Here is a 72,089-nt window from a genome sequence, read left to right on the forward strand (position 1 = left end):
TTGGTGGGATTAATGGAGAAAGAAAGCCCAAAGGAAAGATGAAGATATTCCAAAAAGGAAGATAAAAGCCAGAGAATTCAGAAAGAGAGGGACAGAGACAGATCCAGTGATGCTCGGTAGGAAAAAGACCAGCAGAATGATTAGTTTCGGACACAGCATGTCAGATTTAGCTAATAAGAAAAGAAAGCTTTAAGCTAGTGGATTTAGGCAAACATATGCTTAGGAAAACAGCCAAGGGAACAAGTAAGACCTTATGATGTTAGGACCACTGATGTTAGTTGTGCCAAGAACACGGTTCCAATTCAGCTAGAAGTGGAGAATGTAACTAACCCTGAAGGCACCCACCCGACTCCTGGTGGCCTCAGCCACCTGACCTCCTCTTCATGCAAATAACATAGAGATTACAAAAGGCACGGGTAAATAAAATAAGCATTCTTCCCAGGAAGACCCGGCACCATGTGGGGAACTTAGTCCAAAACTCGTTCTCTTAGCTTCTCTGCTACACTCCCAACCAAGTTAATCCTGCTAAATAAATGTGTTGGTGCAATCCTTAGTGAGAATCTAACCTACCTGTATCAGAGCGTCTGCAATGAATGATCCTGAAAGACTTGGGGGTGTGATATTAGAACATTCCCCATCAGCGAAACTATTACCTGGAGACAAGTGATCAGAGTGTTGTTTTGGAAAGAAAACAAAGAGGAAAGGGGGAAGCAGAGACAAAGGACTATTTATTTTGGGGGGAGCGTGTCAATCTGTGAGGATGTAAAAGAATCATGTTATGCTCCCTCAGGTCATCTCCTTTCGGAGACCTTCCAGAAGCATATATCTATATTTTATTTTATAAGAAAGAAGAACAGCAGGGCCCTTGATGGAGAGATTAAAAAGAGGGCCCTGCTGAAGGAGCACATGCTGAAGGGCGGCATCCACGAGGCAGGAGCAAAAGGAGATCATTTTAAAGTACATTTTCTTTCAATACAGAGCCCACCGCCAAGATAAACCAGATTCTACTTCCAAAGAATAAATTCAATCGAAGGAAATCAAAGTTGTTTTCTTTCTCCTTTTTTGAAGTCACGCCTGTGTTGACTTCCAGACAGCTTCACGAGATATATGCCAAATGCAAAGTATATGCTGAACTATGATCACATAAGGGTCTGGCTTTCTCTTACAATCATGTGAACCACAGGAATTGCTTATTTTCTTAGCTAAAGAAAATGTAAAGCACAATACTCACGCAGGCTTTGCTGTCATTAAGGAAAAAAAAAAAAAAAAACCAGAGAACAAGGAGCAACAGTATTTTTGAAAGAACTGTGCCGCAGTGTGTTTCCAGCTCCAAGTGGCAATGTGAGCGTACCCATCTACCTGCGCTCCGTACCCAAATTCCCATTCAAATGACCAAAACTATAAAAGAAAGAAAGAAAGTAATCTGTTCCGTAACAGAAGCTGTAAAGGAATCAGCCAACTGTTTGCAAGACAATTTACCGTTATAGAGTTAATGTAATCATACATTATAGAGTCAATATGTGAGTATAGAAGAGAGATACAAACTGTGAGCAGCCGCAGCATATGGAAGCAAAGTCCTCCAAGTGGAAGAGACTAAGAAAAATCCATGTAAAGACACAACTGAGGGAGGCCAAGTGGCGGGAACCAGGGAAAACCAGCCATGTTGTTTGGGGCATGTTCTAACCTTCTTAGTGCAGAAGTCAAGGAATTCAGATCACGTTTGGTATGGGCGGTATGATTCGTACAGGATCAGGAGATTTTTGAATAGAGAAACACAAAAACATTTATGCACAACAAAAGTACAGACAAAGATGCTAAAGTAAGCCCAAATAACTTGTGAATAATGAAAATAAACAGCCTTATTAAAAGACAAAAGATCGTAGGTTATAATTCTTAAAAAGAGGTTTAACCAAATGTTGATTACAGGAAACACAACTCAAATAAATGGTAGAGGAGAGAAAAAGAAAGGAAGATTTGTCTTTTATGGAGCATTTAATACTTGGCAGCCACTGTTCTAAGCACTGTACAGATTTTTATCTTATTTTATGTTAATAGCAACTATACAAGGTAGCGCTATTTTATTACTGTGTTACAAGTGAGGAAATAGAATCACAAAGAAGGTAACTAACTTTCTCAAAGCCACACAGTTAACTCAGTGGTAGATCCAGGAAATTTCTGCCTTAGAGGCAAAAAAAGGGCAAAATATAGTTGGCAGTAAATGTGATGAGTTTTGCATGAGGAATCTTCCTAGAAAGAGCAGGGACCAACCACGCATCATTTGCCCATAAATAAATGAAAGAATACATGAATGAATGAACAACTGTTTGTTTTTGACAGTCCAAGTTGATAAAAAAAAATTATTTCCTAAGTGTAATACATATATTTTGTTAATTTAAGAAAACACACATACACACACACACACAATTAAATCCTAAAGGCAAAAACTAAAAGAAATTTCTTGAGCCTAATGTAACAAATACTTTTAACTAGAAATGAATCACAAAATAAACCACTTACTTAAGCATGTATAGTATGATATCATAGGAGGTAGGGGAAAAAAAGATGTACGTAACTGTATATAAATGCAATGAGAAGAAGAAGTGAGAATTGGTGGGTATTAAGAACATATGAGTGAGTTTTTACTGTCATAGGTGTTTTTATGTGCATGCATTTTTATGTATATGCATTACATAGTTGGTAAAAATCTATTAAATATATCAATTTTTTTATAATCCCTTGAATGTTATTTCTTGTTTTCTCTACTACTACATATACTGTTTCTTTATAAAGTCTTCAAATTATTCTCATAAGAAAAAGACAACCTTGTCATATAATTAAAGATACCCTCCTTCCCGCTTCAAAAAAAATCTCACCACATGTTAATATTTCAAGAAATTTTAAAATTGTGAAATTAATTTTATAAGTAAAGGGTGAGTCTTTTAACCAGGAGTTATTGAAATAAAATCATTGCTCCATGATTGCCTTTAAGAGACTTTTTTTTCTAAAGACAAAGTATGACAGATATATCCATTTTTATATCCTAATATATTCCTTTAAGAAAAAAATGACAATTTTTGCCTAATTTAAAAGTTAATTACTGTGCTGTAATTGTGAAATTGGCTTTTTTTGTTAAAGAAATCTATCTCTTACCATCTTTAACTTTAAAATAACTTGGTAACAGTACATCATTACATTCTTCCAGTGTCAGAGTCCCAGATGGCATGCTAAAAAAATGAATAATCAATAACAATTCAGTTCTTGTTACGTGTATAAAAAATTATAATGATTAGATTCAACTTTTGCACATATTTTCCAAAGATGCATTTATGCATAAAATTATATTTTGTTTAAATTACATGTTACAATCTTTTAAACATAATTATCAAGGTATATTCTTTGGTTCCATAAATTACTACATGAATAAAACAACAATTCAAAGTACTATTAAAAAGGTACAAATGAAAGTACATATGATCCAAAGAAAGAAAGTCTTTTAAAGGCTTCATGAAGATGGTAATTACTATGCCAGATGAATAATGACCAGGGTTTCCAAGAATAAAGTTAGGGATGAAGACAATGATGTGACCTGTAGATCCCTGGGGTTAGCAGGGGAGAAGGATGTATTCTGTCCACAGTAAGTTAGCACTTTTACTGGAATGATTTGAAAAAAAATTAGAAAATAAATAAATACTATGACTAAGACAATATTTTCAACAACTTTGAATAACTGACTCAGATGCTTTTACTTAGCACATTAGGTGATAGGGAGCCATGACAGTTGTTTTAACAGAAAAGGAACAATATATATATAACTTCACTCGAGGGATATTTGATGTTATACTATTAAAAGGTCAAGGAAAGAAAGCCCTTTCTTCCAAGGAAAGAAAGCAATTGAATCATCACCCTATTCCAGATTCTCAACTTTAGGGTGTGCATCAGAATCACCTGGAAGATTTGTCAAAATATAGTTTGCTGGGACCCGTCCCCCGCGTGTCAGATTCAGTAGGTCTTGCCTTTCCGTGTGTTCACACGTGGAGCTGATGCTGCCACCCTGGGGACCACACCTGGGGAACAGTGATGTAGGAGTTTAGTGAGAGCTAAAGATGCCAGAACTAAGGTAGTTCATTGGGCTCATCTTGAACTAGAAATGACAGAAAATCTAACTGTAGCTAAGTTAGAGGGAATTTATTTTTCTCCCTTAAAAACTTTAAAGGAACATCTCCATGGATCACGCAGTTGCTCAAGAATGTCACTAAAAACCCAGGCTCCTTACTACATTTCAGATCAGTATCATGCGTGGCTTTTATCCTCATGGCTTCAGCATGGCTGCTGTACCTCCAGACATTGTGTCCCTGTTCAAGGCATTAACAAGGCAAAGCCTCCTGAAGAGACCTTCTTTGTTTGTTTGTTTGTTTGTTTAGAAGTGCTGTCTTACCCAGGGATGTATACCAACATCTCAATAACCTAGTATGTTATAGGACTTTCTTTCTTCAGCTCTAAAGCTGATTACTGGCTGACACATTAGTCTTTTAACAAAATCAGGATTCTTCTAACAAAGAAGTGGTCATGGGTGTTAGGTAGGGGACCAGCAGTGTTTGCCACACTGAGGAGTAGAATGTGAATACAGACATGGCCAGAGGGAGAAGATGTAGATCTTGAAAATTGATTTCTAGATCTTTCACATCCTTCCAACCTCATTTTAAATACAATTCCTCCAGAAAGCCTTATTTGACCCACAACTCTCAGGTTAAATTAAAGACTTCTATCATTTAACCCTTGGCAATTGCAATAGTTAATCACCAGGTAATTCATTTAAGAACAGCATTCAGAACTTCTGGGGCTGAGAGGGCTCCCACCCATAGATGGAAGGGTTATAGCAGCAGCCTCTGGCCTTAGTAAAACTACTTTTTAAGAAACGTGGTGATCTTCCCAGGGAAAGAATCCTTGTGAGAGTGTTGGAGCCTGGGAGAGAGGTGGTGTAAGGCTCTGTGGCTGGGTGTGGAGGGAAAAAAACTAGAAGGAAGCTCTGCCCATGAGTGAAAGTCATCCATTTATCTCAGGAGAAATACTGCATTCTTAAAAAAAAAAAAAAAAAAAAAAAAAAAGGCTATATTAAAAGGGAGCAATGAGAACATTTTTAAAAGGAGAGTTTGGAAGTAGAAAATATGATGCAGGAATAAAAAATTCTATGGAGAGACTAAGAAATAAAAAGGGTAGAGCTCAGAGACCCATTAACGTGCTTGAAAAAGCTGGATAAAGTTGAGCAAGTTTTCTACTTGGAAGATCGAAGAGGGAAAAAAAATTGAAAATTAAAGAGAAAAGTTTAAGACATGAATAAAAAGATCCAAGAGGCCCAGAATTCAGCTAATAGGAGTTAGAAAAAGTAGAGAACAGAATAATGAGGAAGAGAAAATAATCAAAAAAAAAAAAAAAATGATAGACTAGAATGTCCCTGACCGGAGAAAAGCATAAATCCTTAGACTGAAAGGCATTTTAAAGTACTGAGGAGAAAGAAATACAACAACATTCAGAATGGTAATGATGAAGAAAAAGATTTCAAAATATTTACAGGAAAGGGAAAGCAAACGAAAATAAAATACAAAAAAAAGATTTTCTACCTGAGACTGAGTAACAAAATTCACTCAGAAGTGTAGGTGCTGGAAGACAACAGAATTCAATGACAACACAGTTCAGAACTTTGAAGTTCTGAGAAGAAAGAAAGATTTTGAACTCAGAATTCTGTAATCGTATAAATTGATAATAGAATTTTATAAACATCAGGAGCGAGAGCAAAGGAAAGAGGACATTAGACATGTAAGAACTCAAAAAGTTTACTTTCAATGAACTGTATGTCTTTTTTCCAGTTTTATTCAGTTGTAATCGACATAAAGCATTGCATTAGCCCCAGGTGTGCAAGGTATTGATTGGATTATATGTATGTATTGCAAAATGATCACCACAATAAGTCAACATCTATCACCTCATATAGTTACAATTTATTTTCTTGTGATGAGAATGTTTAAGATGTAATCTCTTAGCAGCTTTAAAATGTACAACACTGTATTGTTAACTCCTTCACCAAGCTGTCCATTGCATCCTCAGAGTGAAGACAGTTTGTATGACACTCTCCACACTGCACCGTGGTTAGATTTCAAATATCTTTTCCATACTTCTTTCTCCATGAAACATTTCTGAGCTCATTGAGACAGGAGCAATATTTAGTTCATTTTGCATATGTGCATCTTGCAGAGCCTGATGAACAACAATTTACTAACATTTGGTAAAGAAAAGAAGGGAAATTTTCCAGGGGATCAGTTCCACCCCAGGCACCTTGGACCAGCCTAATTGAAACTGGCAATACATGTCTGCAAGTTGGATTGATTCCACCATCTCTAGAATTGTCTGTTTCAGCCAAGTCTCTGCTGGGAGCAAACACCATACCGAAATGCCTCACTACAATCTCTATACGGCAATGAAGCCAGAACGCAGAGAGGGCTGGGAAGAGAGTAGAATGGAAGGGGATGGCTCCATAAGAACTGCTAGCAGACTCAGAAGTAGGAGAGGCAGCCCCACGAGGGGATGACTGCTGTCAGAGGGGCCCTTTCAGCCTAGGAATCCCAGTGTGGAGAAGGTTCAATCTGATGCCATGACTGAATGAGTGATCATTCCAGTGAGTGGCCAGAAGGGCATGGAGCCCACAAATCAAGAGGAGGTTGAGGAACAGTGTGACCCATATTGAGGGATGGTCACCAGCATGCGTGCTGAAACTCTGTGGTTGAAAGCCATCTGAGTTTCCCATGTGAGGTGAGGAGGACAGAGCATGCCTGATCATAGCATTCCTTTGTTTAAAACCCCTCAGTGGCTCCCCATGATCTTAAAATAAAATCTAAAGTTGTTAATATGGCTACACAGCTTGGCAGAGGGTCCTGCAAGCCCCATGCCCACTTTTTTGCAGCAACTCAAGTTAAGAAACCAACCTCCGCTGATTCTCAAACACAGTAGCTCCTTTTCACTCCCCGGGACCTGTGCACCTGGTGTGTCTCTGCTTATAACACCCACCACCCTCCCCTCGACACTCTGCTTGCAAACTCCACTCATTCTCCTATCTCAGTTTAAATGTTTCTTTCTCCAAGAGATCTTCCCAGTCGCACTGGCAGATAGATCTCCCTGGTGCACACGCTCCGCAGTTCACTTGTCTTCACTGTGCCTACTGCAGTCATAATTAGAGTTGTCTGCTCATAAGTTGATAGTTTCCTATCTCCTCTGGGTTTTAGTCCTTTGAGGGTAGAGGCAGGCCTGTCTTCGTCCCTAACTCAGGGCAGAACAGTGTCCAGCACATGCATTCAAAATGGGAGCTACGTCACCCCCCAGAGGAGCAAAAGCTGGTTCTTCGGGGACATAAAAACAATCTCAGTCCTTTTATGTGCAAAGCCCAGATCTACATACAGAACAAAAACAGATAAACTGTGTTTTTCTTGGTATCAAAATTTCATGAGGTGAAAGAAGGCAATTAGGAGAAAATGTCTAAAAAGTTTCCTAGGGTAGATGATAATGAAAACAAAACAACACAAAACGCGGATGCCCTGTGCTCTAGCACAGTGCCTGGATACAGCTGACCCCCAACTATATAAATATTGAGTGGGAAAAATAAGTGAAGATGGAAGGAAATCAGGGTCAGAAGGCAGATTAACCTTGCACATCCCCTGGTGAAGCATTCAGACTTCCCTCTTCTCCCCTGACTCTGAGCCTACGGGAGATCGCAGGGCAGGACAGAATCTTTTGGGGAGATTGGTATTGCCTCACTTGTTTTAAATTCATATAATTATAGACATTGCTTTAAAAAACACACACACACTTATAAACAGAGCAAAGAGGAACTGAATTCTGGAAAATGTATGTAAATGGCTACACAGCGCATGTTTGCAAATTTAGCCAACGTACTGGGTTATAGTTAAGGTAGCTTTTTGGTTTGGACGCTGGATGCCCACAATGCTCTATTTTCCTCTCACTCGAGTTTCCACACTTAATACTATTACCACGTACTCTTGCAGTCGTCACAGTGATGGGAAGTGTGCCCCGGTGCACCTGGGAGACCTGATCTACTAAACACGAAACTGTCCGTCTACTGAGCAGGGCCCCTTGCTCACTGAGTCTGGCACTTATTAAACGTGACCATTACTAGCTGTCACTGTCGTTGTAATAGTAGTCGGAGTCATATTTCAGTGCTGCTGCTTCCTCTGTCCTGTCAGCACACGCAGCCCAGCATTAACGTAACGCTTCATTAATACCTGGCAAATCATGAAGCACGATTCTAGCCAGGGACTCTCTTTCCTCTCTATTTTGACCCTTTCACCTTTTTTTGACACCGATAAAAATAAAACACCCATGGCACTTCTATGTGACGTTTTTAAAACCACGTGACGCACCTGGGACAGAGTTTGAGTTTGTCTTCACTTGATCTCAGATTATGCTGGGCATGTTTATGATCCTCAAAATTAGCACGGAACTTATTACCATATTGTCTCATTTTTATCCAATGAGCCCATTGCTTCCCAAATCACAGCCCTTCCTATTTAGACGCCGCAGCTGATCAAGTCCACACCTGACCCAGAATAATCATTGACACTTATTCACTGTGAGGCTGCCACAATACACGCCACCAAATGTTAACGAGCAGAGATGCAGGCTTGTGGCGGCCTCTGAAACGCTCAGGACAGAAAATCAATCTCAGAGCGAGCGGCGTCGGGGCAAGAGGATGCGGCCGGGCTGCGTGCAGGGCCAGCTAAGCCGCGGAAACTCAGTACATTTTACTCACCAGAGATGACAAATGAGCCTCGGATGAAACACGTCTGTGAGACGTGTGCAGCTCGACACTGAGCACCCAGCTCTGAAATGTGATAATTATCCATCAGTGTTGAGCACAATCTGGAGTCCCAGAAACAGACAGTCATTTGCAGATTATGGTCGACATACGAAATTCCTGGGTGTCAGTTGTTTGTACAAATACACGACGTACATATATGTGTCCTTTTCTCGAAAGATTCATGTGCTTCAGATGGAAAGGTCAGACCTTCAGACAGAAGAATCCTGTGCCCCTGGCCCTGCTCCCTCATAAAAATCACTGCTTCTTTCAGTGGTGTCTGTTTACATATACGACAGTGGGAAAATCCAGTAAAATCAACAGAGCCGTTCCTTGAGTATTCACCATGAGCTAAATGCTCTGTCAACCTATTTTATCACATTAAAGCCTTCCAAAAATCCTACGAGGCAGGAATTTCTATCTCCGTTTGGTAGATGGACAAACAGCGGAGGCAGGGAAAGATTACCGACTCTGGACAGGAATGGCGGACTAGGGCCTGGATTTGTCAGCCTTAAAGCTCATGGTTTTAATCATTGCATTATATGGAATCGCTAAGCTATCTTCTAGAACAAAAAGCCACTTTTCCATGGCAATAAGCAACACAAAGCAAAGAACATGTTGAAATGCTTGTCCCATAAACACCTTAAATTTAGTCATATAATCTAAAACAATGTACATCTGTTTCATCTTTGAAATTTTCTTTCTCTTTAGTATATTATCACACGTCATTAAGTGGATGCAAAGCCGGTAAATAGTAGGGTCAGGTCAAGAAATACAGTTTGAAGTGAAAATGTTCCTTAGCACCACTGGACCTCAGATAGGGCTTCATCTGGAAACATGCTGGGATTGAGGCAAAAGATACTGAAATTCTGCATTTAACATAACCATTCTTGGAGTTGGCCAGAGGAGCTGTGAGTCCCTTCTGCCTAACTGCTCTGTCTAGCACTGGCATCTCGGCATTTATTTGCAACAAAAATCTATAGCACCTCTGTTCCCACTTCATTTGAGCCTCCCTGGGGTAACACAGGGGACTGAAAAAATACTAATATCTGGCCCCACTAGTAGATATTCTGATTTGATTGGCTTGAGATGGGATCTAAGCACTAGTATATTTTTAAAGCTCCCCCAAGTGATTCTAATGCACATTCTAGGTTGACCCCTACAGATAGTAAATGAAAGAAAAGGAAGAAGGATAAAATGTAGATAACGGGTGGAAACCATCCTTGCTGCTGTCTCTCTGGGTGTGAGGACAGCATTTTGCAAACGTTCATCGTTTACTTTTCCCTGGTGGTTTTCTTTTCTCCTTTGTCCTTAATCTTTGCGCACAACTACACTTTTCTCTGCTAACTGCCTCTGGGAAGGGAGGTGATGGCAGAAAGCAAGAACAAAAGGGGCCTCCACTGGTTTCTTTTTCTTCTTCTTTTTTTTTTAATGGGGAGCATAACTTGTCTATCTTTGCCTAGCAGAAAAATTTCTCAGTGCAGACAGAAAGGTGAAAACTGCAGGTTGAATCATTTGAGTACAGACTCTCCGTGGGTGCCAGGGCAGAGAGTGATGGACAATATTCCTGCAGATTGAAGACTGGCCAACTCCGGAAAGATGGGAAGTATCCAAGAGCAGAGGTGTCCTGGGCCTCGTTCTTAGGTGAGGTCCCATGGAGGCAGAATGACATGGGAGGAGGATACCAATTGCAGCGACAGTGTATGTATTTAGCCTGGGGGTTTAAACAGCGCCCTGTATGTACTTCATACCAACAGCATGAGGTGGAACCAGTGGAGAGACTCCATCAGCCCAAGGGGTGCTGAGACAGCAGAGGCTCACCGTCCTCGGAAGGAACTGGAGCGTCTCTATGGTTACCGGTGTAGACAGGCGACTGACAACTAACCCAAGCCGGGAGTGTCTCAGCAGACACTAAGGACAAGATGTCCATCCCTCCCTCCACGCCTCCCCTGGCATTTTATAATCCAGGTTTTAGACACAATCCAAGAAAGAAGGTTAAGAGTGTCCAAATTGTCTCAGATTAAATTTCTACTACCTAGGCAACATGAGGAATTTTAATAAAAATTATAGTATTTGGGAAAACATTAGCTCTGCATTTATGGACTGACATTGGTACCCACTCCACTGGGGCACTCTGCTGATATTTCCTCTGCTGTATTCACCACCCCTGTCCAGCTTCGTGCTTTTGCCTACAAACATCTGCCCTCAAATCTTTCTTCTAAAGGCGCTTCGCCCACTGAAGCAGACAGCCAGGAGGTTAAATGTCTTTACAAGGGCAGTCTTTAGCCAATGACTGATGGGTGTGAGGGTTTAAAAGCTTAGCATCCTTTGCTGAGGTTGGGATGACTCGAGATATAACTACACTCCCAAGTCCCCTGCAGAATCAGGCCAAGGATGCTCCCCACGGGCTTTAGATTCCCCTCCAAACCCCTTTGCTGTTCTGCTTCCTTCATTTCCTTACCAGTTTCTCCTGGGAGCACCTCTTCTAAATGATTGTCTCCTGAATCCTCATCTCAAGATCACCTTCTGGGGAACTGGAACCTAAGAGAAAGCCCCTCTCTGTCCCATGCGAATTCTCTTTCTTCAGTGTGCCTATTTCCACACCCCACATTTCCCTCCCACATGCCACCCGCTTTAGCTTGGGATATAAGGCCTTTATTAACTTGATCTGTAGCCATCGCTCTGGTTTCTCCCCTCATCAACCCCTGCCTCACCCTTAGATTCCAGCAACACCAAACTCTGGTCCTTGAAGACATGGACTAGTTTCCACGTCTGTGTTTCCCTTTGTGTTGATTACTCTGTCTGAAGTGTCCTTCCCTCTCTTGTCCACATGGAAAACTCCTATTTCCACTGTAAAACACAAGCTTCTCGAGAAACCTGTCTTGAGTCCTCTAAATCATCACCTCTTTACCCCTAAAAGAAAAAAAATCTCTTATTACAAAGATTTAATCCCTCCATCTCTATGCTTTGTTTCACTTGTACACAGTTCTACTCTGTTTTTAATGCACTTGATTTTAATTTGTTTACCTGCCTTTGCTATTGAATAAGAAATTCTTTGTTAACAAAGATGAACTTGCCCCTCACTGTCCTTGGTGCTTATCAGATAATTAATAACATGGGAAATGTTATATTTTTTCCTCTTTAAGACTTTTTTCATCATCTTCCAACCTGACCAAATCCTAATAATTATCCTTCAGTTCACACCCTCCAATATTAATACATTTTCCTAAACATTTAAATATATGCAGGTTTTTCTCTTCTGTATGAACTTAAAATTCTGGAATTCTTGTCATCTTCAATGCTCATTTTGCCATTTCCCCTCTGCTTTTCCAGTTCACTCCATATCAGTTTCACATAATTTGCATCTATGCTTATCCCTTCCTCGAGAAGGCCAAGGACTATATCATATTCATCTCCTTCGTTCTCTCTGAAACGCCCTTGTTAAGCATGTGTCAAATGAATGAACAAAATCAGTGAACAAAATGCAATTCTTGCTTTCCTGATACTTCAAATTTCTTTACATACAAACTTATGACTTAAACTTTCTTATGTCTCCAGCAGGGAACAGTGCCTTATAGATGTTCAATAAATATCTTTTGAATTATTAAGTGTTTTAACAGTCAATTTTCCCATGAGTTAATTCCACATTACCTTATTTTACAGGAAGCAGAATGTAAATTACAGGGATTTGTCCAGAATTTCAAAAAGCTTCAGTGAGAAACTAAAGATTAGAGATCACGGCTTTTGATTCATGACCACGAATTTACTCCAAAAAGTCAGTTAGTCCCTTTAAATTATATATAGTCAGCTCCCCATTGTATCTTACAATATTAATCTAATGTATTATTCAAGAGAACTTTGACTTACTCTCCATCATCGCCTCCCAGCTGGTTATCATATTGTCAACATCAAGGTTGCTAGTAAAGAGCCCGACTACAGAAAGAGTAGGAATGTGTCTGAGTCATGTCGTCAAAAAGAACAGTATGTTTAACACCTGCTATTTGCTAGGCATTGTGTGGGGTGGTTTATTTACATAAGCTTGTTTCATCTTCAACAAGCCTCTGGAAAAAGATTCCAGTATTATAATTAAGGATATCATTAGATAACTAGACTTAAAAGGAATAAGACAGTGTCCATCTTGTCCAGTGTTCCACCCCCAGTGCCTGGAATACTGCACTGCAGATAGTAAGTGCTGAGTGAATGAACTTGCCTGAGGTTATCAGGTTAGTAATGGAGGAGCTGCATGTAAAGCAAGCTCCTGCTCCACCATGACGTGCTGTGTCTTCTGTGGTTTTCCACCTCAAGCATTCCCTAGGATGCTTATTAAAAATAATCTCAGCCCATTTGCCCCAGAACTACTGAATCAGAGTCTCCATTTAATAAGAATCCCAGGTGATTCTTGTGCATATTGAAGTCTGAGATGCACTGTCCTAGGATGTGTTTTACAGCATATATCCAAGTTCTGCAAAAATAATTCTCTTGATTTATTGGCATTTTTCTTTCTTCCAACAGAAGTAGAAATCAAGAATCAATTGCTTAAAATCAAAAAGTTACATGATTGAAATAACAGCCCATTATGGGACACCTTCAACTATGCCAGGCGCTGTATCAGGGACCAGAGACACAAATATCAACAAGAATAGTTCCTGCCTTTAAGGATCCCAGAGGTCAGTGCAGGGCCTGCCTGGGACTGAAGTGAAGCGGCTGGGACCCAAGGACTGGCTCCCCCACTACCATCAACCTGCCTTGTTGTCACACACAGTGCAAAATGTATGTGTGTGTGTGAACAAATGCACATTTTTCATGTGCAGTTCAAATTAAAGGTCCCTAACTCTCATCATATTTATAGGAGTAACTAAAACTCACTTCTTTGGTGTCAGAAATAAAAATTAAAATTAAACCACTAATGCTAGCATGGAGAAAAATCACTTTAAGAATTTTACTTGAGTTTAATGTAATTATATATTACATATATACACAAGCATACACATGTATATAATATATACTAGACATATATACATAATATATATGCATATATGAACATTTAACTGTGTGTTATATTTCTATTTGGCCATGAGTCCTTACAAATAACAACACAACAGCAGTAACAGCTAATACTCATCGAGATGCTACTGTGTGCCAAGCATGATTTTGAGCCCTAATTTAATTTATTTAAGTTAATGACAATTAGGAATGACATGACAACTAGGAATTATTCTTATGTTACAAATTAGTGATCTGAGGCTGCAGAGGTAAGTGAATTGCCCAGGGCACCCAGCTGGAAAATACAAGTGTCAGGACTCAGTCATGAACAGTCTGGCTCCAGAGTCTAGACCCTTAGCCATTACTCACCTTGTGAATAAATGGGAGTGTGCTGATCGTCCTCAGTGGGGTTAAGCCAAGTGATGCTGCTGAAGAAGAGGAACAGTTTAGAAGTGGTGCCCACTCAGCCCCCTAGCGCTGTTATAAGCCTGGCTTAGGTTCTTTAAATTTGTCACTTCAATGCGACAGACACAAGTGCAGGAATCAAATATGTATTTGCATGCATGTGTAAGACAATTCTAACTACATATACATATAGATAAGTGTACACGTGCATATATGCACGCACACACACAAATTAGTGGTCTCAATCCAGAAATAGAATCATTTCAATTTCTACTTCTGTTTCTTTTGCTACACTTGTCTTCACATTCCACAGTAACCATCTCCCTTGTTCTACAGTGGTTCTCAACCACGTGCATCTAAATTACTGGAGGGGTTTTGTTACTAATTCAAACACCTGAAACCCTCCCTGATCTACTGAATAACTATCTTCAGGGTTAGGGGTCACGTAACTATAAATTTTAACAAGCTTTGGGAATATGTATTTTTAAAACGAGCCCCTCAGGTGATTAAGTGTGGGAACAAATGCTCTTTATTGACCCTTAAAGGGTTTGCAAATTACCTGGTCATCTTATTAAAACACAGCTTCGTGTTCGGCCAACCTGGGCTCAAGCCTGAGAGTTTGCACTTCTGCCCAGCCGATGCAGATGCTGCCGGTCCGTGCGCCACACTTTGAGTAGCGAGGTGATGTATTACTGGTTTAACATTTATGTTCAGCATAGCTTTTGGCCTCAGTTTTAGTGCTCTGTATACTAGAAACAACACACCCCACCGGTTTGAGGACTAAACCCTCTTTGTAGGAAAGGAGCATCTTGGACTTCTGAGGAGCAGGTGGAGAGTTTTTGCTTTGGTGGGTGTTTGATATGAACCAAGTGAGAACGTGTTATTCATTCCAGGCAGGAGGACTGCTCCGTGTCTTCAATACCAGCGATCCTTTTGTAGCCAGCCAGCATGGCTACTTGTTAGAACACAAAGTGATAATCTAAATGTTAACATGTTGTCATTAAAGAATGATGACCACTTTCAAAGTACAAGTAATCCCCGACATCCGATAAAGAGGTGATGGAAGACGTAATATTTTATTCATCCCAAGGCTTCATTAACAATTCTTCTTTAAGGCAGCTGGGACTCTAGCATCTTATCCAAAGAGCTTTGACTGGTGTAGTAATTAGTTGAGCCTAAAAATCGTGAGGATGAATTGGCAAGAGGTGGGTTTCGTGTGAAGCAAAGAAGCACCTTGTCAATGGAAGCACGCACAATTTCTTTTGCCGACTGTACACAGAAGGTCTGAAACCACATTCCTGGAGGCATGCTGACATGAGAAGCCGCCTGCTCATCGTGCTGAGGGGGAGAGCAGCAGAGGGCAGGAAAGCAATCTAGTTACCAAAGTGTGCCACCAGCATTTCCAGTAATTACATAATAACAATTATTATAATAACAAAAATAACAGCCATCATGACCATCATTGTCACCATGCCATAGAAGCTATAAGGGATAAAAACCCAACTCAAACTGGCTTAAGGATCAAAAAAAGAATAATTCATTGGCTTAATTTTTAAATATGCAAGTGGATTGAGGAGCCTTAAAGAATGATGTGGTGTTTCGCTTTCTCTCCTACCATTTTTATTTTCTTTCTTTGTCCTACTTACTGGTGTGGTGTCTCTCACTCTGCACATGAAGGCCCTATAGAAGCTCTGTATGTGTGCAGACAGCTCTCCCAGAAGAATTCCCAATAACTATATCAAAATTCCTGGACATTGGGTCTTATTGGACCAGCCTCGATCCTACGTTCATTCTTGAAGCAATCAGTTTGACTGTGGGATGGACTGTGCCATGGGGCCTGCGTCACGTGACCAGCCTGTGCCTATTAGCAGGTGGAAGTGGGGTTGGGGGAACCTAAATTGACTACAAGACAGAAAGTAAAAGAAGGAACTGTTATCATGAGGATAATTTCTAGAGCAGACTATGTCCCACCTGACCCTTCCAACACTAGGAGACATAGATGGAGGTACGTTAGAGATACGTTATATCTACAAAGGAGACACATCCTGTTTTTAACATACGGGAAATGAAGCTTAGAGATATGTATTAGCAAGATTCCTTTTGTTTCAAAAGATGGAATCTTTATTTAAAACAAGAGGGGGAAAATAGGAGGAGAGAAATATGTATTGCTTTACACAACTGAACAATTGGAAGTTACTTCTGTCTCCTAGCACAGCTGAGCCCGTAAGGACTATGTTTTTTTCCCTAAGCATCTCAGTACTTGCGTGATGCTTAGACTAGATTTTCCCTTAAGAAGGGAAAGTTAATCCCAGTAACTCCATGACAATACTGTCCTTCTGGTGATACCAGAGATAAGATTGGTGGTTTTCTTAACAAAATTTTAGCACCTTTTCCTGGAATGACTAGGATTTGTGTAGCTTGTAATCTATAATCATATTTACACCAACCACTGTGGACATGGGTTATACTGGCCTGCCAGCCTGGATTGCTTTTGTCATAGAAAACACAGGTATGTAATTGTCAGTTTCATCAGGTGAGCACACGGCAGTTAGGGGAAAAAATGCATAACCAAAAACAAAACAAAACAAAAAAGCCCTCATGTCTATTCCAAGGGATTAATTAATTTATCCACAGTCAAAGCACAAGGAAGCACCTCTTCTTCTAGGTAACAGGACCAGTCTGACTGTCTCTCCTAAAACCACAACTACAACCATGACAGTAAAACAGATAAAATAGATGAAAGTAGTTTGCAAGACACTGGACTTGGCAACAAAGGACAGTAATTCTCAGAAAATGGGAAACGAAGTGAGCCCTGTGATTTCCCCCAGTCAACTCAACTGAGAATTTTCCAGCCTTGGAAAAGGGAGAGGTAACCCGGCGGAGGCGGGCAGACTCCCTGAGTTGAGGAAACAGAGGTAAGAGTCAAGGAGACGGGGTCGGCGGAGTCCCCAAGGCAGAACACCAGAGACGAGACGTGGAGAGAATTCCAGACATCTGCAGAGGATGAGCATCCACCTGAGAACTGCATGTTTGTAAGGGAACCACTGACGGCTGTGGTCAGGACCACATGGAAGACTTGGAGGGAACAGTAAACAGGACTGACCCAGGGTCAGAAGCCCATCCTCATTATAAAAACCTTGTTCACGGGGCCTTTGGTACAATACTCAGAAGGGTCTTGAACCCGGAGTTGTAAATAATGACTCCTAGGCAAAATCTACTCTGGTCCAACCTTGCAAATCTTAAAAACAAGACTTGAAAGGATCAAAGTATTTACAAGTAATTCAACTTAATCCCAGGACAAAGCTCAAGACTATACAGAGAAATACAAAATTATGCAGCACCCAAAAAGAAAAATTCATCTGATAGAATTTTTTCTTTCTCAATGGCACATAAGCTAAGGTTGTATATTTTAATAAGTGGCATTGTAGAGCTGATGAAATATGGTTTAATTCAATGCTGGTCTTCCCCTACATTTCCCAGTTTCCAAGTCATGCTGTCCCACTGAGTGTCTCACAGCATCCAAAGAAAAAACGTTTCCACTCACAGTTCTCCCTCCTTGTCTTAGCTCCATATCTGACACCCAGCCCGTGCCTCCTGACATGACAGAAAGTTCAAATTTGTTCTTTTATCAACCACTTCATAACCTCAGCTCAGATGCCTACATACCATATGTCTTAAAATCAAAGGGAAAAAAATGTATCGAGAGAAAAAAATTAATAGGAAAAATTAATGGAGAAAAATTAATTTAGAAAAAAAGTGAGTGGCAGACGCCATTTGTTGACCTTAGCCCTAATTCTGCTGATTCAGCACGTGGTCTCCATCTCCTTTATCGAAAAATAGTAAATCCCTAATTACGTTCTACAGACAGCTTCTCAAGAGGCCTTTTAAAAAGACTGGCGATAATTAGTCGGTCTCGTTTCTACCACATTTCACACAGAAGAGTGGGTTGAAGCCCTTCAAATGTGCATTGTGTGTATGTGTGTGTCTGTGTGTACGTGTGTGTATGAAACACTTCACCCCTAAAGAAATGCTGGCAAACACCCATCTCTGTTTTTTTTTAAGTATATATATACATAGATTGTTCTCTCCACCCCATCCCTTCTGTATTTCTTTAATTGATTTTTGCATTTCAGTGCCTGGTGGAAGGGCTGTCAAGTGATAAAAACTACGTTGAAAACAATTAGCTAAAACCCAAACATTTCCTTGGTGACACTGTAACTCAGCTTCAAGTACTCTCTTTTACACAAATATTGGCAAAATATTCCAACCAGAAGTGAATTCATAAAACGTGCAGGATGAAGTGGCTAATTAGCAGAATAACGGAGGTGGGGAGGGAGTGGGCGTGGCTGGGGCGGCTTTGCTTACAGAGCTAAGGTTCTGGAAGTAACTGAGGGTACAGTATGTTCTCAGACATAAATGCTTATCACGGGTTTGACAACACACGAGGAACAGGCCTGCGTAACAACACGCCGCCCGTCAGAGAAAATGAGCAGACCGGGACTCATCGGATGGAATCACTGCTTCTGACTTTGCAAATTTTGTGCTCCTGGAAACCGTTTATAATAGGTGTCAGCCACTGGCATCTCATCAAGTCCACCCCAGCACAGGCAAATTTGATCCCCTTTCCCTCCAAATTATGGGGTGGACTGGCAGGAATTTAAGTTTGCCGTTCCCAGCAAATGGTTTGCAAAGGAAAAGTCTGTCCATATAGCACAATTCTTTCCAGGCTTCCCTGACATTTAGAAATAACAAACAGCACAACCGTATTCTTGAAAAAATGTGTTTTTTTTTTAATTTTATTTTATATTTGAGTTCTTTCAAATATCCAAACTTGGAGAATCTTTCCATAAGGCATGGAAGTTAGTAACTGGCTCAAGTTCCACAAGCTAGTTACAGACCAAAGTCAGAATTTGAACCCAGGCATCTGACCCCAGAACCCCTGATATAAACCACATGCTATGCTACTTGTCACGAAGATCAGCATCCAAGTTGGAATGGCCTGTGGTCCTCAAAGGAGTCCACCTCTGGCCTTTCTCAAGTGTCTACGATATTTTAGTGAACCTCTTGAGGTGTTGCATACAGGCTTTGGACATAAGCTACTTAAGCTTCCTTGGTGACAGCCCTGAGGCAGGCAGAATTCTGAAAGATCCCCTGAGATCTCTCACCCACCTGGCATACAAGCCCTGCACCCTGCCTTGACTCATTCTACTCTGTGATGAGGTTGCATTATATATGAGAAACAGCACACTTTATCTCAAGACGTGGAGATGACCCGGTGGGTCTGACCTCATCAGGCAAGCCCTTTAAAAGCAAGGAATTTCTCCAGGTGGTGGCAGGGGAGGAGGCTGGAATATGGAAGGGGACACGGGGATAGGGGCTGAGCCCCACCTCTAGTTGCTGAGAATGACCCCCAGCAAACAGAAAACAAATGAGAGCTCAGCCCTACCGCTGCAGGGACCCGAACGCTGACACCAACCTTGGTGATCCTGGAAGTGGACTCTCTTTCATCTGGAGATGAAAGCCAGCCAGTCCAAGACCTTGATTTCAGCCCCAGGAGATCCTAAGCAGAAAATCTATCAGGCCAACCCAGACGTCCCCCCTATGGAGCCGTGACACGCGAACGGGCGCTGGGTGAAGCTCTAAGCTGTGGTAGTTTGTTTTGCAGCAGAGAAAATGGATAGAGTCCCTGAGGCATCGTCACCTGAGGGAGGGGCTCACCCCCACCACCACTGTGGAAACACCCCCCTTGAGGACAGGACTATGTCATCTCTCGTCAAGGTGGCAAGCCAGGCCAGCTCCCTGCAGGGCTCCCTGGGGCACAGTCTCGCAGGGCTCCTCACAGAACTGGGGAGAACCTTCTCATCACAACTCTGAATCCCTCTGCTGCCAGGGCCAGAGCCACACTGTCTCTGCCAAGAAGCAGCCAGACTCCTGGGGAAAACAGACCTGGCCACCTTCACTGTCAGCTCTCTCCTTCCATGCGGCTCAGACCTCAGCCCTGAGACGGGCTGGGGACCTTGGAGCATCACCTACTCCTCTCCTTTTGCTTTCCCTGGCCTTAGTACCAAGGCCTCAGAGCCACAGACCCAGTCCCCAGATTTCTGTGGAGCTATTTGAGTGAGAGGATGCCATGCACTGCATGTTTGTGTCCTTCCCAAATTCCTATGCTGAAGCCCTGAGCCCCCAGTGTGAAGGTACTGGGAGGTGGGTCCTGGGGAGGTGGTTAGGTTTCAGTGAGGTCCATGATGGGGGTAGGGCTTCATGGGAAGAGGAAGAGACCAGAGCCCTGTCTCCCTCTGTCCTGTGAGCACTCAGCAAGGGGGCTTCTGCCTGCAAATCAGGCAGCAGGTTCTCACCAGCCACCGAACACGCTGGGACCTGGATCCTGCATTTCCCAGCCTCCTGAGCTGGGAGAAATAAATGATTGTTGTTGAAGCCACCCAGTCAGCGGTGTTCTGTGAGAGTCTTCTGAATTCAATAAGACAATCTATTTTTTCCCACCCTGGGGCTGCTGGGAGCATCCAGGGGAGGCCTAAGAGCTTGATAGCTCATTGTCATCACCTCCAGGAGACTCTGCCTGAGAAGGAAGCCAGTGCGAGGAAAGAAGAGCCAAGAATGAGAGCGGGAGGGACAGGGCCCCTTGATCTAATCGTCTAGACAGGGGTCAGTGCATTTTCTGTCCTCGGTCCTCTTTGACTTGGGTTTTTGTCATTTACGCTGAAAAAGTTCTGACAAAATAATACGATTCAATCCTGTAGAATGCCTGCTGGCCTCCTCACCCAGTCTGGGCTGCAGTTCTGTCTTATGCACCGTCCCTTCACTACCCTTACCCCATTTGGACTTGTTGGAAGGGCTGGCTCACTAATGGGACACTATTTTCAGTCTCTACTGAATGCTTTCTCTCTAACTGATGGGGGTTTTTGCTTCTTTTTTTTTTTAATTCATTTTTTGAAATACTCAGTAGTTATTTAAATATAATCTCTCCATTATCCTGGACAAATCTCAACCAGACTGAAGTTTCCCAAAACCTTTAATTAAATTTCATGAACTACTCCCTCTGCGAGAACTTCAACCAGCCACCACGGTCAAATATTTTATGATCTTTCCAGGGCAAGAAGTGCAGGAGAAAAGAAGATGGAGAGGTGCCATAAACAAACAATGGCCCGTGGCACTCGACTTGGGAGATGAGACTGTCAAGGGAGAAATAGTGCATATAAACGTGAAAAACGACCTTGACGCCGGTGCAAGGGTGTTTGTGTTGAACTTACAGCGGCGATTTGGAAAAGCTCTCCAAAAGTTTTAAGTGAAGAAGAAATGCTACCACGTCCAAAAAGTTACCACTGCAGATGTGCTTTTCTTTTTGCATGAAAGGAGAGTTCCTACACCATGGGTGACCCTGAGAAAGCTGCTAAGAACCTTAGCTCATTGTTTTATTCCATCCATTGAGGCAAAGTCCAGACTACTCTAGGGCTGTGCATTCCTGCTAGCAACCTCAGGATACAGCATCATGATGAAAACTGTCATTGCCCCGTCTTCATATTGGGCCCTCTCCCACTTCTGTGGCGGAAACTGGGCTAGACACTTTACAGTTAAGTCTCACAAAAATCTACAAGGGTGCGTAATATTAGTGTCTCCATTTCACAAGTTTCAGGCAAGTTAAAGTACTTAAGTCAATTAGCTAGTCAGTGCTTGCATTGTGATTTAGCCTAAGTCCTGACTTCAAAATCCCTTTTAGGGGGATAAGACCCATTCATACATTAAATGTATAGGACAAGACTCTTGTTTTCTAACTCAAACCAACATCTTTCGCACACACCCACATACACACCGCACACACCCACATACACACCACACACACACACATACATACACAAACTTCCCTGTGGCAAGAACTCCGATTTTGTTTATCTACATTCCTAGGACTTAGTGTTCTTAGAAGGAGACCCAGCCCAAGCCCCAGGGGTAAGTCTTGATCCATCTGAGTTAATTAAGGCAATTTCCTCCCCCTTCCTTGATTGGCTTGGGAAGTGGTCTATGATCCAATTCTATCAAATAAGGTACTGTGAGAATCCATTGCCAGAGCTTCATGGAGATGTTTCTTAGCTCTCAGAAAAAGAAGAGATGGGCCATTTTTTCCTGCTCCTGAACAATGATGTGTGCTCAGGAGCCACTGCAGCTATTTTGTGATCGCAAGGAAAGTGAGGTGGCATTCCAAGGATGACAAAGCAGAAATTCAGAAAGGAACTGGGTTCTTAATAGCATTATTGAACCTCTGCATGGGTCAAGCTGGAAGCTGCCCCAACTTGGGATTTCATATTCGAAAAATAAATCCCTTTATTTATTGAATCATCATGACTCGTAGTCAGACGCTTTTAAAGATAACCCAATGTTTCACTGCACATTTGTGAGGATTCTAGTAAACGAAATGCCCATTGATTTACATTCTCTGTCCTCTTCTCACTTTTGGCTCTTCCTGTCCTCATGGCCACCATGGTCTGCTAGTCACTAAAATCAATTTCATTTTCCTACAAAAATAAACACAACTCAACCTCACACACAATTATGTTATTATATTACACAAGCTTACAGCCCCCATCTTGCTGGACTTTCTTGTTCCTGTAATGGCTTTGAGGAAGCAAGCAACCACGCTGGGGAACCTCAGATGACAAGGAACTCTGAGAGGTTTCCAGGGGCCCAGGGTGACCTCCAGCAGTCAGCCCAGGTAACTGAAGCCCTCGGAACTCAGCTGCAAGAAGATGAATCCTGCCAACTGCACGCGTTTGGAAGTAGATTCTTCCATATTGGACCTTCCAGATGAGTCCTCAGCCCTGGCTGACACCTTACATGCAGTCTTACAGAGGACCTAGCTAACCTGTGCTGGGACTCCTGACCCAGAGAAACTGGGGGGAAATGGACACGTGTTATTTTAAACCACTACTCTTATTGTCATTTTTTGTGCAGCAATGGAAACCTGACACAGATTTGGCACTGGCATAACCTTAAGAGTAAGAATCTCCTTAAATTTAGTCTTCTGGCTGCCTTGCTTGTCTCACCTCAGTCCCAGTCCTGAGATAACACAGGTTTTTCAGCTGTAGAGTTTGGGGGGAGGATTAAACAAAACTGGCTCATGTGTTAGCTTGCCTATTCTGTTCCATTCAGCTGGCATTATTGTTTTTTTTCCCCCTCTAGAAAGTGTTAAACAAAATGATTCAGAACATTTAGTGCTTTCTAGCATTAAATAATTACATTTTATAAAAAGTGCAATTTTCTTTAAAATACCAGTCATTCCAGAGTTTTGCCTATATCCATTTCATAACCCACTCATATACACAGCCTAAGAAAGGACCTAGGCTTTATTTCTTACCATCTCTGCCAGGTCACAGTAAAAACCAGTGTTCAGGGAGAGAATTCGGCAGTGATCAGGATGGAAGTCAGGATTTCCAAGGTTTCTTTTTTAATGTAAGAATTTCAGAAGATCTGCAGTCAGAGAAACTTGGGTTTAATTCCAGCTGCTCTATACATAAGGTACATGACTTGAGAAAATTATTCTCTCTTAGCCTCATGTCCCTTATCTGAAAAATGGAGAGATTAATAATACCTACCACACAGGCATGCTTTAATGAAATAATGCCAGTAAAATTCTTAACCCAGTACTTGGCACAGAATATGCAGTCAATGAATAAATAACAGTGATAGAAAAAAATTTAATGATCATTAATTGTGTGTTAGATACTGAACCAAAACTTTACTTACATTAGTCCTTTAAACATTTTTACAAACGTGTAGTTCTATTATGCCCATCTTACAGATAGGAACACTGATTCCCTAGAAAGAGCAAGTAACTTCCCCAAGGTTCCACAGGTCATAAGTGACTCAAATACCAAGCAGTCCAAAACCAGAGTCAACCCCACCAGGCTCCCCTTTTGTCCCCACTACCCACTGTTAACTACTGCTCTTTGGCAAAAATTTTATTTTCCTGCATTTTATTTTTGGAAGAATGGGCATATTTGCTAACATTAAGTGCCCTGTACTATCAGGTTGATACAAGTAAGATGTGTGTCAGATTCTCTTTTGAGATTATGCCTTGCTATAAGTAATACAGAAGTTCTCTTAGCTTTAAAAAAAATTCCTGTTCTTTTTAAAGGGAGAGATTTGGGCTTCTCAATTCTAGTCACTGTTCATCTCATCTGATAAACTCTTCAAAACAGAAGTCACAAAATAACAAAATATAAGTTCCTGGAGTCATGGGGCACTTATGACAAATAACTTCCTTAGGCAGACTCCCTCCTCTTTTTCCACCCACAACCACCCACTCTGATTCACTAACAGCAGGAATCCTGTGGACCTCACCCCCATCCTATATTTGCATTTGAATAAACAGATTACTCCTAAGTGAACTTTGAAGAAAAAAATGCAAACCACTGAAGTCAGAAAGACTAGAATACAGTGACTATGAATGGCAATAGGAAGAGAGTCTGGTTTAGGCAAATATAGATGAGTCGTGAGTTTCATTTATATCAGAAATATTTCCTTCTACTGCTCTGGCCCACCGAGGTGGAAAATTGATTCCCCTGCTCCAGGAAGGCACCTTGTGTCTGTCCTCCATAATCCACTGGCCTTCTTAATTGATTGTAGCACTGCCTGTCCCCAGTTGGACATATAATCACCACCTCAGCCCTATAAAGTATTTTCCGCCTTCGGAGGGTGAGAAAAACAATCTACAGGTGTTACATTGAAGAACTTCATTAAATTATCTATCCAGCCTGCCCTCAAACCAGTTCAGTGGTTTATTAATTTTGTAAACCTAGATGTTGCTCTGTAAAGGGAGGACATTCAGGTAGAAAATTCCACCGATCACACAGGATGGAATTGTTTGCAAGAGAGCTGGATTGTTTTCCCACAGATGTTAAATTCAGAATTTGCAAGGAATATTTGCAGCTTGCCTCCTCAACATCCACTTCCCTTTTTTTCCAGCTATCCATGGGTATCTAAGGGCATCCTCCCATTGCCCGTTCTCAGCATACACCGTCGGAGAAGAGCTCTGTTCTCAGTCTCCTAGGACTGAACCAACCAGCCAGACAGCTTGTCCTGAGCATGTTCAGCGATGGATATATTATCTAAGCTGGACTAGTCAGTAAAAGTGAACAGCGGGGCCTTTGCTAGAAATACTGGGAAAAAGAGCCTCACTCTTTGCCACTGGATTTGACCTTGGAAGAGTTTAGCCTGAGATTGTCCTGGCAGCCACGTTGCAAATACAGAAGGAAAGACGGTCTGGGAATAGAATCAACAGACAAGATACAGGGCTGAGTGATGGAGAAACGGAAGCAAGTGACTTTTGACAGTTTCAGCCTCCGCTTGCAGCTGGATCTGCCGTGTTCTATTCGGTGCTGCTTGCTTCCTGCCTAGGGCAAATTGGGATAGATATTTTGACACACAAAAGAAAGCTAAAAGATATAGTTCCTAATAGTTGCTAGATAGATGTGGATAATTACCTAGTTCGTTTTGATTATAACAAAGAGAGGCCCCATCACACGTCTGGTAGGCATGGCTGGAAGCACCTCCCGTCATCGTCTCCCTACCCACAGTGCCGACTGTTTCGTCCATGTATGATCAGGCAGAGCATGATCTAAGAGCTCAGTCTATGCAGCCAGACTGGCTAGATTCAAAACCTCTTCACTTACCCACCAGCTGTATGACACTCGCCAGCCCCCTTACCTCCCCGTGCTCCAGTCTCCCCATCTATAATAATGACACGGAGCTCCTGGGGATATGATAAGGCTATAATCAGTGTCTGGCATGCTCTTAATGTAAATGAATAAAATGTCAGTGTTAAAATCTTATTCACCTGAGAGTTGTCATAGTTATAATAAATGTTCTCTATAAATTGATATGAATATATGTCAACCATGGGTATCCATTTTTAAATCGTTAAAAATTTACTTCCCTCTTTAATATCACCTCTTCTCTGCGAGGTACCCACTGCCATTTTGCTACCGGGATTCCCCACCCTAAATTTACATCCAAAAGAAGCACATTGAAACTGCTTCCCTGCTTCTCCCCATCCATCCCAAACAAATTAAATATTTTTTAAAAAGCACTTGTAAACTGATTCACATGCATGTGAAAATGATTGGTTATAATTAATGCACTGACTCCACTTGATTTTATGTGTGTGTGTGTGTGTGTGTGTCTCCATCTGTTTATAAATGAAGAACACGCCCTAACACAGAACAGGTCAGGAACAGGAGACTCTGAGGGACCTGAAATCGGTTCATAGAGCAGCTGTCATGTGACAGAGGAAAATTACCAGGATTCAAGAAATAATTCTCCTTACACAGTCACTTCTTTAAAGGTCTACTTGGATACTTGATCCCAGGAGAAATGTTTCTAGTTAAGGGTCTCAACTGGCATGGCCTTTCATTAATCATTTGATACCACAAACCTCTATTAACATCTATTTGCATGACAGACACTCTGATGGAGGGTGGAGATACAAAAACTGATAATGTATGGGTCTCTGTGATGAAGTTGTACTCAGTCTAGTAGGAGAGACAAACCAAGATAATACAAAAGCAATGCAATGAATTATTTCAATAAATATATTCTGATTCTCACCCAAGAGCTATGTTAAATGCTGGTGATACACAGGTGAAATTGCACATAAATCCTGTCCTTGAAGAACTCACAGCCATACACTTGTGACACATGTCATACTGTAAAACCCAACGTAGTATATTATTGCAGCACAAAGGAGAAGGGAGCAATTAATGATGTCTCTGAAGAGGAGGCTGGTTAAAGGAACACCATGTTCTGTAATAGATTTTAATACAATGCTCCCTGGGGCCAGGTGGTTTAAGAAGCTTGTGAGTATTCTTGGAATAATAACCAATGTTTAGAGCACAACTGTATTTCTTCTCTCCCTGTGCGTGCAAATTGTATTGGCTGAGATGCCATCATTAAATAACTTGGTGAGAAAACTCACTCACGTGGGCGGATGTCAACTTTCCTCCAGAGAAGGCAGCCTCAGTGAGTGGAAAGGCAGGACCACGAGACTTCTAGGGGCCAAGGATTGCAGAAGGCTAAAAGTTCTGTGAAATCTAAGAACTCTGGGCAGTTTAAATTCCATACACAAAAGGTTCGCCACAAGGTAGGGTTATGTGTTTGCAGAAAAGGGCTGGGTATCCTTATAAATCTAGGAGCAAAAAGGAGCATTCCCAGAATACAAGTTCCGTGAGAAGAGGGCCTGAGTCTGACTCACTGTGTGTCATCTGTCCTGACCCAGAAGACCGGCCCAGAGTAGGTGTTCAAGAAACAATCCCTGAATAGACCCCTGATTTTTAATCCAAATTGTTATTGCTTTACAAACTATGATTTCCAGAGTGAATGGGGGAGAATGGCCTCTCATAAGCCATGGTGAAAATGTAATTTGATGCAAGCTTCATGGAGGACAGCCTGGTGATCTGTACCAGCACCTCTGAGCGTGTCCTTCATCATCATCTTCATCTAATCATCATCATCTCCATCTCATCATCATCATCTCCATCCTCATCATCATCATAGAAACTCAACACCTTTTAGCTGATATGCTAGGCGCTGTGCCAAGTACTTGATCTGCATGCTTCCATTTAATCCTCCTCACAGCCTTCTGTGCTAGATAATCACATTAACTCCAGGCTCACGTACAAGAAAGCATTCTTGGAGAGATCCATGTGCCAACTTACCCAGCAAGCAAGTGGCAGAACCAAAATTCTAACACAGCCATTTCTGATGCCAGACGCAAGGTCCTGACGGCTATGGCACATGGTTTCTGAACAGATAATATAACACATTGGGTGTTTTTTTTTTCAATCATGCAGTACTGCTTCTACTAATTATACTGGAGGAGATAATTGTGTGCTTCAAAATTTTAGTCAAAGTATAAGGGCTTTTTTGTTTAACATTTTGCCTTTTCTTTTTGTGTTTTGCTAAAATTATGTAATTTGAGCCTCTGGTTCACATCTCTTTGCAAAAATGTCATTTCCCACTCAACAGTTTGGACAATTTGAAGCAACAAAACAGCTTGGAATTAAACATCAGGTACCATATCTATTAAAATCTACCGGTGTCCCACTCTGCAGGCCCCTCCTGGTCACCTCTGTCCTGGGATCACCATGCCACCATATTTCTAGAATGAGTTTCCATATCAAGTCACTCCTCACATTTCTTCTTATATTCACATCCATAGACCTCCCTTCCCACTTCTGGGGAATAGATCATCAGATGAATTGGCTTTCTGTGAACTAGCCCACATTTTCTACTCTGGGGCCACCGAGGGAAAAACATACTCAGTTTCTTCATTATGCAGAACAACTGACTTCCTTCAACGCAGTCACTCCATTTTAGATTAGACTCCGGGGTTGGTTAAGTAATTTACGGCACAGTAACACAATAGAAGACTACAGCGCAAATGAAAAATATATTATACAGAAAGTTATGACTGGCAAGACATTGAAAATATACTGAGTGAATAAACATATCGAGGCTACAAAAAGGATAAACTATGTTATGCCATTTCAGAGGAAACATTTAAGTTGCATTTATGTTTGCAATGATCTACATCGCAGTTTTTAATAGTAGCAATTTTTACATTGTGGGATTATAGGCATTTTTTTAAACCGATAAAAATATACACATAAATTTGTACAATTGAGCACATAGATTAAACCCTGGAAGAAAGTTCAAAACACTTTTCTACATTATCTAGTCATTCTGAAATAAACATAACAGGCCATGAATCCATGGGGCAGGAATTTTTGTCCATTTTGTGTACTGTCTGTGTCCTAGTCTCTATAATGGTCACTGAAATGTAATAGACTCTTATTATATATTTTTGAATGAATGAAAGAATATTCTTTTCTAATAGAATTCAAAACAAAATAGGCTTTTTTTTTAAATTAAATGATGCTGAGAAAATTAATCATCTGGAAGGTAAAAACACTAATGGCTATCTGTAGCATCCCATATACCAAAAAGAAATTGCAAATAGATCCAAGGGTTGGATGTAAAATATCTCAGTCTGTTCCTGATACAGCCAGAGTGACGCTTCTGCAACACAGGTTTTGATCTCATCACTCCTCTACTTAAAAACTTTCCCACCGCATTGGTATTAGAGTTTAAAATGTTAAAAACACTGAGCATGGCCTGGAGGCCCAGCATGGGACATGCCCACCACTCTTCAGTGAAGACACAGACATTTCCCATCACCACAAGTCTCCTTCATTGACCTTTGATAGCCACACCCTTCGCCACTCACAGCCCCTCTCGAACCCCCACCAACCAATAATCTGTTGTCCATATCTGCAAGGTACTTATTTCAAGAATCTCATATAAATGGAAACATACAGTTTTTCAGCTTTTGGGATTAGCTTTTTCCACTTACCACAATTCTCCGGAGACTCCCCTGAGTTGTGGTGGCTATCAACAGCATGTACCTTTCTGTTTCTGAGGAGTAGTCCATGGTATGGAGGTACCAGCTTGTTTAGCCATTGAAAAACATTTGGTCATTTCCAATTTAGGAATAAGGCTGCTCTAAACATAAATGTACAGATTTTTAATAGCACATAGGCCTTCATGGATCTGAGCTAAATGCGTAGGACTGTGCACTGCTGTGTCTTATATTAGTTGCAGGGTTAGTTTTTTAAGAAACTGCCAAACTGTTTTCCACAGTGGCTGTGCCATTTTACATTCCTCTCAGCAATGTATATTCATCTTCATATTATTTTTCATTAAAGGTTATTACCAGGTATTGAATATAGTTCCCCATGCTACATAGAAGAAATAAAGTGAAATTCTTTAAAAGAAAAAATAAACACCTACAGTATAGAAGAATAAAAGAGATGAATTACAGCAGACTTATCAGAGGCCATGCAAGCAGGCAGAGATTTCAGGGAAATATTTAAAATGTTGAAAGAAAAAAAACTCCACCTGCCTAGAGTTCTAGATCCAATGAAATTATTGTACAAAAGCGAAGAAGAGTGATTTTCTTAGATAAAGAGGAATTGAAGGGATTTCAGTAGCAGCAGAGCTGTGTGAAAGGAACGTGAAAAGATCTTCTTCAGGGAGAAATAAAATTGTGCAGGTCAGAAGCTCAGATCTATACAAAGAAATGAAGAGCATCAGAAAAGGAGTAAATGAAGTTTTAATCAAATATTTTATTTTCTTATTCAGAATTTTTAAATAACTTAGGGAATATTTTGTTATAAAGTACCTACCGTACACATGAAGTGGTGTAGGATTATTTGAAGGTACACTTAGATCAGATTAAAGTGTGTGTTTCAAACTCGAGGGCAACCTCTAAAAGTTCAAATAGGAAAAATAATTGATGTGCTAACAGAGGAAATAAAATGGAAACATATGAAATGCCCAATAAAACCATAGAAGGCAGGAAAAGAGGGGGGAAAAAGAAGCAAAGAACAAATGGAACAAAATAGTGACAAACATGGTCAATATTAATCCAGTTATATCAGTAATCACTTTGAGTGGGGTACCTAATTAAAAGACAGATTTCCGAGTGGGACCCATTTTAAATATAAAGAGTCATGTTAAAAGTAAAAGGATACCTCAGTAACTCCTCCAAAAATAAATACTCCCTCTCACCAAGAAAGGAAAACTACAAGACAAATGGAAAGACGTTTTTAAAAAGGTAAAAAGAAAGAGTAAGATATACCACACTGTCACTAATCAAAACACAGCACAGAAATCTATCACATTGTAAGGATAATTATGCTTTGTCCAAACAGATTTCCCTTTATATAGCTCAATCTGGATTTCTCTTTCTCAGAGATATTTATAATATAAATAAATGTAAACAACCAAAAAAAATTAAGACAAATGAAATACCACTAAGACACAAAACGAATCTCACAAACATGATATTGAGTAAATGAAGCCAGAAGTAAGATCATATACTATATGAATCTATTTATATGAAGTTCAATAGCAGGCAAAATTAATCTATCATAATAGAGCTCAGAATAGCTCACTGAATCTTTTTATTCCCTTTTCAATTTTAGTTATTCTAGTGCATGTGAAGTGGCATTTCTCTGTGGTTTTAATTTGCATTTTCCTTATGACCTGTGATGTTGAGCATACTTTCGTGTGCTTAGTGGTCATTCAGATATCTTCTTTGGAGATTTATCAGTTCAAATCCTTCGCTCATTTTTAAAGTCAGTTTCCTGTCTTGCTATTACAGAGTTGTAAGTGTTCTTTGTATATTCTGGATATTCCTTTAGATATTTGATTTGCAAATATTTTCTGTCGGTGGGTTGTTTTATTTCACTCTCTCGATTTTTTGTCTTATGAAGGGCAAATGTTTTGAAATTTTATAAAATTCACAAGTATTTTTAATAGAAAAAATATATAATTTAGAAAATAACTATTGGGGGAAATACACTTATGTAAAAATATGTGTTTGTCATGTACTCGGCTTAGGATCACAGACATGAAGGAAGTAAACACAACGTACAGTTACGAGGGAAGCGGTCATAAAGAACATCCACGTGGAGGTATCCGTTCTGTGTCTTATTACAGAACAGGAGGCTTTGCTATTTATGTGCACAAATCCCGGAGTCTGACTTAATGCCATTGTCCTACCAGTTAACATGAGGTTTAACCCAGTTAAAATGTTAATCTTCTTAAGTTGATCATAAGGCGTAGCATTGATGATGACTGCTTGAGAGACCACTAAGCTGGTGCCATGATGACAGACGTCCACTGAGACTTTCTTATTAAAACCTGAGCTTTTATCACACCAGGGAGCTTTTCACTATTCACTAGGTCATCTTTTGAAAAGGCTCTGTATGAAATGGAAAAAAAAAAAATCTCCACACTTCTCCCATCAAAATATTTACATTAATTCATCCCAGGTTTTTTTGGTTTTTGTTGTTGTTGTTTGTTTGTTTGTTTGCTATTCCTGCTCTAGATTATTTAAAAATTTATCTGAGATGGAAAAACACCTATCACAAATGAATGCCTGATCAATAAGAAAACATTGAATTTCAAGTCCAATTTATGAAAGTCTCTAGAGAGACAATGTTATTTAGTTTTTTAAAGGAGTAACAAACGGATGCTTCAACTACTTCACTTATTTTCAGAAAAAAAAAATATATTTAAGAATTTGAACATTGAAAGTGAAGTGGGTGTTTAAAAAAACACATTTAGAAAATTAGCCTTTAAAACTACTTTTCCTCAGAGGAATCATCTTGAATCATCAGCTAAGAAGCAGTACTGCAGCCCATCTTTTGGGGGGAACACAGAACTGGTCCAATGTTAGTTACATGTAAGAGACACAAAAAGTCAGTGGTGAGAGGAGAAATTGACTACCTAGAGATGGTTTTTGTCTTGAATAAGGATCTTGTGCCCTAAAAATGAAAATCAGAATAGAATTCCACTAGGAAACTGTTAAAATGATTCCATCAATAATTTATACACTAAGATGTTGAACGAAATATTTTATTTTAATGAAGAACATTTGGTGTCGCAGTTTTAATAAGGAGTGAGCATATTTGGATAGGTTATAAAGTGCTATCCTACACTGCCTTGCTTTTTCCTCTTCAAATAGTTACTAATAAATTATTACGCTCAGTTAAACTGATCACCAGTTTATAGAATCATAATTATCAAAGTAATTATTCTGGGATAATCCTCAGATATTTGCTGACCTGGAGATTCAGTATTTGTTCAGAGAGGCAAAGTGGTATGTCCTAGGGTATGTCATTTAAACATCTGTGCTTTGAGAGGAAGCCAAACATGACTGAGTATTTGATGAGCAAATCCCATGTTAAGCATTAGACCTGGGCTTGCCCCCTTCTCATTCGTGTATTCAACAAACCTGTGAAACACTATGTGCCCTGAAGTGTCCCTCTTGCTGGCACTTGCTAAGGACTTACCAAAGTTTCACCATGAGCACTATGTGTATATTCACACAATAAGCCTGTGTGAATAAGAATTAGGTGCTGTTATTCACCTTATTTTACAGAGGAGCATCTTGAAGAATAAAGAGAATCAGTATCTTTCTAAAGGAGTCACAGCTAGAAAATGGTTACATAGGTTTTTGTCTTTGGATCCCAACTCTTAACAGCCACGCCAGACTGTCTCCTCATTAAAAATTTAAGTGCTTTCGAAGCGAATACAAGCCTGCAATCCTTTATCTGAAACCCAAGGGGCAGAATTTGATTCTGTATTGAGAACTTTCCCATTCTATAAAAGTAATATAGTTGCCCCAGGAGTCAATCATCCTACCATTTCTGCAGCCCTGCCTAAGAATTAGGGCTACTGCTTGCCTTGGCTCTGTTAAGGTAATGTTTTATTACCGTATTAATTTGGGCTATAATTTTACCAAAAACAAAAAAGATTGACATTTAGAACACTTTGTACTTGAGAATTACAAATAAGGGATTTGTAGGTCTGTTTTTCAAGTCAGAGCTGGTGCCAACTTAGTCACATGGAGTCCACCTGGAAGCTCAGGACACATGATCTGATCCTTTCTGACTGTCGGTGTTGACCCTCCTGCAAACCTCCAGCTGTCCAGAGAGGCTGCTGCTGTACAAACTCAGAGTCTGAGTTTCCACAGACCTTGAGACAGCCCAGGTCTAATACCCTCGGATTTGAAGTATCTGCAGTAACGTGAATTCAGTGCAAAAAATCTCATTATCAGATGATTCTTTTTAAAGTCTTCAAAACTCTTTTTTTTAAACTGCTTAGAAGTAAAGAAAGTTACTTACACTCTTATGTGTAAAGAATTAATTTCATCCAAGTCTAAAAGTATATCCACAGTAAAAAACATAGCAGGAAAGTATAGTAAATTGTTAGCAGGGTGTTATTAACAATGATTTCTCATTTTTCCTTTTCATATAATTTTTTTTAGGTTCTATACACATTTTCACTCATTTACTCCATAAACATTGTGTGAACACTGTCTCTGTCTTACTTGTTGCTCAGTGAATGCACGATTGAATGTATACTGTCTGTTTGGGTTACAATCAAAGGTTTCTGATTTTCTGATATCCACAGCCTAGTGGAAAGCAAAGAATGAATTTTATTAAGAAAATATACACGGAAAAATGCAAATAGCATTTTTAAATGGACATACTAAAATCTCCCTGAACTAGCTATGTTTGGAGGGAAGTAGAGACGAATAGGAATTAATTTACATTTATATGTTCCTTAAAACTTGAAAGATTTTTATAATTTTATAACTTTCCACTCTCTCTACTAACACTACTAAAGAAATGGGGTAACAAAAGCGCAACATTTTAAGTGAACCCTGTAAAAGTTTTAGTACATTCCAGGAATAAAAAAAAAAAAACTAATTGCATTGGAAAGTTGATTAAAATTTACTTTTACCAACTGACTATACTTCAATTTAAAAAAAGAAAAATATTTACTTTTAGTTCTTTATCTCATTTGACTACTAATTTCCTTTCCAAATCCTTTTTTAAAAACTGCGCAGAAATATATTTTACCACAGAAGGCCCAAGACATGGCAATTTTCAAAAGAATGAACTCAGTATCCTCGATCTGCCTAACACCCAGTAAGTGACTGGCACCCACTGAATAAACCAGAGTGTAGCTCCAGAATTCCGTGCATAGATATTGTAGATATTGGAGATCTTGGAGCACACACAGTTCAGCATGGATCATGTATGGTAAGAATACTGTGGTGTAGCTAAAGTGACATCTTCAACAAAACAAATCTCAGTAACTAACCCTCTGGCCTAACCTAAAACCCAGGCTGTTTATCGCTTCACAATACTGCATGGAAAAACTCAGTCAAAACTCCATCTTTGGTCTCAACAAACAAAAAATACTTAGAGTGATTGATCATTTTTCTCACTGGACTGACTGTTTACCCTTGTGGTAAATTGCACAGTAGAAACAATTGTCTCAGATGATGAATTGACTGGGAACGCAGGTACGATTTCTTTTTTTCCTGAGCAGTTATTATATGCCAGAAACAATTCTTATACTACAGCGGATTATTCTGTTCAACCTACAGTTAATTTAATTTAATTAATCAATTTATTAAATTGTATTTAACCCAATTATAGAGCAGACACTATTGTAAACTCTGTTTTACAATAAAGGAAACTGCGCTACAGAGAGCTTAAATGACTTGCCCAGTTCAGAATACTAATAAATAGTGGAGCTGGGATTAGAGTCTAAAGAGAATGATTCAAGTAAATTATTTACTTATTTTGTAAAACAGTTGAGAAGAATTAAAGACAGAAAATTAAAATCAGGTCAGTGGAATCACTGAAGAGGGCTGTCCAGATATCCCCACTACAATTGCCCAAAGATCTGCTATTCTTGTTTCCCAAGATGATCAGACCTTGAGACAGACTTAACACTGTTAAAATTTCCAAATGACCAAGGTAGATAGCAGAATGCCAATTTGTTAATTTCAGAGAAAATCCAGCTATCAAATGAACGATGAATACTCAGGTTGGCAAGTCGAGCATCCATTCCCTTCATTGTCATGTAAACATCAACTTTCAGGCAAAATCAAGTCTTAAGCAGGAGACAGTTGATGAATGCGCCCTGCAAAACTGTTCTTATATACACTGGAATTACTCAAAGTGCATTTGTTGAGTCTTTCAAGAGATTACACAGAAGTCATAATATTGTTGATAAATATGCAACAGATAAGTAAACCAAGCTGAACCCAAAATGCATTTGCATCAGCTAAGGTTCATTTATTAATACAATAATCACTGCTTGACGTCCAACAATATGCCATAGACTGGGGCTAGAATGGGGAATAGGATATACTAAATCTGATAAAGACATAACCTGGTGTCTGACGAAGATGTTAACAATGAATTCCTTTCACAATATAGATGTTTTTACTTATTTAATAACCACTTATGTAAAAGGCACTGTATTAAATGCTTTGCAAATACTAACTTATTATAAGCATCCCCCGAGGCTGTGTAAAAGAGGAAAATTATTCATGATACTTGTTAAAACTATGAGACTTTATTCAGGGAGACTACTACGGTGGGGTTTGCAGCAGGGGAGAGAGATCGCACTCAGGTTTTAATACGACAAGGGAAAATGAGGATTTATAGCCAAGGACCAGAAGGGGATGGGAGATTAGTAGATGGAAAATTACTAAGGGGTTAGCGTTATTCTTGCTAATTAACCTAACAGGTGAAGGCAGGCCAGGGTGATAAGATGTTAAGACGTTACTTGGGGGATGAGAAATTTGGTTGGAGATGGAGGGAGATCATGTACTGAGGGTGGGAGATTCTGGATAAACCGACTTAGCAGGATTCTTGCCGAAACTGGACTCTACAGGGATGGAGACTGGTGCTTAAGTTTGGACCTAGTTGAGCTGGGGACTCACAGGAACCTGATGAAAGTTTAGTCAATAAGATAATCTTAAGAAAAAAAAGGACACTATGAACTCATCTACAAAACAGAAACAGACTCGCAGACTAAGTAAATAATCTCATGGTTACCAGGGAAAGGGGGTGGGAAGGGATAAATCTGAGAGTTTGAGATTTACAAATTTTAGCCACTATATATAAAAATAGATTTTTAAAAAAGTTTCTGCTATATAGCACAGGGCACTGTGTTCAATATCTTGTAATAACCCTTAATGAAAAAAATATGAAAATGATTATATGTATGTATATGCATGACTGGGACACTGAATTGTACACCAGAAATTGACACATTGTAACTGATGGTACTTCAATTTCAAAAAATTAAAAAATAAAAAAGAAGATAATCTTTGTCAGTAGACATTACTAAAATCCCCATTTTACAGATGAAGAAACCAAGGCAACATGTGGTTAAGTAACTAGATTAACATTATACAGCCAGCAGATAGTTGAGCCAGGAAATCACTATCGATACCGCTTTAAGCAGAGCTGGGTATTATCTTGGCTCTCTTTCATCCAAGACACACACACACACACACACACACACTCTCTGCATCATCTTTATATAAAGGCACAAAGCCCTTTAACTCAGATTTCCTCCCCTGGGCAGTACTTGGGGTGGGAACTGCCAACATTTCTCATGAACATGCTTTTATGAGTTTCCTCTACTTGTTGACATTTTCTTTACTAAATAAAATAAATCAGGAACATAATCTGAAGTCAGTTGGCATTTTTTTCTGCCCTGACCAACATCATGTTAATTTTATATGTTAAGCAAGCACTGTTAGTTATGCACAAGTGTCTTCTCACTGAATTTGTTCTAAGTAGCAACATACTCAGATACAAGGTTCACATCTGCACACTTCCTGACGGTAATGGGTGGACCTGTGACCGAGATCTTATCTATAAAACGTAAGTGGGAATCTATTGCATGGAAAGTTATTATTTCCCTGAAAAAGCTGATAGACCTGGCTGGCACTTGTCTTATGCCCTTTGCCCATCCCCTTCCTCCTGCCTGGAATGTACATATGATGGCAATAGCTTCTGCAGCTACGTTGAGACCATGGGTAGAAGCCACATGACTTAGGAAAGCAAAGCAGAACTACAGATGCAGCCTGGATCCACACCAGCATCACAGAGCTACTTTTTCATGGATTTCTTTTTCAGCCCACTTGATACGTGAGAAAAATAAATGCTCATTTGGTTAAGCCACTATAGTAGAGTTTTTATCTCATACACCTGAAAACACATAAGTAATAAACAGACTAACTTTCAAAGGGAAGTTATTGATGTTATTTCCTCATACTGAGTGACCATCTCACTGTAAGTATTAACGATCTATAATAACTATTATCACTGACAAAACTTTATTGAGTGAAGCATTAGGTACATATTTTAAGCAATAACAGGCACAAAAAGATTACTCAGAAATTGCTTTTCCTATTGTTTCTAGTACTCTCTCTTTATCTGGTTCTTTTTCTACTCATCACATTTTATCAAATGGTTGCTAGAGTAATAAAAGTTGCCCTTTGAATTTAGGTACTTTTTACTATTGGTCAGCTATTTGGAACAATAGTGACCCTAGAAATAAAAATAGAGGTGGTAGAAATTAGTATTTGGAAATATCCATGGAATAAAAAACAAATTGTGCAACCAAAATGTCAGATGTAATCTGATCTGAATTCAAAGAACTTGAACTGGTACTTCAATTCAAGTATATTCTCAGTTTTCCCGAAAACCCACTTATTACTTTCCAAGCATCTTTGGCTCAAAACCAGCCACTTCCAGAAGTGCAATCTTTATTTGTAAGTGGTTTTGCAGGGATGATCAAAGAAAGAAGATCGGAAAACCTGATGATCCAGATTATCTGCGGGGAGAGGCAGTGTGAAAAAACGGTCACTGGTATTATCATTTCACTTTTGAGAAAAAGAAAACCTAGAGGGCAAAAAACACAGATGCTAAGGTCTCTGAAGTGCCTCGGAAAGAGGAAAAACAGTTTAGATTGCTCTGCTGCCGGAACAAGCAGCCGAGTTCATTGTTCTGTTTGCAGACTGAGGTCTGCGGAAAACAGACACCTGCCGCTGAGGGCATCTGGAACTAACACGCACCCAGAAGTGCAACTACACCCCGAGGCTTCTGGGGGATCATCTCACTGACAGAAAGAAAGAGAGAAAGTGGCAGGGAAGGATTTTAGCAGGGGGGAAACAAAGGAGAGGCTACGAGAGAGATCAGTAGACTGGCAAGGAGCAGAATTCCACTCCCAATCAGCAGCCGCAGCCATTCAGGGCTTATTCAAGAGCAGGAGTCACTTAGTTTGGGCTGGATGGCCTTTAGCACGGAATACGAATCAGCCAGGGAAACGGTCACAGCGCCCCCAAGTTGAGCTGTGTCCTTTCATTCCCTTCCAGCAGCTGCATCCCCTCGCAGGGGGCACAGCGAGCCCCTCATACTCAGCAAGTCTGAATCACATTCGTTTCAAGAAAATGCTTCAAATGAATGGTAGAGAAAAGTCAGAACCAGAAAACTCAAGACAGCGAGTTAATTTCTCTTCTCTTTTTATGAATTACCTACGTATCACTCTGCCAAATGGTAACAACAAAGTGATTTGTTGGAGCTTCTGTTTGTTTTCAGTTCCTGTCTTGGGTCCTAGATTATTTCTACATCAGGTCCATTTGACACAAATAGCAAGTAGACAAAACTTAGCTGAAAATAAAGCAACGTGGTTCAATTCTCCTCAGGCCTTTTTGGTTGCTTGAGGTCTGCTGTCAAATGTTAAAAATGGAGATTAATGAGAGTTCGAGAGGGATTGATACCTCCTGGAACCGAACCAAGGGTTTCTCCCTGATGCAACGCAGGAGAAGGAACCGGAAGAAAAGAAAACCAATGTCTCATCATTGAACACTGTTTAGTGTTACATCTGAGTTCCACAAAAATGCAGCTCATATTTACCAAAGATGTAAGCAGCACACGTGGGAAAAATCAACCTACAGAGGTAGCAAGGCTTGGATTTAAATTAAGCTCCACAATAAAATGACTAACAATTCTATGTGTTAAACTTTCCTGAAAAGATTTCTCTAGATGAGAGAGAGAGAGACAGACAGACAGGCAGGCAGGCAGGCAGACAAACAGATGGACAGACAGATAGATAGACAGGTAGAGATATGTAACAGATATATATTTACCGCTGACCCTTAAACAACATGGATTTGAACCACGAGAGCCTACTTATACATGGATTTCTTTTCTGTAGTAAATACTACAGTACTACACAATCCAGGGTGCATCCCTGGATGTGGAATCATGGAACTTTGGGTACAGAGGAACCCCGTATATGGAGAAACCATGTAGACAAAGGGCTGGCTGTAAGTTATATTCAGATTTTCAACTGTACAGAGTCAGTATCCCCATCCACACATTATTCAAGGGTCAACAGTATAAAAAAATCTGTATCATATGTATGTATATGTAACATATATATGTAGAATATGTGTCATATGTATGAACATATAAATATTTATGTATCCAGGGATATATATATAGAGAGAGAGAAAATGGCAGAGAGACATCTAAATGTACTTTTACATCTATATCTGTCATTCTATGTCTTATTTATAGACATATAAACAAATATATATAAGAAAAGACATAGAAATAGGTTCAAACGTACAGCTGTCTATTTATCTTCAGAGACAGACAGAGACAGACAGGCATGCAATGAGTGTGGCAATCATAAAAACAAAGCTGGGTAAAAGTTTGGGATCAAAGTATGCAACTTCAGGCCAGACATGACTAGAAGTACGTATTTCTGAGGAGAAAAAGGTACATCATAACACTCGTATAGTGTCAGAAACACAAGCAAAACAACACAAATGATCTCTTTTAGTGCTAAAATGTCAGCTGAATTCCAAACACATGAAGATTCAAATTTAAGGGCTAATCAAGACACAGGGCTATATATACAGATATATACAAATTTATTTTGATTTCAGGAGATTTTTCAAATAGGTCATATAGTTCTTATCCAAAACCTTAAGTCATGTTCTAAGATTTTTTCAGGTGAAGAGAGAAAAATTCAAGTAACCAGCGGTCAGCTACACACCTCATCAAGCAAAAAGCCTCTCCTTTTAGGGGGAGGGTGCTCCCCAAGAGACTGTCCTGACCTCTGTTTTTGTTTGGTAAAACAACTAACTATTTAAGTATTCCAGCAAAAGAACATAAATGACTCCCGCTTACAGTCGAGCCTCATTATCCACATGCAAATGCTTTTCGTTGTGTTCGATATCCCAGTCTGCCATTCCCCTCCTGCCAAGCGGAATTTTCTAGGCCAATTTTCCCCACTGCTGATCGGGATAGGCTTAGGAAATTCACAGTTGTTTCAGCAAGAGCCTCAGCAAACCATAATTAGGTGAGTCTGTGGAAACAAAACACAGTCAAGCTAAATAATGCGTTCCAAGACCAAGTATCAATTATAGTACATGATATAAGCCTCCAGGCTGCTGTCCATGGGCACGGATAAATGAAAACTGCATTTTATCTTCATTTCGTGCTTGAGTTTATATGAAAATGGATGAATAAAGCACTCGATTCTCATATCAGCCCTTCCCACCCTAAGTATTCATGTAAAAAAGATAGTTAAGGAAATATTTGTGGATCCAGAGGAAGTGTTTCTGTAATGTTGATAAATCTGATCCACCATTCCTGTCTTTCTTTGTCACCTAATTAGGAAAATGATACCATTCTTGACTTCCATTCTCCATCACCTCTTTCCCAGGGGAAAAAAAAAGCAAAAGGACACATCCTACTGTGATGATATGAGTTCATGGCTCACAGGTTAATCAGTAGTCAGTTTGTCCATCTAGTAATTCTGATTGAAGACAAGTTGATGATACGCTTAATTGGAAGAGCGTCTAGTACGCTGATTGTAGCAACTTTCATTTTCTGAGTATTGTCTGAATGTTTAGCATGTGCCAGGCACTTTGCTAAGCACGGGTAAAATGAACTGTGTCACATAACACAGCAAACAGCACTGGGAGGCAGGACCCATAGAAATCTTCACTTTACAAATAAGGAAATAGATTTTAGTATGTTAAGTCCGTTGCCCAAAGACACAGCGAGAAAATGGCAGAAACATGACTTGAGCCCTGGAATGCCTGACCCCAGTGTCCGAGTGACTTCTTAGTCATTTCACTCTCCCACCTCCTTTCCCATGGCCGGATCCACGGACACTCTAACAACAGACTATCAGAAGCTGGAAACACTCACTAAGATCAGTAACAGTCAAACTCAGAAGCTTTCATCCTCAAATGTGATTGAAGCTTGGAGTGCTCACAAAGCAGAGAAACGGAAGCTGGAAATGATCTGGTGGCCGGAGGACAACGCAGTGAAGGCCAGGAGGCTGCAGGCCATCTAATCTCCCAGGCAGACTTCTGTGCTGGCTCTGTCAAGGATGCAGCTCAATTTTGTTGTCTTTTCTAATTTATTTAGTCAAAAAAGGTCATTTCAACCTCAGTGTCTTCTTGGTGATGACACACTGGTTTTTATCAGAATTTCCAACTGGATTGACTGACGAAAGCCTGAGAAGGTCAGTGGCAATGAGTCGAAGGCTCCGACCACACGGGAGCTGAAATTGCATTTGGCTCATTGCTTTTTGGTCTTTGACTAACCAGTCCTCCTATTTGTTTAACAGTGTGATTCATCAGATAAAATTCCTTGTATCAGGCTTAAGACTCAAAGACCCCATACCACTTCCCATCCACTGTCTGCTCTAATCAAGTTTCAGTTAAGTAAAATGCATTGGGAAAGCAGGAAACTGTATTTTATGTAAGAAGAATTTCATGTTTTAAATTCAGTTTAAAGGGTGCCAACGTATGTGCCGGGTGCTGTATTACAACGAACCAGAGAGACAGAGGGATTTTCTGCTCACGTGGAGATTACATTCCGGAGAACATCTCTTGTTTATATCCAGGCCTCTTTACTCCTTCTTCTGGTTACTAAAAATGGATTATCCTTTGAGGAAACACTGTTCTGTCTCTCTGAGTCCATGTGGTTTGGGTAGATTTGTTCCAACCATGGCTGCCAAGAGGATATTGAAGGAGGAAGCACGTGACCCAGCCCTGGCCAATCAGCATTGTCCATTTCATTAGTCATACTGATGGGTTCTAAGATGGGCATATGACCCAAGTGAGGCAAATGAGACTCAACTTTAAGATTTTTTTCTGGAATTTTGGAAAAGTGGCTTCCTGACAGGATGGTAGGATGTAATCCTGGAGCAACTGGTATTCATCTTGCCTCCGTATGGAAAGAGACTGCCTGAGAAAGAATACAACACACACACCACAACACACACACACACACACACACACACACACACACACACACACACACAGAGTAAAAAGAAGCAGAAAATTTCCTGTGATGCTCTTTGAGCCCATAGACTCAGCTGAAGTTCTGTCTACCTCTGAATCTTTTATGTTATAAGAGATAATGAATCTTTCTTCCTTTTCCTTTCCTTCTTCTTGGTCTAGGTTGAGGAAGGTTCTGTTCAGCTACAAGCAGAAGAGTTCTGGTTAACTCTTCTCCAAGAATAATTCTGCTTTTCTCTTTTAAAAAATATCTCTAAAATGAAGAGTTCCACTTTCCTGCTATAATAAATATAGGTTGCATAAGCTTTCCTTGCCATGTTGGGGTCTTATGCAGAATATCAGTTCTCAATCTTATAGATGGAGGAGGAGGAGGAGGAGATTGGCACTAATGATTTTTGGCTCTGAAGCCACCCTGGAAATAAGGGATTTTGAAATAAATAGCTGACATCCGTTCGTTTCTAGTCATTTTCCATTTTCTATAAAAATCAAAGGGAGTACTGTAAAAATGTTCACACACACATATATATCATTGATAAATGACTTTTCTGATGGGTAAGGACAGAGGTAATTTTGTTAATAGGTCTTGAAAGCCTGTCTTCTGGTGTGGCTAGCTTATATCCAGCCTGCTTTGTCATTCTGAGCAAAATGCTTCCCTCAATAACTGGACTTCCTAAAAGCTAGAGTGGCTAGTGTCATGTCTAGTTTGGCGAAAAGGAAATTGGAGGAAGATAAAACACCAGAGAGTCACCTGAGGTCTTAGAAAAGGATCTGTAATTGGTTCCCTCTAGTCAACCAAGCCAACAATCGAAAGCCAGATGATCAGCAAGACAAAAAGAAGAAACCAGTTGTCTGAGGCGATCGTGTAGATGTTTGGTCATAGAAAGGTTATGGAGTCATAGGCTGGCTAATCCTCAAAGGCCTCAGGGCCACCTAGCTCAATGGCTTCATGCCACGTTTGCTCTCTACAGTCCATTTTCATTCAGCAGCAGAGATTTCTAAAATAATAAAATAAAATAAAATAAAATAAAATAAAATAAAATAAAATAAAATAAAATAAAATAAAATAAAATAAAATAAAATAAATAAAATAAAATAAATAAAATAAAATAAAATAAAATAAAATATAAAAATCATGAGCTGCTCCTGTTGAAAAACCACCAACACGTTCCCACTATACTTAGAATAAAATTAAAAATCCTTAACCAGGTCTATTAGATCACAAGTTTTCTGATTCATGCCTCCTAGTCTCTTCATCTGTCTACACTGCCTGACTCTCTGGGTTTTCTCATTTTCTAACACACCAGGTTCTTTCCGGATTTAGACCTGTTTACTTCCTGTTTACTTTGCTTCTTTTGTCTTTAATTCTATTTAACCACTTTTCACCCAAGTAATTCCAACTCCTTCCACCATCCCTGCTTACATTTATTTAGAAACTTTCTTTGGCATTACCAAAATAATTAAGACCTCTCATTTAAAATTAATTTAATACTTTATATGTTCTTTACAACATTTCTTATAATCTTTAATTATATACCTAATGTGTACATTTCTTTAAATATTTGCTTTCCCACTAGTCTTGAAGCTATGAGGTCAAGGGACATGCTTGTTTTATAACAATTTAATGGTTATAAACTGACATATAGTAGGTATTCAACAAATGCTTCAAAGAATTCATAAAATAAATGGGAATGTCTAGAGGAATGAAATAACTTGCCCTTAGAACTAAAAAGAATTTAGATGTTTCCATATTTGTGACCCATAGATTCCAATAAGTTTTTAGCATTTGTTTTTAATAGTAATGAGATATTAGCATATATGTATAAATCATGGATATTTATATACATGGTAATTTCTTTTCAAGTTTCTGCTAACGTATTAATGTTAAACTGTAAGTTGTAACAGTATCATGTTGTGAAATAAAATATAAATAAAACAACTGGAAGTGTCAGAATGTACTGTATACAGTAAGGTGGAAGTTATTTCGTGTACTAGTGCTTATATAAAACATACGTGTTTTATATAACATACACCATATCCACACATACAAATATCCACACATATCCACACATGCACACCCATACACACACATCTGGGTGCAGTAAGTCTCAATGCAAAACGCATTTCTCACTATGACTTGCAATCAGAATGCTTGAAAATTACTACATCTGTCTTTCAGTGATAGTCCCTTATTAGTTCCTATTTCTAATTCTACAGTAGCAACTTCTTCCCTCGCTCACTGCCATACTTTAAAAAGTTACCATTGGTATTTTATTTTGTATTTTGTGTCCTTTGTTACCTAAACAGTAGAATGAACTCGGGATTCACAGCCAATTAATTTTCCTGGAGGAAAAAGCCTGCATCTTAATTGTCTGAAAGTACATTTCAAATATCCCAATACCACAACAAGATAAATCATTGAAAGCCCACATTCCCATATCCATCCAAAGGCTTATATTCACGTATATCTACTCCCCACCTCACCCATCATGTGTACACACACACCTCTAAATATTTCTTTTCCCTCAGGCCCTCAGGGAGAGGCTACCCGTAGAGAAACCAGTTCATAGCTTAACCAAAAATACATGGACATGTAAGTCAGGAAACAAGTATTTCTTAGGTAAGCTTTGGGGAGACTGAAAAAGGAATTATAAATGAAAGAACAAAATCTGGTGCTTGAAAATCCATTAGGAATCCAGCTCCTATTTCCAACTCATCTTATGCTACTGTGGTCTCCAAATATCACTACTCCGGAATCTGTCAGATCTTAGTTCATAAACTTTAACTGGATCTTTAGTAGAGGCCAATATATGATGAAAATGAAAAAAAAATTAGCAGTGAAGAAGGCATTTTCTAAGATCAAACTGTCTGGCTTCAGGTTCCAGTTCTGATACTCACCACAAATGGGTCTTAGACAGAGCTCTTGAGCTCAGGTGGCCTGAGGTCTGTCATCTGTGAAAGGGACACTAGCATTGCCCTGAAGTAAGGGCAAAATGAGGGGATCCAGGCAAAGTTATAAGCTTAGCAGCTGGTGCATAGAAAGATTCAACGTGTCTGTTATATTTACAATTATCCTTATTAACCCTTCCCTTCAATTCTAATTAATCTGAAGTATTACAGTATCAACTGAGTGTTTTCTAATGATATTAAAATCTGTTGTAATTGAGGCTGTGTCTGCTCATGTATGCCAAAGACAGAAAAAAAGTGTGATTTTCTAGAGAATAAGTTAAATGTAGCAAACTAATGATACTCATTCCAAGGGGTCGGCTGTCTTTCTCCACGTATAATGCATGTGAATTATGCGGACACTGTAGAATTCCCACTAATTTCCCATGAATTCTTCGTTTTGCCTTTGGGGTCAGACAAACCTGGATGTGGTTCCTGGTACCACCACTCTCTTGCTCTGTGACCAGGAGAAACTTCACGAACTTCTCTGAGCTCCAAGGTCCTCAACAAACAAAACTGGGATAATGGTAATATCTTCCTTTCTGTTCCCCCAGAAGCAGACCTTGAGGCACAGCGTTGAGTGCAGTTTACAGGGAAAGAGTCGGGAGCACAAAGAGCGAAGTGGAAAGGTGGTGAGGGACGGGGAGGTGGCCAGCCCCAGAGAGGCTGCGAAACTGCTACCACAGCGGGGAACAGGGGCTTCACCCCCCAGAGAAGAAGGGGTGCCAGTGCGAAACACACGCCGCAGCCAAGTGGCCAGGGAGCTGGGATATTTGTATACCAATTCACGGGGGTCAATAGCTGAAGGAGGGCTGCTATTCAGCGCTGCTAAATCCCAGCCACATCTGGCCTAATGTGTGCTCGCGCGGCAGCAAGACATTCTGCAGCTGGGTGTGAGGACTGGAGGCGGGAGAGGAACTCGAGCACAGGGACTCCTAGAACACACTGAAAGTTCCTAGAGTTACAGGCGTGGGTCTGAGAGCTTGTGCCCTGAGAGGGAACAATCTAATGAGGGTTTAGAGATGAACAAATGAGATGAGGTGTAAGAAGTATTTAGCATTTTAAGTCAGTAAAGTGCCCGGCACACAGTGAGCCTCACAGTGTGTCAGCTTCACTAAGAGAGCAAAGGAGGAAATGCTCAGATTTTTGGACCCCTTTGAACATGCGCCAACATCATTCCTCTCCTGCATGCCCACAATGAGGTCATTCTCTCTTGCAAATCACACCCAGCGAAAACACTAAGAAAGCGTTCCAAGCTTTTCATCAATAACCCTATAGAAGAGGTCTTCAAATCTGTAACAAAACATTTCAAATAGTACAGCCTTTCCTAACATGTAGCTCCTCTCATTTGTCATGCCTAAATTCAATTTACTATTTCAGTTTTAGTGTGTTGGAAGATCTAATTTCCAATTTCAATCAGTTCAACATTATACACATTTGCTGAGCACCTACCATGTGCAAGGCCATACACTAGGTATCAGGGATGTAAACACGCAGAAGACACAAGGCCTGTGTCCTTAAAGGCTCTCTTCAACACTGTGTCTTTACAAACTTCTCGTCCGTGCTCTGTCCACAGTTTCTTCTCTTGCGGAAAGACTGACTTTTACAAAACACTGTAATTTTAACCATATAGCAACAGTATAATAATATTGATTAATTCAAAAAGTAAACCATTGCTTCGCTGCATTTTCAGCAAAGCTTTACCAAGCACAGAACTAAGCACGTTCTGTTAGCAAAGCTTATATCCTCAGAATCATTAAAGCCAAATGAACAGAAACATGTTTAAGGTGTCCGTTTGCTTTTATCAGATTTTAAAAAGATAAAACTTGACATCAGAATCAATTCTACTGAGAAAGAGGATGTCTGTGGGTAACATTGCCCATTATTTGATTTCACAGAAATAATGCAGAATCTATTTCTGCTACTAGTTAAAAGTTTAAGTACTTTTTAAGAAACAACACCCTACACAAAGTTATTTTTTTGTTGAGTCATCTGAACTGACCGAGGGTTTCAATATCATGGGGCCAACCTGCAATGTTAAAAGAATAAGAATAACTGAGGATGGCAAAAAAAAAAAAAAAAAAAAAAAAATAGGATTAAATACATCACTTGATTCTAGCAAGGATCAGAAATCAATTCTGCTTCAGTAATTCTCTTAACAAATCGGAGAAGTCAAAATAGGGAGAAACGTGGTATGTTCTGCTCAGATTCAGAACAGAGATGCTCATATTCAAACACACTTCACTCACGTTACTCCCAAGACTGCATGTGGTATAACTGAGCCGAGTGTTCTCCAGATGGAGGATGGGAGGACTAACACCTTAGCAACACCTGCCCTGCACCAGATTCCACAGATATTATCTCACATTGTCAGTGACACTGCTTGACAGAATAAAAATGGTGGCCACCTCTTTAAACATAAAATGCCCCAAATGTTTGGCTCTCATTTTTATTTAAAACAATCCATTGCTTTCACAGTTGCAATAGTAGGATATTCTATACTCCTTAGCAGAGCTTGAACCCGCCTTGGGAGCAGCCAGGAGCAAGGAGGGGAATTAATTAAGGTAGAAGTGGCCACAGGACAGTAAGATACAGAGGTGCACCATCTTGCGTGCCAGGATTTCCCCCTCCAGCTGCAACAGAAGAAGCAACACATCCGAACAAAGCTTGTATTTACAACTAAACCTCTTCCTTCTTGATCTCATCCTGTGTCTTTCACCCAAACCTCTTTCAAACTTCTCCCAGCCCTCTTCCAGGGCAGTGTTAGCCAGGAAACACATTGCTCTACCTTATTACAAGTTACTTAATTTGCATGTGGCTTTTCTCATGATCACATGGACATGAGGGGATGAGGGGAGAGGCGTCCCATGGCCCAGGCAAACGGGGAACAGGAAATAAACAGTGTAAGCTTAACTGGACCTTTTGTTCCTCTCTCGTCATCACAAGATGGTAATTATTCTGCAGTGTCTTTTTCATCTTGCTCATTTTTCTCTCAGTGTTTAAGTCCCACATATTCTCTTTAATACCCTGATCTTTATTTCAATCAATTAATATGTAAGAATCCCTAAGCATATTTAATCTCATAATTACAAAATCTCATAATTTACAAAATCTCTTGCCAAAAAAAAAAACTCTGTTGAGAACCCTACATGGCAGGAACTATCTTAAGAGCACCCACATATTCAAATAATTATTTCTGACAAAAGTCCCAAGGGTAGTTACTAACATCATTCTTGTTTCAGGAAAGGAATAGGACAGAAGGGCCAAGGTCTCACAGCTAGTAAGCTTTGGTGTTAGGATACAAATGTAAGCCTTTTTAATGCAAAATCCACACCTTTAATTATCATACTTACATTCCACATATTAAATTCCCCAATTGTAATAGAAGGGAAAATTCTTAGCAGCATTATTCATCAAACAATAGGGAATCATGCAGAAAGCAAGTTCTGGTTGTACATTAGATGACCTACAAGCCAAGGGCATGCAAGACAATGTCTAGGCAGGTGGACTGGAGGCTGCCAAAATCTCCTGCCCTAATCCCCAGCCCCTCTTTGCTTCCTCCATGTAGAGAGCTTTTTCCACCCTCTCATACGTCTATTTCCAGAAGGCCCTGATGCGTGCATAGAAGCCCCTCTGGTCTCGCTGCCCCAGGATCACCCAGGATCTGTTAGGCCCGTCAGATTCTCTACCCCAGAGATTTCGGAATTGGGTTTGAGACTCACTTGGGTTCTGAACTTGAAAAGGGATGTACTGGTAGTTGGGGTGATCTACATAAGAGACAGAGAAGAACAAATCACATCTACAGAGACTGGCAGAAATGAGATTCTGTTAGACCCTTGAGAGAGAAAAAAAATAACTTTGGTTTTTTAACTTTAGAGTTTCCAGGTCCAGCCCCTCAAACCTGTGTATATTTCACGCTCCTGAGTTCTTAATACACCCTGATCCTCCCAACATAGTTTCACACACACACACACACACACACACACACACACACACACAGGGTTTTCTAAAACTTAATCAAGTCACACTAGGTTTCTGTTACTTGGAGTCAAAAATGACTGAAAACAAGAATCAAAATTATTACAAATGTATCAACAAAGCTCGCTTCTCGAGTCTGTTTATCACACATAAAATGCTAACACTCCTGTGCTACCAGTTCAGTCAATAAAGATCACGCACACGAGAATCAGACACCCTGTGATTTACTTTGGTGCCAAAGCCGGCCACACAGCCTACTGAGCCCTGTTTCATCAAACAGACAGATGCTTGTGTTCTGCTTGTGCTGGCCCACTGGGGCAGAGGTCCTGGGGTGGCTTCAGAGTCACAGATTAGGGCTAGATGACACTGGGTCTAGCAGACCGTGTAAGAGGGTCAAGATCCAATAAGTCAGAATCCTGAAGCCAGGGATCCAAGTTAGCCGCAAGAGTTCTATGGCCCCAAACCCTGTGAGGCCCTGCATGTGCCTGGTTCCTAAAATGTTACTCACAGGTCACCAAGGGACCTCTCAAGAGACACGTGGTTTCCCCAGGTAGAAGTGCAAACTTCTCTTAGGAGCCCCGTGTTGTTCTTTTAATCATTAAATGCTTCAGACCCTTGACTGAGTATTTATTTCCGTATCAAATAATGTGTTATTAAAATGTAAGGTAACGATGATTATTTGGTGGCTAAGAATGTAGTTCTCTGGAGTCACACAGATGAGGTACCCATAATGTCCCCTCTTAGTAGCTGCATGAACTTCAGCAAGCTGCTTGACTGCTCTGCGCCTCAGGCTCACGGCTGTAAAAGGAACGCAGTGACAGCACGCTTTCATACATGCGTTGTGAACGTTAAAGGAGCTGATGCTTTGGACGTTCCTGGAGAAGCACCCCCCGATCCCCACGCAGAGAAGGTGCTCACAAATGTACTCACCATCACTATCTGCCCTCTTAGGAAGCACCCACCACTTTTCAGGTCATAACAAGTGTCCCCCTCCTGCTGTTAACCCACTTGTATTCACTTCTCTATATAGACGATGCTTTATTATACAATAGTTAAATGATGGTTTTTCTCAATCTAAACATTTAAGAACAAAAGCTCTCTTTTTCTTCAGTTCCCTTTTTATACAGAACCTACTTCCTACCCCCTCAAATCCTAGATTCCTAGCAGTTTGGGTATCTCAAGTTCAGGAAATCCTAGAGGACTGATGTGGAGCTAAATGGTCATTCTCCTTGTGTCTCCTGTTAAGAACGATTCATGCCATTAAATGAGTGGATGGGCCACAGATCATCTCCTAAGCAAATGCTGTCTGATTAGGTAAACATACTGACTGTATGAGGTATAAGTTTCGGGACCTGAAAGCAGGAAACCTAAAACCCCTTTTCTACATAAGAGACCAACACTGACACTTGGTTCAGTTTGCCCTTAGGATTTACAAAACTGACCTAGGACAGGGACTCCCAGAGCAGAGAAAGCACCTCCTTTTAGAGACTGTAACCTCCAGATGGTGTTGACCATGAAACTTTATGTTACAAAATAGCCCGCCTGCATTTCCCTGTGTGACTCACTCGTATCCTGTGGTTGGCACTTGTATGGTTGCAGTTGTTACTCTGAAAATGAGGGATGAGGTTATGTGACAGACAGGCAATGACATTCTGCTGCCTCCATCTCTAGCATATTCTCTAATTAACATGCAATGTTGGGTGCGTGAGAGGACATGGTCTAAACCAAACCAGTGACAATCACACTCTGAAGTGCATTTGCTGTATCTCTTTCGAATTTACTATTTGCTTTTTCTTCCCATATGATTTCTCAACAAAATGCATCTCTTGGGTTTGGTGCAGTCACGTATGTGTTCTCAACATGAAAGCTCCACTGCTTATAAGCTGCATACAGATTAACATCATCTCCTTGGAGTCCTCGCCATCCAGCCTTCATCTGCCTGCAACCGTTTAATCACAGGTGCCTTCAGAAAGGTGGGCAGTTAGGCGACCAAATGGACCAACAAGGGTAGAGCTCCAATGGAATAATTCCATTTCCGAAAAACAAATGACACAACTCTTATCTCATCCCTCACTTCCATTTCCATTTGGACATAAATAGGAAACTGCTAAATTCTACGTCCACTCAAAAGCAGTTTGTGCTTATGCAGAAAAATAAACAAACGGAAGATTTACATCCAGGAACCAGGACAGACGGAGCTGTGATTCTTGCTAAGTATTTCTTTCGAGCATATTAGTGGGCTTGGTATCTCATACGATTAAACAGAGTGAGTCCAAGGTGCTACTTAGAGAGCAAATTCACTGAAATCAGAATTTAGGGGTTGGTGACAAGCTCCGTGAAGAACTTGAGCTGGAAGCTAGGGCTAAACTTTGCCTGGAAATGTTAAAGAGGAACAAAAATTTTATCTCAAATGTGAAGAAAATGAAAGTATGTACCAAAGATGATCGCCATTAATTTTATTGTTGTTGACATTGAAGCTATAGGTCAAGGTTTTTTTAATGGCTTTACCCATGCACCCCTCATTATTTCATGTTTATTTTCAATTGTAGTGAATCCTTGCATGATGCATGGGGAGGAAAGTGTCTGTGGAACAGTATACTTGCAATCTTTTCTCTCCTTTATTGAGAAGGTCTCAGAAAAGAAAATGAAGTGGCCCAGATAAATCTCCTTGAAAATACGCTAATGACAGACCAACTGGCAAACTCATGAATGGCGTTCGCTAGGAGAATCTTCATCTATGAAATGCTTCCAGTAGGATATACCTGGTCTGCCTGGGGTTGTCCATGGTAAACAAGTCTGGACTCTGGATCAATGGGACGTGGGTCCCTGGAAAATGCTATGTGAGCTTTGTAAATATCAGAGTATAAAATGAAGGTGTTTGTATAAGTTGTGCACAGCAGACATTTCTTAGACACTTTGCATGCTAAATTTTGCTAGAACTTGCCCACAGAGACCAAGAAAGTGCTGGCCTGGGGAGCTATATTGTCAGTCCTCAGCTTTTCCCTGCTTTACCCTCACCTGGTGATAATCTGTATCCTTAAATTAATTACCCATCTTGATACTGGTTAATAGCTTAGCTTCTGTGCTCTTAACAATTTGATCAATGCCTCAATTTGCAAACAGTTTGATCAATGCCAACAATTTGATCAAGTTGCAAAATGATGATGTAGCATTTAATATTATAAACACAAGTATTATACTTTAATTAGTTATTATTTTACATATAAATGCAAAGTGAAACTGATTCAAATTATTCAGTTACAGAATTGCATCTATATTAAAGTGATATTTGTTAAAAGGTAGACATTCACACTCACACAAACATTTGTAAATATTTAAGAAATAATCTGGAAGATGATGTATGCAAAAATGTTATCTGTAGATTAAAACTGAGTGGAGGAGACTCGAGAGTCTCTTCTTTCTACACTTTTCAAATATAATCAGGTATTATTAAAATAAAAATCTAATATAGACACATTAAAAGTAAAAAGTATTTTATAAGCAATACAATGGCTTTGAAGAGAACACCATAGTCACATTGAGGACTAGAAGTGATAGCAGTCTCCTACGATTCTCATCAGCCAGTTTATTTCTGTTGTTTGCTTTGTGTGCCATAGTGTCAAGTAAATCCTGGGTCACTCAGATAAGCCGATCCCAATGCTAAGCATTTTTCAGTTTTCCCTGCAAACACTAGTTTTCAGTCGCCTCATTTAAAAAGTGACAGTGAAGGAGTAATTACAGCTGACCTTTGAACAATGCAGGGGTGAAGGGCACTGTACAACTGTACGACGTTATAGTCTGCCCTCCTTATCTGGGGGTTAGGACCCAACCTCCTTATCCAAGGATTCAACCAACCGCTGATCATGTAGTACCGTTGTAGGTATTTACTGAAAAAAATCTGCATATAAGTGGACCTGTGCACGTCAACCCTCCTGTTTAAGTCAACTGTATATTTGTTTCAAAGTTGAAAATTAAGAATATCTAAAGAATGCTTGATGTTTTAAAATAAATATAAAAAGTGAGACAAGAGACTATAGCTGGGCAATTCCATTCTTACCTACATGCCCTGGAGAAGCTCTCACAGATTTGCACAAGGATATGATTTACACAACCATAAACACTACATCATTTTTATAAGAAAGGAAGATTGTAAACAACTCTTACACGCATCAGTTGAGAGATGGATAAATTCACTGCAATATATTCTTACAATTGTGTATTACTGCATGGCAATCAAATAAATGAAATAGGGAAGATTTACCAGCATGAATAAATTTCAAAAAAGGTGAATAAATAGAGGGAGTTGTGGAAGATTACACGTAGTAAAACAGTATTTACTTTGATTTTTACCAACAAAAACACTATATTGTATCTTAAATATCAGCCTGTGGAACATACAGGTATGTTAAAATATTAAAATCATGGCTGTATAAGATACATGGCAGCGCCAGAATAGCACTGAGTAGAGGTGGGGAGAGGAGGGGGAGGGAGGGAACTGCAACAGAGAAGGGGTCGCTGTACCCCTAGCGATTTATTTCTTTAAAAAGTTCAGTAAAAGATTAAAAGTTGATATCCATTATATTCGGTTAGGAGATACACAGGTGTTCATTACGCCTTTCTCTAGTTTTGAGATACTTTATATCTCAAATGATATAAATTGTTTTATATAATATACACATATATGAAATGTGTCTCTAAAGATACTAATAAATGATATATTATAAAACTAATAATATATTATTGATGTTCTTTTATAAATACATACAAGGTATACGTATGTATAAAATATGTAGTTATTTATGAAAACTAGTTTACATACAAAACTGTATAATGGGTATCCTACAAATATACATACATAATTCAAAGAGAGAACATTGCAGAATATATTATAGATGTGCATTACAATCAGATAAGAAGCAATACGAAACACCCCAAAATGGTATCACAGAATCCCTATATGATGTTACGCATGTCTGTGTTGTTGCCTGTCTGTGCATAGTAGCTAATGCGATCGTACACATATGGACGAGGCACAGCTTCAAACCTTCCAAATCAATGATGCATTCACCAAAAGTTCATATAAATGAATGAGATGACGGAAGATTAATTAATTCTGAGCTCTGCACGGAGGCAGCAACATTGACAAATAAGAACTGACCCTTATGTTGTGATTTCTGTGTGCCCTACCTACTGGTCTAACTGCTTTACCTATTTAAGCTCATTCACTTCCTACATAGCTAAACAAGTTAGGTACTATTATAGTACCCATTACACAGATGAGGGCATGCACCACAAAGAATGCAAGCGACCTGTTGCACAGCTAGGAAGTGCTGAAGGCAGCGTTTGAACTAAACCCCCTGGCTGCCAAGTCTGTGTTCAGAACTAAAGTTACTTAACTTCTGTGTGCCTCCTACCTTCGCCCATCTTATACATATTTACTTTTGGATCAGACAACAACCTCAGATTCAAATTGAGATGACTGGGTGTCAGGGCCCCAGGGCTCAAAGTCTGGCAGACTGTGACCAGGCACCTCTGCAGGCTATGTTGTGGATAAGGACCACCGCGGGTGTGACAGACCCTCCACAGGTCACAGGCTCCTCTCTGTGACACCTGAGCAGTACACACCACTAACACCGATCCTTAAAGGACAAGCATTTTCCATAAAGAAGAAACAAAACTGCACTTAGCCCATGGGACATATAACTTAGGACCTTTAATTTTATTTATTTTTAAACTTTAAACCTTTTTGTTAACACCAAAAATAGGTTGCCTCGGTTTCTCTTGGTTGAGCTGGAAAACTGTAAACTATGGCTGTGCTCTCTTTTTCTAACAATTAGCTCCAGCTCTTCCCAAGGCAGAGCTAAGATCCAGATGACCTTTCTCCTAGCCCGGGGTTTCTGCGGGCTGAGCATGTAAAAAAATCAAAGGCAGAGGAGAAAATGGAACTTGACAGTCTCCACGCAGAAGGCTGAGGGGTACTCCGAGATGCTGCTCAACCATTAAGGGCTCCAGGATTCCAAATGGCCAGATCTGTGCCAGGCAGTCTCGGTCAACACTTCGCTTGCTGTGGTCTTTTAGGGTCAAAGGAAGGTTCCAGAGAAAGATGAGCAAAATCAGTACCTTCATGCCAAGATCCAAGACATCAGGGTGAATAGTACCATCTGTACCTCTCATTGAACTGGGGGAAGTGGCAGAATGAGGACCTGGCAGCTACATCCTTTGTCTAGAGTTTACTGAGCTGGCGTGAAGCTACGCCGAGCCTTGGAGTTTATGTTTCTTCCCGATGACCAACGCGTGCTGTAACGACAGCCTGCATTTAACGGAACACAACAGCAGTGTAGACGTATACCAGGAATGAATTTCATGAACCAGACAGATGTCTGAGGTGGGGAGAAGAGACAAGACATAGAAGCAAGTATTCAGCAGCTAAAAGAGCTGCTCAAATAATTGAAACGGGATATTTTTATGGGTCTTGAAAGAAGTATTGAAAACACCATGCATTATTTACTTTTTAAATGGTAGGTTTTCTATTGTGTCAGCTAAAAACCCCTTCTTCTTACTGGGGATAAAAACAATCACCACAACAAAAATGGTCCTTCGTTGACTCAAAGACAGGTGTTCACAGAGAGGTCTGATTATGGGGTCTCGCTTTCAAATTCTCACCCAGAGACTTCACTCTGTGGCTTACTCTCGTGATCTCAGTTCAAATGAACAGAAACCAAATGTGAAGAATGGGGAAAACTGACTTTCAACTATTTGATTTTGTGACTTTGAGATTCAGCCCTTTTCTGTGTTCATTGTACAGGCCTTGAAGAATTCAAACGAATTGTGCCTTTGAGGGGGAGATTTAAAAGAATGACAAGATCTTAATATGAAAGGCAAGATGCTTAACGAGGAGGTGATTGCTGCACTGTTTGGGATATTTATATAAGTTCCTGGAAAATAGCAGTGGCTTAAACACTTGGTTATTTATTTCTCTCTTTATGTGTCTATATTTCCTCTTCTAAGGACACCAGTCACATTGGATTAGGGTCCACCCTAATAATCGTATTGTAACTTAATCCCTGCCTCAAATACAGTCACATTCTTAGGTCCTGGGGGTTAGGACTTCAACATTTGTATTTTGGAGGGACACAGTTCAGCCCCTACCAGTTACAGTATAAGCACTAAATATGTACTGTTGGCCTCTTTTGTTCTTCAACAAAAGAACTGCTTTTTGTTTGGAGTCTGCTTTCTCCCACTCTGGGTCCGCCTGGACGGAGGAGAGGTCCAATGCTGGGATCAGCACACCACATTCTCCAGGCCTGGTAGTAGGTTCAGGAACCAATGCAGTCAGAGTGGATCTCAGGGATTCTGCAGGGATAAGCGGAGTGGGGCTTTCTGCCTCTGGCTAGGTTTTCATCCAAGAGGTTGTGCTGCGGCCAATTTACCATCATTGGGAGAGATTCTGGAATGGAGTGATGGGGGGGGGGGGCGGCGTGGTGCACCACAGCATCAATCCCACTGAATGAAGCAACAAGAATTGGAGAGAAAGAAAGTTCGATTGACATCATGTGAATCCCAGATCTAGCCACATGCCTGAAGCCAGCACGACCCTCAGATTTTTCAGCTGTATTTTTTAAAGTAAATTTCGGTTGGTTTCTTTCTCTTGAAGTTGAAAAAGTCTTAGTCAATCTAATAGACGCCCTACATCGTAGGGATGTTGAAACATCCTCAGTTGTTGCACTGACATATCCTTTCTTAGAAACAAGAGGGGGAAAAGTTGATAACATGTCATTGAACAAGTCTATGCAACAGGAGTGCTATTAGAAGTTCATTGTAAAAGTCACCTTGACTTCTTTGAAGCCGTGTGAGACTAAGACCGTCTTTCTAGGAAGTAGCAAGCATCCCACTCATTAAACATTAAGACATCCATGCTTCACGGCTTTAAAACATTCTTAGGATCATTTTTGTCCCTGCTTAAATGGTCAGTGTTTCTTCATTCTCCTTGAAGCAGTCTACAATTTATCATGTCATTCTCTTACCCAAGGTAATATTTGGGGCAAGGGGCTTCAATTAAAGCCACCATCCCAGAAACCTCAGAATCAAGGTTGCCTCCCTTAAAAATACATAGGCAATATTGTGCCCACATCTGTATACCATGGCTTTGGAAACTTAATGGAGATAAATGTCATTGGCTTCTCATTGTTGCACTCAATTGGCAGGACAAACCATTCCTGGACGTGCCAAGCCCTGAGTATCTATTACGGGAGGATGATTATTTACGATGCACTTCAGCCCTGCCAGAATGCTACCTTGGCATCACTAGAATTTCCAGGAGAAGGAGACCCCCAAAGCAGTTGGCTTCTATAGACTTAAAAACCCTAGGGTCTCTGCATAATGTATGTGTGTTAGAGAGAAAACACACCATTAAACTGCAGCCTTTCAGAGCATGATGTCACAAGTCAGATCCTATTAAAGGAAGCAGAAGATGAATGTTTGCTCCCAGCAGCTGGAAGGAGTCAGAAAGGAAATACATTGTAAATCTTTCCTCTGCGTGCCTAAATTGTAAAAGATGACTTTCTGCTTCACGCAGACTTCTTCCAGTGAATAACTTCTTCCCAAGGAAGACATTCTAGGCATTCAGTAAATGTGATATATGGGGAGGCTGATTAGCAGAGGGGGGTTTGTGTGTGTGGCACAGTTTATTCTCCCAAATTAAAACCTAACTGGATTTTCAGGAAGAAGATGGTATCTGGGGAGTGACCAGGGAGGTGCTGGAACCCCCACCAGGCAAAGGGGATGGGTAGACAATTCAAAAGAATAAGTTGATTCACAAAATACCCCTAGCTGAACGCTTCATTTTCTTTAAGCATGAAGATGCCCTTGCGGTACTTCCCACAGACCGGACCACGTGTACGATGACCCCATCTCTCCACAGCGTTTAGGCACCTCCTGGACCCAGAGCTTTGGCTTCATTATCTATAAATGATGCTAATGGCATTTTACTTGGTAAAGCCTTCAACAGATTAAAATTAAGAATAGCATGGGGCCCGCCCTCCAGCACCATTTCATAGGCACATATGGAGGCAAGCCCTGCGCCCTATACGGTAGTAGATTTTGCAAGAGCAAGGGGCCAGCTGGGGAGGACAGAAGGGCCTCCCATAGCCCGATATATAGAGGAGGGAGATCCTCTTTGGAAGAGGACCAAGAACCCAAAATCAAAGCTACCATATAATTTTAAAGTATTGCTAAATGTTTCTCATATATGGTACACACGGACATCTGCATACATCTGGCCAGACAGCCACAGCTTATGTCTTTACTTCTGTGAGTGCACCACAGTGATATATGCCACCAAGCAGCTTAGGTGAAGGCTAAGCAAAATGAACACAAAAAGAGGAGGGGCAGGAAGAAGAGGAACACAACGGAACAAGGTGAAAAGGACACACACACAGAATGGAAAAGCTGGGAAAAGGATACGGATGGAAAAAGGTTGTCAGTAGGTTTATTATTAAGTGTTGTTCCCATGTCTCCAAATTAGAAACACACATTCTGTTGAGCTGAACTTAATGAATGGCTGCCATATTGAATTGTGGAGATACTGGATATTGGACAGAAGGTTAGTTTGAATTTAGAGTGCGAAATTCATGTTCCAATTTGTCATTCTAAAATAACAGAATTAACCTTATCCCCTCGATATATCGATTGACCTCAACATTTTGGGGGAGGAGGAATTTTGCAATTCAGATACTCGTAAAACATTGATTACAACAACATTCTAGATAACAGCCTTCAGATTTTAGAAGGGCTGTTACAAAATAAGATATAGAGGGACTAGTTCTTGTAAAACTCCCAAAGTTTATTCTAGCAAGTCCAGAAGTATATTAAAAATAATAATAATATTAAAATGTTGACAAACTATAAGGATTTGTTGTACAATATTTGATTCTAAAAAGAGTGACATGTGGAGAGATTTCAAAAAACAAAAGAGCAATGATAAAACATTCAAACCCCAAAATTTAGAGATCATCCTGAGAGCCAAGGGGAAAGGAACTCTACACATCATCCCCCTACAAACCAGGCGTGACAAATATTCTTCAAACTCCGTGTCAAATCTGAGTCCAAGTCATTACCTGTGTTGAGAAAATTTCTGAGGCTAAAACGGAAAACAGTTGTTTTCTATTCACATTTCTATTTCTTTATTTTCACCACTTCTGTTTGTCCCCACATTGGCCAACACTCCAACACCAGCTGGGTGACCTACAATTCTATTGAATTCTGACAGTATCCACCCTGGAATTCGCATCAGATCCCACAGCTTAATGGCTTAATCCCAAAGACTGCCCCCACTTCAGATATCAACTGCATGTGACAGACCAGCCATAAACTTCCAATGCCGGAACTTGAATAGCCACACAGGAAGAGAAGACACCTCGGGAGGAAGAATTCACATGGGCAAGATGATAGATCATTGAGACGGCCCACGTTGGGGGGGCAGTGAGGAGTCCGAACAACCGTAGAAGGAGGCAAGTTTAGTAGGTAGGGAGGCGTAAGGTACACAGGCTGCACTGGCCCCCAAAGCTTTATGTAACAGAGAGACTGTGTGTTGAGTTTTGTTTGTCTTGGTTTTATAAGCAGGTGACGTAACATTTGGTCTTGTGCAAAGATGACTTGGTTGAAACAGGGAAGACATATTAGCAAATTTGCATGGAGTGACTCAAAGCAGGAAACCAATAATTCCGTTTAATGTGTAAAAATATTCCCCAGACACCTTTTCTCACTTGAGCACTGGCAGGACAACTGATAACCACTTAGGACTTGGGGAGAATGTTCATTTCCCTAAAATGTGTTACTCTGCCTTGCCATCAGTAAATGGAATATTGAATGATTGATTATAAATTTATAAATTATTCTGCCATTGTGCAGCCATCAGAAGGCACTTCTGAAGCATCTTCCCATATGGGGCCTCATAACAAATTATTAATATGTCCACATGCTGTGGAAGCCACTTTGCCCCCAAGCTCCAGAGAAATTCATGTGAGCAACATGTGCTTCCCCTTTCCTTAATGATCAGTGACAAATACCAGGGGAAAAATCCAACATGAAAATGTAAGACAGTTTAGAAAATAATTTCAAAATAATTCAATTAGCATCTCCCATTTGCCTTCTGCACCCAGAAATTTTTTTTTGATATGAAAACTTACATAAGTAAGTAATGAAAGTATAAATTACAACTTAGCAGTATCAGCCCCTACAGAGACACGGGGGCAAGGGCTTATATCTCAAGGGCCACCCTAGTCCCCCTGGACTGTGCCACCCTGAGCTGTGACATGGAAAACAGAATGCATGCTATGGAATGCAGTCAGTCTCCAATTGTCTGCTCTAGCGGAAAGGATGATCCCCTTTCGTGTTGTAACGTATAGCTTACATTCTGTCCTAACTAGACCATAGGCAGCTCACGGTGAGAAAAGAAAATGCTCATGAAGTGAAAAGAGCATGAATTTTGAGGATAACATTTAAAGACTTTCTTTACCACTCTAAATGTTATCTGTTGTGTCTGCTAATCTTTGCCACCCCTCTTCTGGCAACATCACTCCAATTTTTATGTGCTTAACAATCTCTCATTTACTCTCTGTCCCTGCAAAGGGTTCAGGTCCATTCTCCCCTTTCCACTTTCCCAACTCCAATTCCACGGATGGTCATACAACTCAGACACGATCAGTGTTTCTGCTACCATGCTTGCGTAACAAACCCCCTCAAAACATAGTGGCTTAAGACAGCGGCAGCCTCCTCTTTGCCCCGGACACGCAATTTGGGCAGAGCTCAGCAAGGACAGCGCTTCTCGGCTCCACTCAGTGTCGGCTGGGGTCGCCTGAAGGTGGGGGCTGGAATCATCTGAAGTCCTTCTCATGTGTCTGGGGGTTGATGCCGGCTGTCAGCTGAGGTCTTAACTTTGTAGCCCCTCCATGTGGCCTGGGCTTCCCCCCAGCGTGGTGGGGGCTTCAAAGGGGAGTGCCCTGGGACAGAGACCCAGGTGAAAGCATTCTGTTTCTGAGCTTGCCTTGGAAGTCCTGCAGAATCCCTTCCACGACATTTTCTTCATTAAGGTGATCACAAAAACCCACCTGACTTCCAGGAGAAATGCAACAAGCTGCTTTTCCATCAAGAGTGGCAAGGTTCTGGAAGAGCATTCCATACCCGCTTACCACTGTGGTTATTTCTGGAAAAAACAGTCTTCCACATCATCGTCTTGCACCTCTCTGACGTTGGTTCAGGCTCTGGAATTCCACTCCAACAAGACTGGATCTTAAGAATTTTCATGGGACTATTATATAGTCTTTCTCTATTTGAGATATGCAGAGAGGCTGGGCGGGATATTGGAGCTTCTGATAAGATGCGTGTGCTGAATCAAGCTAACCCAGAAGAACCAAGAAATACAGAAAGGCAGATACAGTCACACAGTCTCTGGGCCAATTTCTGAGATTTTCAATTTCACAAACTACCAAATTCATCTTATTTTCTCAATCTGAAATGAGGATATTCCCCTCCCAGTTGCTTCTAAAACTTCTTGACCCATCAAACCATTTACCAGGTGAGTAACCTCAAACAAGATATTTAATTTGAGTTTTTATTACTTTCCTGCAAATGGAGTGCACACCACACGGAGTTCTTCTGAAGATACGATGGGAAAGCAAACATCGCTTATGTGAGTCAGTCACGGACAATGGCCTTCACTTACAGGTGCGTCTGCAAGAACCATTTCACCTTCGTTCAGTTTAAGGAACCTGGTCTGAAACCCAATAGAAATCCTAAAGACATCATGATTAAGTTGAGAACTCTTCCCCACATAACCATAAAACCTCAATTAATCAAGACACTACTAGGTGTAAGATGCATTGTGACTGGGAACCTGGCACGTTTCCTTCATTGCTAGACCATCGGCTGCATGGGAGGGGATATCAAATTTGCCTTGTTTATTCCCATATCACCAGCCCCTGGCACAGCGCTCGCTGCAGTGTAAGTACTCACATATCAATAGAAAGGCTAACGATGGGCTAAACCCTCAATGAACTTCTTTTTTTAAAGTTTATTTTAGAAAAACAAGATACCTGACATAATCAAGTTGGACTTGGTGGTTTACTCGAACTTAACCTTCCAAAGGTACTTCTGAACGTTGTATGTCTCCATCACTGTGTGTTGTCTTGTCTACCTATAATCCTGTTAAAGTTTCCATCATTCACTGCTTGAATAAATATTCATTGGGTATCTGTCATGAGTCAGGCTCTGGAGAGGACTCTACTGGGTTATGTCTTAAAATACACCAGGTTGATGAAGTTTACAAAATCGTGGTTTAGCTGAATGCACCAACTCCGTGATTTGGGTGTGTTATGACCTCAGTCGCTACCCAGGTCACCCACTGGGTCTTGGAGCAAGAACAGCAGTGTTCCAGAGGTTTCCAGCTTGCTTCCCGTGGACCATTTCCACACTGGAGGCATGTTGGTTCAGGGGGCACGATGACAGGTATTAGATATCTGTACCCTGATTGTAATGGGTAGCTGTAAATGTGCTAGAATTCCACGTGAAAATCCATATTTCCAGCTTCTTTTGGAAAATTAAAAAATACAGCACAATTGTTCCCACAATCACAAGAGGCAACGCTCAGCTGGAAGTGGGTGGTGGTTTCCCCTCTTCAGACAGGCAGTCCCGTCCTCCTCCAGCTCACTTTCCTCCTTTAGCTTCGCTGCCCGGCCCCGGCAGGGATTTCGGTCCACAGCCCCTCCCTACAGGACCTAACACACGCAGCAGCTCAGCCCAGGGCGGCTGACTTCATCGAGATGCACACTTGCTTCCCAACTCTTCCCTGCACTAGTTACATGTTGTGTTACTTCTCTAAGCCTCAGGTAGCCTGTCTCCAAAGTGGCAGGAATAACAGAACTGTCTTCAAGGATGCTGAGGCGATTGAATGAGCTACATAAAAATGTCCTCATTAGGGGCTGTATCAGTCAGGCAGAGCCACTGTAACAAAGTGTCACAGACCTTGCGGCTGAAACGACACATTTATTTCTTCATAGTTCTAGGAGTTAGACGGCCAGGACCAACATGCCAGCTGGTTTGGCTCCAGATGAGACCCCTTTCCTGGGCTTGAAAATGCTCCACTCTCTCGTAGACTTTTCTCTGCACGCACACACTCCTCCTCGCGTGAGCACACGAGTTCTGTTGGATGGGGGCCCAACCCTGTGACCTCATTTCACTTTAATTACCTCCTGAAAGGCCCTAGCTCCAAATACAGCCACAGTGCGGGGAGTGGGGGGTCCAGGCATCAGCCTGCGGATCTGGGGGAAGAGAGAATTCAGTCCACAACTGGCATTTCCACAAATGAGCTTAAGACAATATGGGGGACATTTTACTACACATTTTGCAGAAGAACAAACAGAGACAAGGGCAGCAAGATTGCCTGACTAACTTGACGCAGGCAGCAAACGGAGGAAATTGGGTTAGAGCTAGGTCGGGCTCCAAATTCTGCTGCACATCCCCTCCACGTGGCCGTCCAGTCAACTCTCGCCTTGGGGTTTTCCATGCCCCACACATCCACTTTCCCTTTCTACATGCACAGGACTCTGCACAAACTTGGCTATGGCTCCCATTTGGAAAACAGTGTTAGAAAAAAAGATCCCCTTTAAAAGGAAAAGAAAAGAAAAGCAGCAGCATGGGTTAACCAAGACAGATCCCAGCACCGTCACTGTCACACCACGCCTTCCAGGCCCCGCTGGCTTAATTAACAAGGTAAGTGACCAGTAACTTGTGGGAATGAGACACTCAGTCGGAAAGACATGAGGAAAACGTGTCACTCTTACAGTTACTCTAGAGCTGTGAGTGAAAGCCGGGGCAGCAGCAGCGGCATGCTGGGGCGATTTTCACTTTACGTAGCCACTCTCAGTCATACCCCCATCAGTCGCATCTCTGCCATCACAAATGGCCACAGACTTAACGGCTCAAAGCAGCACACGTTTATCACCCCAGTTTTATTGGTCAGAAGTCTGAGCAGCCTCAACTGGGTTCTTTCTTGCTCAGGGTCTCCCCAGGCTGAAGGGGAGGTTCGGCCAGTCCGGGATCTTATCTGGAGGCTCTGGGGGAGAATCCATCTCCAGGCTCCTCAGATTGCTGGCAGAACTCAGTTCCATGGGGTTGCATGACTGAGGTCCCCACTTCCTTGCTGGCTGCTGGCCAGGAATAATTCTCAACTTCCAGGGGATTTCCACATCCCTAGGCTCTTCGCCTCCTTCATCTTCAGAATCAGCAAGAGCATATCCAGTCCTTCTGTTGCTTCCAGTCCCTCCTGAATTCTTGGAGGAAGCAGTGCCGTAAAGACCCCTGTGATTATTTTCAGACCGGCCTTGAGAGTCCAAGATCATCTTCCCAGTTTAAGGTCAAATGATTAGCAACCTTAATTACATCTGTAAAGTCCCTTTAACCGTGTAACATAACACACTCACAGTCATGAAACTGGGGGGTGGAAATCGTGGGGACTGAAATTCTGCCGATCCAACCCACCCAACCAGCGTGCCCTAGCACTGACCTTCGTGAGTCGTGCTGATTCCCAGCTTACCGAGTTGATGATACGCTTTGAAAAGCACAGAAAACTGGAGGGAATGCATCACTTCCACTTCTCCCCTAGAATTATGCTGGGATAAAGGGGAAGACGGGGGGCGGTGGGAGGCTGGGAGAGGCTGAAGGGTCATGTGTGCAGTGATCACTCATCCAAGAGGGAGGCAGGTGGGCATCGCAGAGACTGAAGTTATCCACCTGAACCAAGGAGAGAAGGCTGCTAGGACATGAATAATGAGGCAAAAAGGATTCTAGATAACCTGATGACCATAAAAGGTAGCTTTAAAGAAACCAGAAGAGAGGAATGTATACACACACACACACACACACACACATATCACACACGTATATATACACATATATACACACACATACACACATATTTTACGTTTTAGACTGGGTTAAAAAAGAAAGAAGTGTTCTAAAAAGTTTTTCTACTGTGTCCAGTTTCTGCTAAAGGTAGCCATGGTTTGTCAGTGACACTAGTAAGTGTCCATATTTACCAAGCCTCCATGTGTGGCAGTCACATCGCATTCAATCCATAAACCTTACAGCTGAATGCTGTGGGGTCATCATAGTCAGCATTATTTACAGGTAAAAAAAAATGAAGCATAGGTACAGTTAATACATTTGCCCAAAGTCACACGGCTAAGAAAGCTGGAAGCTGGATTAAAACCCCAGCAGCCTAACTCTGGGACTCACGCTCATAAGCATCTCTGTTCTTTTCAGGAAAACATTCTCCAGATTCAGTATGAGGCGTCCTGAAGATGTAAACATTGTAGTAACAACAGGCTGCAGAAATAATGAAGTCAGTTGTGGCCTGTTGAGCCCGACAGAGCCAGGAAATGGGAGCAAATAACTCAAAAAAAGAAAAAAAGAAAAAAAAGAAAAAAGCAGTGGAATTATTTCTGCATCTTAAGACACGCGAGATAAAGTGGGCCGGTGACAGTGCCTCTAAGCAGTGTCTGCATCTCCACAAACTGAAGGTCCCGATGGTCCAGGGACCTGCAGTTGTCCTCAGATACCTGCTTCTAACTCAGGTCAACTGTGAATAAGTGAGCTGAGCTGAACGGCTTTGAAACTGGAAACTGAAATTTGCAGATTATTCAACAGGGGGAAAGAAATCCTATGACTGAGACCGATTCTTAATTTTAGAATAATTCTGCACGGTTCTAGAGATTTTCACAGTGTGTGGACCACAGACTATTCTGTCCAGTGACAGCCACAAAAGTAAGGTTGCTTCTCTTTCCAGAACTCTAACTGCTGTGGCCCTGGTAGGATGGGCTGAATGATGGCTCCTGAAGATGTCCACATCCCAGTCCCCAGAACCTGTGAACTTGTTACCTTACGTGGCAGAAGGGACTTTGCAGATGTAATTAAGTTAATGGATAATCTTGAGGTCCTGGATTATCCTGGTGGGTCCAACAGAGGGTCAGAGGGAGATAAGCAACAGAGCACAGGTCAGAGATAGAAAGATTTGAAGATTCCAGGCTGCTGGCTATGAAGATGGAGGAAGTGGCTTTATGCAAGCCAAGGAGGGCAGGTGGGTGAGAGATGCTGCAACGGCCAAGGAAACAGACTCCCCTCTAGAGCCCCCGAAGGAACAGAGCCCTGCTCACACACTGATCTTAGGACATCTCACTTCCGGAACTTGAGATGATAAACCTGTGTTGTTTCAAATCACTCAGTGTGTGGCGATGCTACAGGTGCCTCAGCGAACTGCCGCGTCTGGTGTAGATGTTTTAGCTGTGCAAGCTTCTCAGCCTCTCCTAGCCTCAGTTTTTTTCCTCTGTTTAAATGGGGGAGAGTGTCTTCCCCTGCTGAATAATAGTGAAGATAAAATATTACAAGGTGGACATGAGACAGAAGTTAATTCCCTTATCTGATTGTCACAGTCAGCATTCAGTTAAAAAAAAAAAAAAAAAAAGGACTCTTGCCTCTCCAGGCAACATTTCTTTTTTTTTTCTCTACATCTTTTCTAGAGAAAGTACAAGGGATGAGAGGGAGAGAACAGAGACTCCTGAATTGTGTCTCATGTACTGGAACTGCTTCCATGGATTCTACCCTTGTATTTATTTACTTACTCATGTTTTGCGATCAGAGCAGTCGTAAATCGGGGTTATCAATACAAATCAGCTAGAAACAGATTTGTGCAAATAACAGAATGGGAAGGTAACATTTTATTCAGCCTAAGAGCAACCTAGCGCCACATGAAAACTGCCACCTGAGCACAAACTCTCTGGGCAAAGTCACCGGACGTAACTCAATGGGTGGACACCAGGCAGCTTGCGATTGCCAAGTTTGGGAGCTGAAGCTAGAAAAAGGAACCATTCTGCCCGTACAGTTCTGTTGCAGCAGGCTGAAACGTCTTCCTGGACCCTCTGGTCCTAAAAAGTCTTTCATGAGTTTTGGGGATCCGTTTAGATTTCATTGCTTTTTGTCCCAGCCTCCAATTTATGATCCCCTCGTGGCAGAAGCGTAAGTGACAAGCTCAGCTTGAGCTCCTGCACCTTCACACCCGGTGACAGCTGATAAACAACGGCTGAAACTTTCTTACCACCAAGTTTATTCTCTCCTGATGGCTCAATTGCGCTTTAACGCACACCGAGCTGAAATTACAAATAGGAATGTAGCCCAGGTTCTGCAGAATGACATCTTATTCTTTGGCTCTTCTCTCTGATAACTGTTTTTGTTATCCTATTAGCCAGATGCAGACAGACTCTGAAGTCATCTACACAATGCTTATATCCTTGCATCTTCTTCTATGAAAACGGTCTTTCACGCTCTTCCTCTGTGTGAGTAGAAAGATGTACATTAACAATGTCAGACACCTCTGCAGCAGGAATGCAAAAGAGGCCACGCTTAAACTTCAGTCAAGGATAATAACCTGGAAGTTGCAAATAAAAATTAACATACGATATAATGGACAAAGCAATGGAGAGGCAAAAAGGCTTCAGAAAGTTGCATTCTCTGTAGCGTGGGCCAGACCAAAGCTATGACTCAGTCCTCATCTGGTGTATTTCTTTTTGCTTTGATTTTGGCTGTCTGGCTCACAGTTGTAGAGATAACAAAAGCCTTCCAATTTAAAAGCAATGAAATTCTCAGCTGATAGGGATTGAGAAGCTATACCCAGCGAATCTGATTGTGTTACCAAAAAAGTTCGCTCTCAAAAAAAGGCAGCAGGAAACCCAGATGCTGCAGCTGCCCACCGACCAAGCAAATCACCACCAAACTCCACATCTGCAAAGATAATTAAACTGTAATTAGACGCTCTGTCCCACTTTAAGCCATGGATCACGCAATTTAAGCACTTTTCTGCTGGGACTGGGCAGTCACGTGTCCTGGGCAGAAAATGACTTTGGATTGATCTTGCGTCACTGTGTAAACAAGTAAATGAAATAATCCATTTGAGAAGCAAATGGCAGAAGTAACAGGCCCGCTCTGCCCCAAACCTGGTCTAAATGAAATTTGCATTGCATATGGCCACTTAAGTCCACCTCCAAAAAATAGAGGATGGGATACAGCAGAGGAAAACAGCCCCCGCCAAGGAAGAGCTGCGGTTGGCCCTGAGAACAGGACCTTGGTTTCTCAAGAAATTGATGGTAAAGGAATACTTGAAAAGTAGAGACGTAGGGTTGTGGCAGTGTTCTCCTCTGACAATGCATGAACACGTGTGTGCAAGTGTGCACACACGCACGGACACTCAGCGTTCTTTCCCTTGGGTCTCCGAGAGGCTCAGAAGATGCTGGGATTTGCCTGAAATCATGGTGCCTCTCTGTGGAAATCCAAGTTCTCATCCCTGACCTCTGCAGTTTGGCTGTCCTTGTCCCTCGGCCTGCTTCTCCCAGTTCCCAAAACTCCAGGGTTTATTGAAAGGCTGTGTGAATGGATTAGTGTCATTAATTATGAAAGAGCATCAAAAAAGAGAGAAAATAGGAGAGACCATTCGAAGCATATGCGGTAGGTTCTACTCTAAAGACTCTGTGCTCAGTGAACCCTCATAACAGCCTTGCCAAGCAGGCTGTGTCTCCCTTACGTCCCGGAAGAGGCCTCCTCTGAACATCCTCTCCGACACCCTCCCCACTCAGCGCTCGCTGGGCACCGGGTTACAGGAAGGCATTTCTCTTTATCATCTTTCTCTGCCAGGGATGCCTAAGTTCCTTGAAGTCCCAGACTTATTTTATTTGCCAAGTATTTGTCAACCCCTCTAATGAACTATGATCCTGTGGCTCACACTTGAATGGCAACTTACCAAAGTGGGGAGGGCTCAAAGCAGACCTAAGATCCAAATGTGAGTCGATCTTAATCAAGGCTTGAGTCTTCAGGCGATGCTTTAAATTACAGGCCCGGCAGAGGCCTTCTCACCTTAAACACAGCCTGGCACTGCTCTGCATAGTTATGCTTTTAATAAATGTGGTTGTAAAACAATCAAGAAGCAAGATTTCAAAAGCCTGGAGATCCAAGTTCCACATTCAACTTGTGGTCTTCTCAATCTCATAGATAGACTGATAGATTGATAGACTGATAGAGATAGATAAGAAAGAAAGAAAGAGAAAGAGAAAAAGAGGAAGGAAGAAAGAAAAAGAAAGGGAGAGAAGGAAGGAAAGAAAAGAAAGAAAGGAAGGAAGGAAGGAAGAAAGAGAAAGAGAGAAAAAGAGAAAGGAAGGAAGGAAAGAAAAGAAAGAAAGGAAGGAAGGAAGGAAGGAAGAAAGAGAAAGAGAGAAAAAGAGAAAGGAAGGAAGAATGAAAGAGAAGGAAGGAAGGAAAGAAAGAAAGAAAAAGAGAAAGGAAGGAAGGAAGGAAGGAAGGAAGGAAGAGAAGGAAGGAAGGAAAGAAAGAAAGAAAGAAAAAGAAAGAAAGAAAGAAAAAAAGAAAACATAGATATATATATGCTGTCTTCACCACCTTCCCATATAAAACCCAAATCAGTGAATCATAAATTGTCAGAAGACTAAGAAAGTCCACCGCCACTGCATTAGGCTTGTCTCTCCTCAGGTTCAGCCTAGGACAATTATTCCAGAGATGATTAATAAGCAGAATGGTTCCATAAACTCACTGCAGAATCCCTTCTGGGACTCTGAGGGATTACCATGAAAGAGGGGGGAAAACTGAGTTGGAAAAAAATGGAAATAGATAAACAATGCTTAATGTGTGTTCAGAAATTCAAGATCCTTTGATGGAAAGAAGGCCTTCTCAATATCGCTGAATACAAATGCATTTCAAAGCCAGTCTTAAAAATACCACAGAAGGGCTCCTCAATACAGTTTGCATGTAAGGGGGATATAATCACATAGACAGTGGTACCTATCAGTGCACAGACCCCATCATGAGACATGTGAGGCCTGAGAGAATCAGAACTGGGACACTTAATGTTGGTCAAGAAGAGCTTATACCCACATGTTTATGATGATGCTCAAGATACTTCACCTCCTGATAATAATGGGCCAACAATCACAGGATCTGTTCAGTAAATTTAGAGCTGTTTTCTGGACACTAAGTGAAGTATTTACATGTATTGTTCCATTAAATAATCACCAGTAGTAAACAAAATAAGTTTTCTTTTACAGAGAAGACTGAGGTTTAGAGAGGTTGAGCGCTCCCCCTCCAGTCACACAATCAGTTGCTGAGCTCAAATCAAGTCAGATCTGCCTCTTGACCTCCTCAGCGCTAGTCTGCGTTTTTGTCCATTCCCTTGTGGCTTTCAGTGTGGCAAACGCATGATTCTGTGTTTATACAAGTAAAACTCAACAATTAAGACTCTTAAATGTCTCTAAACTAAATAATAAATTAGCTAGATTAAGTAGAAAGACAGCCAAGGAAGTTGGGGAGCAAGGAGTTTCACACCCTGCTGGTAGGAAGAGGAAATGTGACCTTTGTGCTACGTCATTCGGCAACATCTTGTAATATCTAACTATATCCAGTCGTTTAACTTAGCAACCCAGCACACCCGAAGGGACCCGCGAGTCCTATCTGTACGTAATCCCCTCCTCCTGTGAGTAGGCAGGTCATGCGACTTGCTTCTAATCAACAGAGTATGCAAAACGTGATGGGATATCAAACCCAACGGCCTGTACGTGGTTGACTCAAATCATATTGGGGAGAAATCAGAAGCGCGTCCTGCTATGCGAATCTGATTTATAAAACATTTGAATCTAGGTGAACGTGATCAGAGAAACTCTGGGTTCATCCCTTAAGAGATTTCAAAGAAAGGCTCCTAAGATTTCCCTCCACCCCTAAAAAAAACTTTCACATGAATGGAGTATCACCAGTAAGTTACAGTGAACTTTTAGGAGATGAACCATCACGAGGGCAAAAATGGGAGAGCAGCTCGGTTTGCAGCCAAGCCTGAGAACTTTTGGCCAAAGAGACCCAGGTAGATCCTTGATTTAGACGAAACATGCTCCACAGACTCTTACTCAGAGACAAAACCAGATTGCTTTAGCTGTGGGAGAATCTGAACATCTATTTTCAACAAGAGCTATTTTTTTTAAATCTCCATTTTACACACATTTCATTCACATACATGCATGCGTGCATGCGCGCACG

This window comes from Camelus dromedarius, chromosome 18 (assembly GCF_036321535.1).
Source record: "Camelus dromedarius isolate mCamDro1 chromosome 18, mCamDro1.pat, whole genome shotgun sequence".
NCBI lineage: Eukaryota > Metazoa > Chordata > Mammalia > Artiodactyla > Camelidae > Camelus > Camelus dromedarius.